This window comes from Takifugu flavidus, chromosome 17, assembly GCF_003711565.1.
Source record: "Takifugu flavidus isolate HTHZ2018 chromosome 17, ASM371156v2, whole genome shotgun sequence".
Lineage (NCBI taxonomy): Eukaryota > Metazoa > Chordata > Actinopteri > Tetraodontiformes > Tetraodontidae > Takifugu > Takifugu flavidus.
Genome location: NC_079536.1, coordinates 10,770,182 through 10,842,005, shown reverse-complemented (window position 1 = coordinate 10,842,005; position 71,824 = coordinate 10,770,182). Strand labels below are relative to the sequence as shown.

Here is a 71,824-nt window from a genome sequence, read left to right as displayed (position 1 = left end):
CGGCTTTAATTACTGCTCAGCCTCGCTACTCGGCTACCTCCCCCTCCCTTCCTCCCTCACTCCCTTCCTTCCTCCCTCCTTTCCTTCCTCTGCCGCAGCAGCGCGTTGATTACGGGCGTCGCCGCAAATTTGCAGCTGATAATCAGCCTCAGTCCTGTGAAAAACCTCTTCGCGCCGCAGGAGGCGTCACTCTGGGTTTGCATTCATGGGTTTAATCTGCAAACGTTTGTGCGCCCGGGTACCCGGGCGCATTCTGGTGCTTTGTGGATGACGCGTCGTCGCGCGCATCACGCGTGTCAGGTACAATCTTGTAAGGATTCCCGGGAGGCCACTTGTTCAACAATTACCCTTCATACTTCATTATTTCATATTGGGGGAGAATGATTACATTCGGCCCGTAGAGCAAGGAAACCTGGCAGCTCCAGGATTAGGAAGCTCATTAAAGCCGCCATCCCAACTGGGTAACTCGCCTCCTCCTGTCACGGGGCGTCGCACCATCTTGACACTAAACTACGGAGGCAAGTAATGGCCAAAAAGATTTGATTCGAAGAGTACGGCCCACTGACTTTCTGCCTAATAAATGCAATTACTAAGTGTTTGATGCCAACATTTAAATGTCACTGAAGCAGTTTAGTTTGCTGTTTGCTAGAAACGAAGCAGTTCAGAGCAGAACGTTTCAGAATTCAGCTGTGAGGTGGATCTCGTACATTCAGGTCATTCGCACGAGCTAATAAAAAGATTAGCCGATGGAGTTTGTGACAAAGTCATTGGTAAAACTTCAATAATCAGCTCAACACGAAGGCAGCAGAGATCCAGAAATAAACCGACAACCTCTGTATCGGGGGAAGCGACCATGCTGCTCAAAACCAGGTGGGCAGACCCGTCTTCTTGTGCAGCGAGCTACATCAGATGAGCTAACCTGGGTGCTAACGCCAATAAGGGCAGTGACGTAAGAGGAAATCCAGCAATGCTGAAAAACGGCGGGGGGAAAACCAGCGACCCGTTGGCAAGCTCGAGTCCGTCTGATTACATTTGCAAACCCAAAAGAGCCGCATCGTTAAGTGTTACTCCAAATGGAAGCGGTGGTCCAGAAGTCACTGGGGTGATAGATTGCTGTTCACTATCCATTTAGTTCAAGTCTATAAACGCCTCTAACTCGATCTAAAACTACATTTCTGTGTGCGTGGCAACGTGCAGAGTTAAAATGGAGCAAATTATATATTATACACGATTTTGGAGGGAATTTTTTTTTTAAGCGACAAGTGGGAATGGTCAGTTAAAACTCCTAAAACTCCTGATTTTGAGTTGCAGTAGCTCAGTCTATATGGGGCTGGGTCGAGAAGCAGAGGGTTCTTGGTTCATGTCCCAGTGTGGACAAAACTTGGGAGGTGTTCTGGTAGCAGCGTCAGTGCCAGGACACCCCAGAGTACCACAGAGGTACCCTAGAGCAAGGCGCCAAACTCCCAAATGCTCACATGAGGACGTGGCGGAAGGGTGGACCCTGCCTTCACCCGTTTACAGGCGGGATGGGATCCAGCACCCTCCCCCTGACCCCAAAAGAGATAAAACAGTTAAGAAGTTATGAAATAAACACTGCTTTGCGCTTTAATTTTCAGGGTTTACGTTCTCCAAAATATCACATCATGTAGACCAGGGGTGCTCATTACGTCGATCGTGATCTATCGGTCGATCGCAGAGGTAGTACTGGTCGATCGCGGCGTGACATTAAAAATATCAGCCTATCATTCATCCCGTCACTTGATTGATATACAGGGCAGCCAGTTAGATGACAACTCAATGTGACCAAGTGACCAATCAGGCGCAAACAATGGCGCTAAGTGCAGCAGAACTTACGATGTCAGCCTATCAGCAGTCCCGTTACTTGATTGACCTTTAGGTCACCGCTCATTTGCAAACAATGGCGCTAAGCTATTCAGCTAATTACCTCTGAATTCAAGCCACTTAGTTAATTATTATGTGTGTTTTTCAATATCGGCTCATTCGGTTATGAAAGGTACATCAACATACATTGTACATACAAAGAATCCTCAGTACATTTTAAAATAATTAGATGTTTTGCATTTTTGTGGTGGGTAGATCATTTTGATCATTTTGTAAGTAGCTTGCATGCTGAAAAAATGCACAGATTTGTATTGAGCAATGGATTCATGTAGTTACAAGGTACACCACCATATATGGATCATATAAAGAATTCTCAATATATTTATGAATAAATGTATGTTTTGCAAATTTATAGTAGGTAGATCTTCTTGACGTAGCTCGCATGCTGAAAAAGTGTGGGCACCCCTGATGTAGACAATCCTGGCGAGGGATCAATGTCAGACTTTCATTATCGTGTCATTACAAATGTCACTGCCAATGTTTTTGCTGCGAAACAACATGACATGCAAAGGTTTTGCCAAACAAGGCGGCGATAAATCATAACCCAGACTTGAAAGCATGAACAAATTAGAAGCTGCAGCCATTAACTTTTTGTTCTTGATTAAACTGCGGAACGTCCCGCTGCGCTCTGCAGCAGTGACGTGTAATCAACTTGCAATCATTACTGCCCTGTAATCTGCACCTGGCTCCTGAATAAACAAAAATCCAACATCCCTCCCCCCCCCCAATCACTTGAAAGTTATCCCACTGAGTGCCACTTCCATCATCATCAGCGATACAACCGGCTGATTCTTGGACCCCGAGACGCCGAGCGCTGCCTCCGAAGAGAGCTTGATCAGACCCCTTTGAGCTAAACATTGCTATTTTACACCATTCATGGATATAATCACAGCTCAGCTCAATTGGACTCATTGTTTCCGTGCTGCGGAGCCCATTTTGGGGGTTGATTGATTCGCGTCACGTGAGAGCGAGATACTCCAAAAGGCCCGTCATCATTGGTTTGCGTGGGCTGTTGTTTATTGGCCCCTCGCTATTGATGATTACTGTATCGAAAGATCTTTAATTAGCGGCTTTTGTGCGGAAGACAAATGGGGGAAAGACGAGCGCCGCGCTGCGAAATCAAAATGAGAAAAGGCTTGATGAGTAAACATTTAATTAGTATGATAAATATAAAATGAAAGGTAACATTTCCAAACAAATTAGCGTAAAGGTCACTTTGTTTCCGAGTGTTGAGTCAGCGAATTGTTTCCTGCTTGTTACAGACCAACGTCTCTACATTTTCTCAGTCATCGTTACGTTTCAATCCTCCAATCATTGTAAATTTATTCACTACATTTATTTAAGGCCCCATTAGAAACAAAATATGCAGTTTTTTACTGAGCCAACATGAAGCTAAATGGGCCGATAACATAATTTGCAGCCAGTATCGGCCACCAGGAAGTGGGAGACAAGTTTAAGCCAACTGACCTGAGTTGCTGAACGTTCTACCAGGCTGTGCCGCTTTCACACTGAAATTGGTGGGATTTTCTCCCGCTCAGAGGGGCGTGGCTATTTTTTCCTCCTTTTCATATGACAACCTCATCATTAAATACAAAGTTTACAAGCTCAGCGCAGATTGAAAGATGCCCGAGCGCTAATTTATTGAGGGCGGATAAAATTTGCGGCTAATCTGAAAAGATTGTAACGGATGACACTGAATATTTTCCTCCGGAGATTAAGCTACGAAGCGAAGGAATATTTCCCAGAGGCTTTTTTTTTTCAAATAGATTTCTGTTAGCTAATGTGTCCCCGAGTTGTAAATTACTGCTGGAAGATCAGCTTTGTGTTAATTCTAACAGGTCTAAGCATCATAAAGTGTAAATAAGCTGAGTCTATTAGACAAATGTGATTTGCTTTGATATAATTATTTTTCCAATGTGCATAAAAATAAAAGATTGAAAAGCATAATTTATATACAGATCTATTATTTAGGCAATATTCAAAAATCGGAGTAGGAGAAAATAAACACCTTTTATAGTCCTACTCCTTATGAACTATTTTCTATATTAACATCAGTGTAATATTGTAAAAATAACGGGGGGGGGATCGCTGCCCTACATCAGCAACATGGGAGATGTTAGTGGGACGACGTGGGACAGCTTCCATATTGCAGGCGAGCCGAGCCACTTACAAAATGCCGCGACAGCCCTTTCACGGTGCTGCAACGGGCCCTATTTTTCTGCAGTGTAAAAAGCGGCTTGGGGGGGGGGGCATTATCTTGTGTCCAGCAGAGGGCGATCAAGAGGACAGGTTTGGGTGTCGATCTGATTGGATTTCCGGTTTTATACATACTAACCTCGTTCTGTCATGAAAAGCAGTGAAGTGTCCACACTCATGGGATCCTCACCATGTACCCCCCCCCCCCCCCCCCCGGACTCGAAAACATCACAATTGGACGGCTGGGCTGTGCACATTCCCCCATTCTGTGTGTAAGGGTGCATGTGACTGAGGCTGCCGTTTGTGGTCCCGTCCGTTATGAGAAGTGATTTGGCCGGAGACCTTGGCCTCGCTGGGAGCCCAGCGTGATGTGATGCAGGCTGACACATCCTGACGCCCCCCCACCCCCGCTGACAGCCAGAGCACTGGTAGAGTCTGGTTCTCTACCTCATAGCCTGCAGTTACCCAAATATCACCTCACAGTTTTCTGACAGAGGGTAGACCAGCGTGGGAGGTGGAGGAACAATGGTCCGCAGGCTTGTGTCAACCCCCCCTCCCCATCTTGTGCTATTGCATATATATGTTATGTTCATGCATTAATTTCTTGCAGCATGAAAGAAGGATTTGGAAATTTCAACTCTGGGTGAACTACTAAACTGTTCCTGAAAAATTTGAGGATTAAGTGAAGTCTTTGGTGCTCTGACAGAGCTGGGAGCAAAATTTGGGAGATTCTATGTGGTAAAAAAGGCAAAAGATCAATACGATTTAAGATTTAATGTTCCAGCTCTCTCTCTCTCTCTCTCTCTCTCTCTCTCTCTCTCTCTCTCTCTCTCTATATATATATATATATATATATATATATATACATATATATATATACACAGTATATTAGCTGCATAAAAATCACCTGCACTCTCGCCAGGCTGCATTTTATTTATTTATTTCCTTTACAGAGAAGTGATACCAAAGAATCTTGAACAGTTTGAGGTTGTGCAATATTGCATTTGTTCGGATTTCTCTGGTAAAATGCCTTCCATAAGCAAAGGCAGAGTAAATAAATAAAAAAATAAGTTGGCGGGTGACGTGCTCCTGCAGCTGCATTAACAGGATGATGGCTTAAGCTTAGCGGGAGCGAATGAGGGACAAATTTAGCAGCAGATCTTAGAATAACTAGGTGGGATAAAGCTTATAAAAAGTGCAAATGGCTGCACTTCTGGACGGAGCACTCGGGGTCCTGAGATAAAGTGCTGACATTAAAGTTTGCAGTTGTGTGTGTGTAAGGGGGGGAGGGGGGGTGTTAAAGAAGTCATTTATGGAGTTAACATAGAAATACAGCTTTGGGTCATTCAGACATGAATTTATAATTGCTTTGTCTGGAACTTGTTACAGATCTATGACATGACTGAATGGTTGCTGTGTGTGTGTGTGTGTGTGTGTGTGTGTGTGTGTGTGTGTGTGTGTGTGTGCGGCGTGCATGCGTGCGTGCGTGTGTGCGCATTACTTGCTACATATTGGATAGAATATATTAGGTAAATTATGCATTCTACTAGCAAAATGAGGACATTTTGGGTGTTCTCCACAACCTCAAAGGACTGTCTGAGGGTTAAATCATCATTTACAGGGAGGATTGTCTATAGGAGACAACCAGAAAGACATAAAGAGCCACAGACTCTATCTCTGCTCTGGCTAAAGCTAAAGCTAACGTGTGCACAGTGAAACCTCTCTTGATTGTTTAAAGAGGATGAATCCAATCTGAAGCAGCAACATAGAATGACACATTTATGACCCATCTATGACACATTTAACTATATGGAATGCAGAATTATAATTTGTGTACATCTGATGACACCTTGGGCAGAGTAAGCATGTGTTAGAATGCATCACTGTAACACAAGTGAGATAGCAGCCTGAAATCCAGTCATGTTTGGGGTTTCCCCCTTAAAATCTTAAGTGGCAACAGCCACAAATATGCAGGTGTTCCAACCTGCAGCAATGCTGCACTTGGTATGTTAATGATAGCTGGTGAGGACTCAGCTTGACACGCTTAGCATCAGCGTATGATCCATCTCAACAGGCACCTATTTCATTTATCTCCCCAGCACACCTCAGTCCTTCAGCTACCACACCAGAATGGGAAATAAATGGCACGGGGGATGGGGGTTGTGGCCATCACACCGGATGCCCACAGGCCTCCCTTAAATAGCTTTTCACACAGGGATCAATAATGTGAAGTTGTGATTAAATAGATTATTGCATTTAAAATTAGCTGCCCGAAGGACTAAAACGTGTACGCCTCTTCTTCGTGGCTTTGCTAAATGCTTAACATTTGCTTAGCATTGCACCACCTACAGCTCTGGGGTGGAACAACAATAGATAAAGAATCAATAATCGAGGGACAGATTCAAGCCGGGTTTTCTATCCTACAGGCAGACGATGCTTTCACCTGGGAGGGTCCTCTTCCCTCGGTAAGTTTCTGCCTGGTGGGACACAAGACCTGGCTTCAACCTGCTCCCGAGGACTGGATTTACCAATCTCTGAGCTAGAGTGTTGTTTAGAGTCTAGACACACGTTAATCTGTGAAAAGTTGGAGAAAGCTTCAGTGAAACATCCTCTCAAAGGCCCGAGCTGGCCTGAAATAGCTGTGGTGTCATGTGAGGAGGAGGAAGAGGAGGAGGAGGAAGCTGTGAGGGAAACAGCATAAAGGAAGTTTTCACAGCAGAGTGTGCTGATAAGTGGCAGATAGAAGTTTTACACTTGGCCGGAGCATATCGGTAATAACTGCAGGAGCAGCAGAGTATTGATGCCAGTGGAGGTGAAAGAGGAGAGTTTTGGGGTTTGAGGGGCTGGTGTCCGGCTCTGGAAGACTGCTGGTCTAATGGAACGGGGTATCTTCTATAGAACAGATGTCCCAGCCGCTGAGGCTGAGGGTGCGATCACTCCTCTGTATCTATGCTGGTTTCAGGGTGGACTCAGTTCTTTAAACCCACTCTTTCACTTTTGTTATTTCCTGCTTTAATGAACCAAGAAGAGTTTTAATGTTGTTGATAAAATAAATGGAACGTTCCCGAGGGCTGTCGAATGAGGAAACTTGGTCCTGCTTGCGTTACACAGACAGCGTAGCCAGGGTGACGATCTCCGTGGTCACCATGGCTACAGCCAGTGTGGCTCTGCATCATCTGCTTGGACTTAATTATAATCTCTGCTCCTCCTTGTTGTAAAACCTTATGGAATTATGATCAAATAAGATCCTGTCAGGACACGACCCCAAAACCTTCCCGATGTTCGCAATTTTTGACGCACACCTTGGCAACACGACATGGTTTTTTGCATTTGCATTTTTCTAATTGTTCTAATCTGGCACCATCTGACAGACTTATTTACAGCCAAAAAAGGGAAATCAAGGCTTTGCGATCATTGTGACTCCAAAAATCCTGTAGAATAAAGAAAAGCCTCCGCGTCCCCCGGACCTCTGCCCCGTTGATTTGATGAATATCCATATAAAAAATATCCATATTAAAAATGCCAAACGGGTGTATGGGTTATGGAAAAGAGCGCCGTGCTGTGTAGAGGAGTCAGATGGGAAGAGTATCGATGTGGGCGGAGGTTTACGAATGGTAAATGGAGCCCAAACAAAGGAGCCCAGCCAAGCTAGAAAGGCCTTTAAAGCTGGCACATGGGGCTCGCAGACCTCTACTGGGCAGAGAAACTGATACGTCTGTAGCTCTGCTCTGATGCACACTGGAGTTTGGGGGATTTGCTTGTCAAGTAAGTTTTTTAATGTTAGATTGACGTATAAAAATAAATTTCTGCTTAAGACATTTCAGCTAAGAGTTTTTGTTGTTGTTGTTTATAAGCCACTTTAAGCCTAAAGAAGATGTTTAAAACTGTATCTATGAAGTATTTTCTTAGTAATAACAACCAAGACTTCCTGTCACTGTGGTGGCACTATTTTACTGTAGAGCAAATTAGTCACACGTCCAGTTTATATGGAGACAAACCTTTTGTGTTGCCCAAAACAGGAACCACACACACACACACACACACACACACACACAGCCAAGCATTGGAGACAGCCACATTCACCAAGTAATTAAAGCCCAAATGGTGATATGTCAGAGCCCTCTCTGGTGCCCTGCAGCTCCTGGAAGGTGTCCTGGCTTATCACAGTCATATTGATCTGAGCCGGAGGAGGAGCTGGGGTGAAGAATTTGTTTTCATTCTGGGGGAGGACACCGCTGTCGCTGGGCCACAGATTAGTCCATCGAAAGAGCTTTTCTGACAGAACCGCTGGGCACGGGTGGAAACGAGGGTGCTGGAGGAGTCACCGATGTATCACTGTTTAAACGCACCCCAGGAACACACGTGTTAACATGCTGAAGCTAAAGCTGAAGCTGTGCTTCCATGCATTCCCATTTTTGGATGCACCACACAGGGGACGGTAGAGAATAATAGCAGCAATTAGAAGCGAGTAAACTGTTAACAGCCACTGTATGTTGATGATGAATAATTTAAAACTCATTTTTATTCACAGTGACACAGCAGGATAAATATGCAATGAGGCTTCCTGCATTACCAAACACTCTGGAGGCACCTCACAACTGATTTAGCTTAAATTTACTTTTGTGTCTGCAGGGCAGCGGGTCTGGTTCTTGTAGGGACATTTTTCACATGATTGAGGTCCAATTTGTCCTCTCACAAACAAAAGAACTCGGTTAAAAATGGCGCAAGCCTCATGGAAATGACACTTCTGCTGACCTTCAGGCGTCTGCTGCAGTTTTAAAGAGTCTGAAAGAGTAACTTCAGTTTTTCTACATCATTCCGTCCTGGTTGTGAAACCACCCAATGAGCCCCGACACCTCCGACGGATCCCCTCGTGCTCATTAACTGAGTTCAGGTAGCTGTATCCAATTAGCCTGCCCCGTCAGGCTGGGCTAAATCTGCCTCCAAAAAGCTGGGAATCCCATTAGTGCAGAGTAGCACCTCTGTGTTTTATGCTACGGCTTTTCTGGGCTCGCCGGTGTGGCGGCATCAAAGGAGTCTTGTCTTGACATGAATTTCGCCACACTAGAAACCTTCTACCCCATTAGCTGAGTGAAGTGGCCTTCTGCAGCCATTTGTGTCCTCACACACACACACACACACACACACACACACACACACACACATACAAACACATCATTATCTCCGGATGGAAAAGAGCTCCTTAGTATTCTTTCCTTTTGATATCATGAGCCAGTTTCCATCAATTTCGTCCTTCTCGTACATACCGGTTCAATAACGCCTCTTCATAATAATGTCTTAATTTTAGACATCAGTGCAAGTGTTCATACTCCAAGTAACCATGGACACCAAAGAGATGTTTCTGAAGGGATAATGGCAATTCAGTCTAACATCTTAGGTGGCGAAGGAGTCCAACACTTCCATCTTTTTACTGCTATCAAATCAAACGCAAATGAGACGATTATTTACTCTGGATCTGCCCAGTCGTGCGTAGCCAATCTCTCAAGTCCTCTCAGCGGCGGCAGATGGATATAAAAAATTCCCCACAAGGATAATGGAAAATTGATTTCTATCTCCCCATATCTGTTTAAATATGATTAACAGTCAGTTTGACACAGCGTGTCAGATTAATAATGACGCGCTGTGGGAAAAGGCAATCAATAATTGACAAGATAAATACAGATAAGGCTTGATGATGCTCTAAACGCAGGTCACGCCGATAAGAACGGAAGCATTAGCATGTGAATGACGGTCATGAGCCATTAGGCAAGTGAGGGGGTGACAACACAATAGCAACTTCTGACTTGACATCTGGGAGCGTGAGGGACGGCCTGTGGCATTAACGGAGCTCTGTATCTCTGTTAATCTCTTCTGGAGCCCGATAGGAACCCGGAGGTCGCCCAGCGGAGCCACGCATCATTCCCGTACGTTCAGTTTAGTTCTACCGCTTCCCCTCGGATCAAAAGTGAAATGGCGACTAATGAAAACGAATAGCGCATTCCTAGCGCGAGGCGGAAGCGTCGGGGGCGCGGCGCGGCAGTGATTATGCAGAGGTTAACAGCTGCCCTGACATGAGTGCTAAGACTCCTCACATCATGTGGATTTACTGAGCTGTTGAACCATCACCGCGCTCGTCCCTCGCACTCAGATAAAGGTGTTTGCCCACGGATGTACTGATGTACTGGCATTTACGGGAGCGTAAATTCTGTTTGACATCAAACATTTGCTTAACCCGGCCTCGGAATTCATTTCATCTCCGTCGACTCGTTCGGTTCTTTACGCTGGTGCAATATAAAGACAGCCCGCACGTGCACGAGTCAGCCCGGCGTGTGCGAACGCCCGACCTCCATCCGCCTGCTCAAAACCGCGGGATTCAGATGACAGAGAGCACAAATGGGTTATCTGGGACCCGATAAATAAGGTAAGAGGAATGGCAGGGAAAAGGCTTGACTGTATCACACACATCCATAACTTTCCCCCCCAACCAGGGGCCACGTTTAGTGCCGATTCCGTCCCAGCGATGTGTCAGTTGTGTGTGTGTGTGTGTGGGGGGGGGGGGGGGCTCTCTGCTGTTTATTTTTAAATCAATACTCAATTACTATAAGGAAGATCCACTCTCTTGCCCATTTTCCAGATGAAATCATGGACTGCAGCAATAACAATCCGTCAAGGCGAACGCTGGTGTCATTAACTCGCAGCTGGGCCGGATAAGTGCCGCACTTTTATTACAACTGGATCTCTAACTTTTGCACCTCCTCCCGTTACCCTTTCAGATCCTAATGAATCACGAAGGGAAGACCCCTCTTGACAAGATGGACGACCGGAGAAAACAATTTTCGCCCTAAGAGCCTTTTAATTTTGAACCGATAGCTCATTGACTGCAACTCGCAACGACCCATCAACGCTAGTTTTTAATGCACTTCCTCTTTTGTTATTGAAAAGAATGGAGAGGCAGCTCAGGCCTCGGCTCCTCTTCATAACTCACGTCATTGATTTGCTAAATGCCAGACATTTGCCATTGGGGAGAGGCCTGTCAATAGTCTTGGCAGAGTGTGTGTAAATTACTCCATTAGAGAGCATTTTTGGTTATTTATAGTTGAGAGAAATAGAGGTTAGACGCAATAAAGGGCATGGATTTGGGCGCTGAAAGTCAAACAGGCTGCAGCCCTCGTTAGGGTTCTTTTGGTTGGAGAATAACAAAAGGATCCTGGAATAATTCCTCATGAGGACCTTTTGGGTTTTGCTTCAGTGACATATGGCTGCCTTCTGCTCTGCAGCTAAAATCCAGCTGTGACAACCGCTGCAAGGGTACGTTGTGTTTCAGGTTTTAGAGGTACATTATTAATCTCCAGTGTGTGTGTTCCTCACTCTGCCAGTCACATCAGTCCACACTTGCTCTCTTAAGAAGCACAATTAGTGAAATAAGAAGCGAGGGAAATGACAGAAGCGTGTCACAAATTGCCTGCATTCAATCCTGAAACACTGAGGTCACAAGTTCAGTTCAGTCACACGAGTTGCAAATTTACTCCAGAAACTTTAGAGAGCGTTTTTGATGTTCCACTAAAAAAAAAAAAAAAAAAAAAAAGGGGGTGGGGGGGGGCTTTACTTTAGTGAGGTGAGCATTTTAGACACCTAAATGAGGCGGGTAAAAACCAGAAAAAAACAAAACAAAACAGGCAGATAAAAACAACCCCCAGGGCCCCAGAATTCCCACAGTCACCACTTCCTGCCCAGAGCTCCAGGTTCTTATAAGGAAGAGAATCTGGATCGTTTGTTGGACCCTCATGGTGGACTTTAAACCTCCCACCACCTCTGGGCTGAAGGTTGGTGCAGGTCAAAGGTTGCTCCATGGTTGGCTCCTGCTGATATAAGAAGAACTTATCTATCTGTTCCTTTTTAAATCAAAAAGTGTCCAAGAACAAGGTTATTCCTGTTTTCAAAGTAGAACATCAAAAGTGTTTGGAAATCGCACATTCAGAGATAGAACGGGCGATAGATTATAGATTTTATCCTACAGGTTTTATATTCTCCAGTTCTGAGTAACGGCTGGAAAGTGATGAAGTACAACCAGACTGTGTTAAACAGAATTAAACAGAAATGGAGAGTGACAAAGTGTCCCCAGGAGAAGACATTTTTTTCCCCTTGACACTTCTATGACACCTTGATAAGGCAATTAAAGAGTAATTACCTTAACAAGTGACATTAGGGGAAATTATACCCATTTGCCCACTAAAATAACACCAAATCAGCAGTAAGTGAATTTCAGATTCTGTAATCAGCATCTCGTTAAGTGCGGCAAAGTGCCTGATTTAGACGGCCTTCGATGACAAATGTAATTAGTGCTGCAGAGCCACACAAATGTGACAACATTGTGGCACGTAGGTCTGAGGAATCTGTCACATCCTGTTGGGAACTCGGCGTTTCTACACCGCAGCAGCTGAGTGCGTTTGAAGACCGCATGCGCATAATTTCTCCAATCCCTGAGATGCTATCCATGGCCCCTGCAAAACAAAGGCTCCAAAGTCAATGGGAGCCACACGGGGAGCGGATCCCTCCTCCTTCAGCAAATGGAACAGATAAGCAGAAACACTTTCCTCCTCTTCTCCTCAGACTGCTGGTGCAGCAAGGTCGGGCGAATGCGATCACCGGCTGTTATTAAGCATATTATCACGTGAGAATCTGCGGACTGACGTGAGCAAACCGACCGCTTCGTCCGGCGGAACAGAAATCATTAGCAGGAGACGGACATTTTGGATAACGCCAGAAGCAATCAGCTGTAGGTTTACAGGAAAAAAGAATGTCCTTGGATGAAAAAGTCCCTGCTCGCATGGCTGGAAGCCTCGTGGAGAGGACAGGCAGGGAGGAGCGCGCTCCATCGCAGCTGGAAGGGAAACCTAGATAGAACAAAGAAGGGTTTAGCTTAGCAACGTGGAATGAATAAGGGAACGTTTCAAACACGCTGCGATTCAGTCTGGACTTGATACCGGATCTTCTGCCTTCCTTAAATGGTTAACGCTGGTGTTCAAACACCTCCTCTACCGTGTTTTAGGTGAGATTATAGCTGTCCGATAGGCCACGTTTGGCTGGATAAAAGCTACTTATTCTGTCACGGCAGCTAAGTTGGCTCAGACTCTCAATACTTGATGACCTTCTGATAATTTCCAAACCACCGGCCTCAGCGTTCTGCGGAGCGGCGTTATGAAACCATCAATTATCCGCACGTTCCCGTTCCGCATTAATCCATTATAGGCACAAACAGAAATATATAATCAAAGAAACTCGTGTTTTGCTATGTGCACTTTCTCCGCGGCGTCGCCATGACAGCTCATTGACGAGGAACTCTAATTAATCACAGATGAGTGGAATGATAAGGCACAATTATGCCTCGCTGAAGCTCGCTTCTAATCAAGCCCAATATTTCAGCACAGTTGAGGGGGTGTGAAGCGTTTGCCACCGCACGCTTCTTCTAGCGTCGACTCTCTCGGATCCATTTCACGCCGTCTCTCCCTCCACGCCGACCAAAGTGTCTCTTTGGCTGCGAGTGTGTGCGGTGAGGTATAGTTATTACCATACATAAACCAGATGTTTGAAGTGAAATACCATTAAATGAGATGTTTGAAGTATTTGAATTGCAAAGGGGATGAAATGCTCCTTTGAAGGAGGAAATGCCAGAGTCCAATCAAACATTTCACTGTTGTAAAGGTTAATGAATGCGATTAGCCCAGCGCCAGTACATTCAGACTTTCTCAAGATGCATAAATTAGATAAAGAATCTGACTCTGGGCCTTTAAAAGTGGGGAGAAAAGTCACGTTTGACAATACAACAATCACACGCCCTTAGAAGAAATGGCTGCTTAATGGGAGCCATTTGACAGGCTTAAACAGGAAGTTTGCACTTCTGTCATCTTTAACTTACCGCAAATTATTATCCGCGCGACTGATCGGCTGTATTTATTTTCACAAATGTTGCACTTTGTGTCCTTTGGGACGCTAATTAGCCGATCATTTAGTTGTATGGTTTTGATAATGGCTCATCACATCCTAAAGTGTCTTGCAGGACATTAATAAGGTCTGACGTCGGGGTTATCTCCTGTATACTTCATTACTCCCTCAAATGATCATTGGCCTCCCTAATTAAATGATGGTTGAATTATGCCCCCACTGTCCAAGGTGACCTTGAAAAGCGGTGGATATCTCACACTTTCAGTCTCGAACGCTGATGCCTGCCAGTTTCTGAAGGGGTAAGACATCCCGGTTGCATTTCAGTGTGCGCAACCTTGGCGGTACGAAGGAGGCCCAAGGTCCGTGCTGCCTTCAAGAACGCCAGGCGGAAGAGTCCGGCGTTCCCAGTTAACCAGACCTATTTCGGCTACATCGCTCTCGGCGGTGCGGGCCTGGCGTCACGTGAAATACGGCCTTGCTGGGTGCTCGCTCAGGCAAGCACAGATCATTGCTTTCCTCTACAAGGCTGACAGATGGTCACCCACACGATGAGGAAAAACAAAAGCCTGGACGGCAGAGCGAACAACCAGGTCGGCCATGTTTTCTCTTTTTTATCGCACTGAAACGCCCTCTCAAGGCAAATCCTGGCATTCTTTAGCTCCGGCGGAGACGAGAAGTCCCTCCGTTCCTCTGAGGAGCAGACGACTTTTCCTGTGAGTGGAACTAACCAGGACTACCCAGCGGACTACCGGGACTTGTCCTTACTCTTAATCAACTCGCTTAGAAATAACATCTTGAAAGTGAGATGCGCATTTGCATGTGTTTGCTTGTGCGGAATAATCAAATCAGGCAGTGCAAGCCATGTGTCAAACACGGCAGAACGAGGCTTTGTTCAGCCAGAGGTAATTGAGCCCCCCCCCCCGTCATCGTTTTTAGAACAGCGTCTGACATAACCACCGGTTGTCTGCAGTCTGATGAATATCTGATGAATAATTTTAATGTTAATTACATGGTCGCAGTTATACGCGAGGAAACCTTTTCATGGGGGCAGCGAAGGAAGTGAAGACGCTGGTGAACGCTGAGAGGAGTTTGTGTTGGGGGGGGGGCAGACGAGCAAATGAAGCTTTATTATGCTTCAAAAGTGCTGCAGATTTGACACAAAGTTTTTCTTGAACAAGTTTATGGTTTAACCTCGGAGGATTTGCTCATATTTACAGCATTAAAATGTGGTTTTAAAATCATTAGAAGGATCCTTGTGAAGTCATAGGCAACTTTATTATTATTGCCTTTTTTATGGCACTGCTGAGCCTCTGCTGTTGCTTTCCATGGTTATGATTCAGTTAATTTCCAGAATATAAGCTATTGATTTGCTAACCTACCTGCTGCGAGCCTTCAGCTGCTGATAAGCTCATTTCCAACTGTTTTGATATGCTTTTTTTTTTTCGTCCTTAAAATGGAAAGTTTAAATATTCGGAGGACGATGTGGGATCGGTCACTGGAACGCTCCTTCTCTCCTCACTTATCAAAATCAAATCAGATTTTAGTTTCCTCTGCTTCAATATTGAGGCTACGATAGCTGTATAGCAGCTTTTGGGTTAAGTAAAGCAGCGTATGTGTGGATCTACAAAGCTAACCCAACAGTGTGGATTTCCTCTTTTAAACCTGGGACCAAGGACAGCAGCAGCGGGGAAGAACGGACGCTGCGGTCCTGCAGGGGACACCGAGAAGACAAAGTCCCATTTGGCATTGATGGAGACATGCCGTCAACCATCAACGCGCTGTCAGCAGAATGGACTGGAAGGCTGTAAACGGAGGTGTCGCGCTGTAAGCATATAGATCGGGTGGCTTCACCTGGTTCCTCGGGCGAGAGGCTGCTCAGTCAGGCCTGAGAGTGAGGCGGGGGGGCGGGCGGCTCATCGTGAAGGAACAAGAAATTCGCTGCTGGTAAATGCACATTCTCGTTCACTGTTAATGTCACAGACGCCTTTTTTCTGGCAGCCAGACTCTTCGCCGCTAATATACTCTAATCGGGCTGGTTGAGAGGAGTCGCCTCTATAATCAGCTCCAGGCAACTGCCCTCAGCACTGATTAGCACTGTTCCCGCCACGTGGATGTGAAAAGATCCAGGATCTGTCCTCCCGGTGATCCCTGCTGCCAAAAGACGGGAAAGACGCTAAACTGAACGGACACAGTGTGCTCAGGCGTCCCTGCAGCTCATGTCAGGCGGAGGCATCTCCACAATGAGGAAATGAGGAGGTGACCCGGTGAGGCCACGACGCGTATTGCTTTGACCCTCCCACTTGGCCCCGTCATTGTTTTTCAATTAATCGCAGCCGGTTTGCGGCGGCGACACTGACAGATGGCGAGCGCTTTGTCGGGGTTCGCAGAGGTGCGAGGCAGATAGTGCTTACTGGTGGGGAAAAGTGAATTTTGGGGCCAAATGATACACGCCCTCGAGCAGAGGCGCCGAGGCACGTTTCTAAGTGCTGATCTATTCAAAGTGCAGGGAAGCAGGAAATAAGGTGGAGGTGTCTCCGCAGGTCCGGGGGATATTACATCGGCGCGTCAGGGGAGAGTTTTGCATGATGAAGAGACGTAATTTAAGCATCATCACAGTCAATTAGTCCTGAACCTTGAGTGCAGCTCGCAACCCTTCGTCAGTGTTGGGATGGAAATAATGAATAATGGCGACGCCGCTCGCGTCAGCACTTTTATGTCCAAGCGAATACATCTGCAGCGTTCTCCCACTGTTGCTCTCCCAGTGTCTGTAACATCCCGAAATTCATCCCGGACCATCACGGGACGCCGGCTAAAACTCGTTCTAAGACATTCGCAGGTATAATCAGGTGTGATTCCGTTGGCTCTCTTTTAACCTTTTTATTGCTGAGTTCAGGACAAAAAGGAAATGACACACAAGGAAGCTGCTACATGCTAATGAGGTGATTACATGTAGTCATGTATTTACTGGTCATTTCACTGATTCTGGTTATAACACACTCTCTCACCTTTACAAGCCACTGAAGCTCGGACGGTCGTGCTGTTCGGCCACTGTTAGCGGAGACGCTGCTGAGCCATTGATTTATCAGTAGATAAACATGAATCCTCTAAATAGGTGGCGAGCCCGGGTCCATTGACCCTCCCCATTATGCTCGGCGGTGAATGGGGCTTCATTTGAAGCGTAATTAGGTTTCTCACTAGTGCGCAGTGAGGTGACACATGGGAGCAGCGGAGGTCAAAGTTCACTGCTAAAATAGCAGCGATGGGCATAAAAGGCAGGGTTTTGTTTTAGGACTCCATAGTTTTGTTTGCATTTTCTTCTAAATAACATAAACGTAGTGTTTATTACTGTCCCGATTGTACGCCTTGGATTTCATCCCTTGAAAAGGCAGCACAGAGACCCATTTAACACATTTTTCTGGTCAATTTCAGGGGCTTCAGTGAATCCTTTAATTGAACATTAATCTCATCATTGTGGTGCAACGCCTCCTTTTTTTTCCCAACAAAATGAACATTTGAGGAGCAAAGAGTGAATTTAAATGCACTTAAAAGTAGGACCTGATCTGATTCAACATGATACAAATGGCCAGAGAGGCATCCCACAATCCACTGAATGTTTTGAGGACAGACATTAATTTAATAAAGAAGAGAATTTTAAAAAAAACAACAACCTCAGATGCTGTTCGGAGCACCACCCCCGCCTCCGCCCCCCTTCCCCCCTGCCCCAAACATCTCTAACAAGTGTGATTTATGTTTATAGACCTGGGTGCAGACAGGTAGTCAGCGGGGCTCAGGGAGCGCTAAGCAGAAGTACATAAAAACAATGGAGGGATGGATCAGCTCAGCTGAAACACATTTGTCCTGAGGGTAAAAAAGCCTCTTGGGCTGAGGGAAAAAAGAGCAGCGGTGGGCAGAGACAGTATATCTGGGAAATGGAATCCTTTGAGCGTTTATTAATCAATAAGCACATTGGGTTGCATCCGGGCGTGACGCACTTCGCCTGCCGTTTTAATGCCACTGATTAATTCTGCCGGGGACCTTCGACAGCTAGCAAACCAGCACACGGCTGCTGCTTTAGCACTTTTCCCTGTCACATCATAAACCGTGCGTCTGATTTAAAGCCCTTTTTTTTTTTGCATAAACAGTCGCAGGGACACAAAAACAACCTGCGTGGCGACATCCAACGGCCGGCTATCACCTGGATCTCCGGGCTGAGGCATGGAAGTCGCCGGCTGGATGAGATTGAAAGTGAAAGCCTTCCAGTTTTATTTAACCCCGTCGCTCTCATTCAATATGAAGCCTGCCTGCGTGCAGATGATAACTGAGAGCAAAAGGTTGACATCAATAGGACTGACTGACTGTCTCGGCCCGCGTGTGCACGCTGCTGTCTGCACGCATGCATCCAAGCTGACCACGGTTACACACAAGCGTCTGAGGCATGAGAGTGTGTGTGTGTGTGTGAGTGTGTGTTTGGTAGACAGCGGCTCTCTCGCTGAGTGATTATTGAAACCTGCTACCCTAATAATCCCCCTGTAATAGTTTTCTCTGAAGATGGCCTATTTGATTATTGGAATTCACTGGGGCTGTTAATTACATGCGCCAGGCATTTCCAGGCTAATTTGTATCTCTGCTCAGTTTAGCATTTCAAAGTGGCAAATCTTTGGCAGCACCTTATTAGACGTCTCCAACTCTGCACGCAGCATTCCGCGCAGCCGCTTGTCACATCAATAACCAAGCGCTGTCGTATCGATGTTACAGGATTCTGGGCTCGCCAGAATAAATCAGACTTTGGCTGACTCCAAAAGCCAGCTAACGTTTTTAGCCAGCTCGGCGAACATTCTTTGCGACAGCGGGAAGGAGCATTTTGTTCCGTCTTCCTCAAAAACAAGCGCGGCTCGTGGCTCAGCTCGCATGAACGTCAGCCGCCGTTTTCGCTTGTTTATTGAGGAGGCTGTTGTCACGTCGTTGCCTTCGCTGTAACCGCCATCTGTCCAACAACATCCGGCGCTCTTCCACTTCCGAGTGTTGGGATTTTTTGATGACTCGGTTCAGTTCTGTCTACCAACCTGACCTCTTGTAGCTTCACAGTGGAGGTCAGGGTTGGTCAGGCCCCCCTTGATACTGCACCTGTTCTCAGTGGGGGTTCAATAACCCACAGCTGGATAGTGACTCAATGACTGGTGGATACATGATTTACTCTACAGGCTTCCGTCCCCGCCTCCTCGTCTACAGGAGCCAGCTGAGGTGGGCTGGGAAGCTGCTTCCCTGGCGGGAGACCCGAGATGTGCCAGAGAGATTACATCTGCTCAGATACTGTCCTGAAGGAGCAGGTGGAATTGGCCGGGGGAGAAGAGCCAGGGTCCAATTGGTCCATGACCCAGAGCCAGATAAGAAGATGAAGATGAGTCTTCAGAGCTCTACAGTGCTGCAGCAGGTTGAATATGGGACTGATTCAGTTTTTTGATGCAGTTGAAAGGAGCATCTTCCTGTTTGGGAGAGGACACCTGTAACCCTGGTTCCTTTTATCCAACTCGACCTGAAATCAAAAGCAAAGTCCCGAGTGCTACCACCTTATCTACCATAGCTGCTCTTGATTTTTCTTTTTTTTAAGTTGTTTCTTCGTTTCCTCTCTATTTCCCCTGCAGGCAATCCTTTATTTCCACCCGGTTTCTTTTCTCTAATTGTCGAACTGCTGGTATTCCAGCCAGGAAACATCTTTTCCTCCCTTCTGGCTGCAGATGCTTGAAACGATTCCCCTGCCTGCGTGTTGATAAGGTGAGGGAGCCTATCTGATGCTGCTTACTGAGGAAGCACGATTAGATCTTAACTGTAAAGTCGCTTTATTCTTTTCTAAGACCGCTAGGAGACAAAAAGCTATCACAAATTTAATCTATAGGACAAATGGTCAAAAATCAGCCATACGTTAAAGAGCAGAGTTTGAAATAGTGGTTGGAAAATCGTTTCATTACTTTTGAATGCATACACACACACACACACACACACACACACCACACACACACACACACACACGCACACACACACGCATTTATACCCTTGTGAGGACTTTGATAGACGTAATACATCATCCAGCTTTTTACACTAACCCTACTCATTCAGACTAACCCCCTGACCCTGTCCTTGACCTTTAACCTATTCTAACCTCAACCTTACCACCACAACTCCACCCTCAGCCAGTCCTTTGAAGTTGTGTGACCCAGCAACACACACCCGGTTTATGACAGCCATTTTGAGTGAGTGTGTCTGATCAAAATGGCCTGACTATTACTAACCCAGTGACTATGCTATTCTACAGGTGTAAGGCACAATATCTGGGCAATTGAGGGGTCTTTTCAGCTGCATTCTTAAATATTTAGACGGGGGGCTGGCATGGAGCCTTTTCAATTCACTGGGAGTTGTATCGTAAATTTTCTGAGATAAAAAAAAATCATATTTGTATTATTGACATAATTGATGACCATTACTGTGTCATCAAAAAAAAAGCTTCAAAAGCTTCAAATTGTTTTTCACTGAATATTTCAGCCATGAAGCCAAGAAAATCAAAGATTCAAGAGTGTCTTTGATGCTTAGAACATCAATGAAGAAAACAGATGCAGATTTAGCTCAAGATCTTCTGAGCCACTTATGAGTTCAGACAGCTTGCAGTGAAAGGACGAGTTTCAAATGTTGTAGAAGAGCATGATGGCAAAGTAAAACCCCCAAAATCCAAACCTGTGCCAACAAAGCAGAGTTTCATTCAAACCTGGGAAGCTGGTGTTTATCAGATCACACGTCTGAACCTATTGATGAACGCGGTGACCAAAGTAAACCCAGACAACATCCAGCTCAATCAGCAGTGGCGATCCACGCTGAAGGCCAGGAAAGAGAACAAGATGCTTCGCCGCCAGATGAAGACCATGAAGGTCACAGCCTGGACAAATCTCTGTCCGATTCAGAAGAGGAGGACAAGCGGACAAGGGTCCCCTACCATTGCGAAGCAGCTTTTCCGCTCACACGTATGGACGGTTCTGTGCTTGGGACTCGGGAGGCTGCTGATGTATCCCTGTTCAACCGTGTGAAATTAAATAGTCTAAACAAGCTGCTAAAAGGTTGATTTTTGTACTTGGCTGCTAGCGCTTAACATGGCATATAGAAAACATTGGCTGTCGTCCTCGAGGAGCAGGTGGAATTTAATCTGTCATCTGGCTACAAATGCCTTAACGTTGGCGTAGCATTACGGTAGCTTTATGTGCAAATATCTTCACGTCAATTATGTTTTTCACCATTGTATCCGTAGTTTCAGGTATTTTATGTAGGAGTCATGCTAGCTGACCAATGTTCAAGCGTTTGCCGTGCGAAACGTTCCTGTTTGATTAACAGCTGACTGGAGAGTTGGTTTGTGCTGACGCGGCGCTGTCGCTCCAGTTCGTGTTTCTGAGAACGAACAGGACGGCGGTGTTTTGTGGCCGCGGGGGTGGAGCAGCTAGACTTTGACTCTGGTTCAAGGTTAATGCCTGTTGGCTCACCTCTGGACACACACGACTGTGATTGATGCATGCTCAGATGCCATGCCCGAGGGATTAACACTACCCGAATAACAGGCGCGTTTACATTCAATGACCTCCTGCGTCACCTTCCCAATCTGCCATGGATTACTGTCACAAACATCGCCTTTCCTGTTCCTCGCATACATCTGTTTCCAGCCAGAATACTAATTTCTTAAGAGGATGAAGGCCACTGACAAAAGACATCGTTATGAGTTTACGTGAAAGGTGTCGAAGTACCACCACCCCTTCCTCTGGAAATAGGCTACCGTCTTTAGTTTGGTGAATAATCACACCAGCGCTCGCGTAATTCTGCTGCCTAATAAATGCAGAAAGTAAACCGGCTCTTCCCTCGGGCCACGGACGCCTCACGTGAGTGTTGCACCACAACAGTCGATCACAGGCCATCTGGTCGGGCCCGGCTAGAGCGCCGCCTGCAGCAAACGGCGCGGGCGAGTCATTTATAAGTGTCGAAGGTGCTCCCCCGCGTCCTCAAACACCGAGCTGAGTAATGAGGGTTAGTCCCGCGAGGATCCGTCTCCTCGCACGGGGGCTGCAAATGCAAGGACACCAAATTCAACAGCAGGTAGCAGCTTTGATCGTGCAATATGTGAGTAGGGCCAGCAGGCCGGCGTTAATGGACACGGCGACCTTCATATTTGATTTATAATCCACGTCTCTGCGGGCTTTTTTAGTAAATGAAAAGCTAATAAGTTTTTACTGTCTAATATACGTTACGTAACGATCTTTAGGGTGACCCAGTGGTTTTTACACACACTGTTTCTAGTGTTTCCTCATTTGCACAGGAAGCATGAGGCTAATTTAGCTTGAATTAGCCGTCGGCGTTTGAATTTTTTTTGCCTGCCTTGTCAACTTGATTATTTTTAGAACCACCCCAAAAGTACTTGGTCATACCTGGATCCCCAATGACAAAAAAGAAGCAGGTGAGCAGAGGCTGGGGGTGGGGGGCTTCCTTCCTGTCCCAGTCTCCAGGCTCCCAGGACCTAAAGCCTGCCGCCCCTGGCTAATAATTGCTGACACACCAAAGCCAACATAGCCCAGCGAGCCTTTAATAGTTTTCATTTTTCTTCCTTACAGGAAGGCCTCCGAGGTGCCATCATGACTGATCAGCGCTGCAGCTCTCTGTGCAGGCTCCAGCACATACACACACTTCCTGTCTCCCAGCCTCCGTCGCTCGCCTCTCTGGCCATTACTCCCCCGTATCTTCCTCACCTCTCATCTCCGCCACATATAGACAATTTATATTAAAGACTGTCCCACCGATGCCTTTCATCATGGGCCCATTTTCATCACAAAGCCTATTTCACAAGATTCATACAGTCTCAGCCACCCCAACCATCAAAAGTTTAATTCGTCGACTTCAGGGGACCCAATCGATCACATTCCAGAAAAAGCGCAAAAATGGGATGGAATTTGGCGCCGAATCCAGCTCATTGGGCTCCAGGATTTACTCTGAATATGGAGGAAAATACCCAAACCAAGGCCACAAAATGGAAACGCCAGTTTGCTTTTTTTGGGTGTCTTAGCACAGTGATCTCGTAGATCCTCGTAGTCCAGAGGAGACCTCTGAGGGCTGATCAGGTTTCTGGACTGGGAGTGTCCCAAAAGCACCAAGCAGATGATCCATTCTGACCTGTTTTGCCTGGGATTTAATTCCTGGCTTCCCATATGTAGCATGCTAGCTTCAGCAAAAACCGCGGGAACGCGACATGACTTTGAGATCTACTTTTACTCGGGCAAAACCCCCCAAACATCCGATGAAGGACCGAGCGGTCGCATGGCTCCCTCGGCTCCATTTGGGGTCGCTCGCTGAAGTTTTCCTGCATCTTTAAACTCCAGCAGTTCATGACTCACGATCATTTTCACTCCGACGCCTCCGACTGTCAAACGTTTGATCGTTCGTGATGACAATTTGCGTCTTGTTTGTCACGACCGCTTTGCATCAACAGCCCACTGTCTCCCGGCTTGCTGGTCTCCCGCCGCCGCCGGTGCCTCCGTGCGCTTGTGCGCTCGGGCCCCCCATCTGTCAGCCGGGGCCACGGGGGACAAATACCACCTTGTTGGAAATGCTGGTCCCTGGTGTTGTTGGTTCTCCTCACGGCTGGACACAACAGGAAGGAGGATAAGTACGAGCCCGGTCCTGCGGTGGTCAGGTTGTTTTGTCACATCCTCAAAAAATAACCACTGGGTTAACTCGGTCGCCCGTCAAGCACAGAAAACCGGCGGCCACAGCAGGCCGGGGCACGTCCAGGCGCGGCTGAAATAATGGGACAGGCGCTGGTGCACCTTTGGTAATTGCTTCCACAACGTCCGATGTCGTTTTCCGGAGAATTCCGAGGTTTAACACCGGCGCCGCACCCTCCTCCGTGATTGATTGCTCTGTTTGTAATTTCCTTATTTCCAATCCACTGGGGGATTTAACTGGACGTAACCATTTTTCCTGAGCACCAACCAGCTCTTTTATTTCTGCGAGGGGCTAAATGGGAAGAATCTTCCGGACCATTAGGCAGACTTTCTGCGTCATAAAAGTTTGGTGGCGGCATCTCTCTCTCTCTCTCTCTGGCTCTCTCCCCCCCATTTGATCTCCTGCTTGTGGGTTAATAGAAATCAGCCTGCTCATCAGCAATAGTGGATTGAACTCACCCACCTCCGCCGCCCTGTCGATTCAGATTTGGAAAAAGCCCCCTAACAGCAGCCGTAGTCTAATTTCCTTCTGTCAGGTAATCAGTATTTCACTATTATCCTTTCCAGGAATAAAAGTACAATGACATATTCCTGATTCAACAGCCTAAAGGATGTAAATCCTAATCTAGGAGGCGCGTAATGTTCCTTGGATAAAAAGTGTAAAGGATTTTTCCGAGGAACAGGAAAGGAAAAAACCTTCGGAAGGTTCCAACTACCAAGGAATTAGACCCCTGCAGTTATGGCATGTAGAAACTAACAGATAAGTATATAAAATCAAAGGGTTCACCTAGAACCTGTTTACAGCTAATTATAGTTAGTCATGGGGAACTGGGCGGAACTGGAGGTTCAAATCCCGGTGTGGACACAACATGGAAGGTGTTCTGGTTGTAGGGGGATGTCAGAACACCCTCGAAGCACTGCCGGGGAACCCTTGAGCCATGTACCAAACTTCCAGCATGTATCAAATTGCCCATAGGTAGCTGGATTGGGCTCCGTCCTTCCCGTGACCCTGGAAGAGATTAAGTAATCAGGAACCAGAGTTAGTCCTCACACATTAAGGTGAAACCAGATTTATTATCTGGCTGCTGCTTCCATAAGGTGGGGAAGCAGACTTCCTGTTTTGAAGGGAGTTTTCCATTTTTGCCCAAGTAGTTTCGGTCTCTAGTTCAGATTGTATGCGACAAATCTCGAGATCTTCGGCGATCACCTCGTTTTGCGAAACTTAATAAAGTAAATTATAGAGGCAGACTTTTGAGTCCTGGCTCCCGGCTGGTATATTTTGGATGTGTCTCCATGTGACTATGACAGGAAGAGTGAGGAACCAGTATGAACAAAGTACAGAGCGGCGGAAACAAAAGATGTCACATTCATCTGCTCCTTCCGCTCCTGCCTGAAGACTTTTCAATCGTTTTTCTGCTCTCAACTTTTGCTCGAGTCTTGGCTTTGGCTTTCTTTCCACGAGATTAAACACTAAATCTGATGCCTGTTCCAGAATAGTGATTTTGATGCCGCCTCCTCGTGTGATTTGGGATTAGAAAAGTGCCTCGCTGCGTGCAGCTTTTTGTTGTTAGCTGATAGAGGAACGGCAGATCTGTGTCAAACCACGCGAGCAAAAAAACCTCTTGGCTGTAGTGTCAGTTTATCTGAGACCTCGACAGCCTCCCTGCTCGCTGACTGCCAATCAATCACCGCGAGCACACCGAGATGGAGGTGATCAGCCTTTGACACGCCAGCGTGTTGTTTGATGGAACGATGGTGCAAGCATGGGTTGGCTCGTTTTGCAGAGAAACACTGCTAAAATAATCCGAAAAGAGAATTACACCTGCGTGTCTGCATGATGGAATCATCCAATATTACAGACTCAGGAGACTTCAGAAGAGTTCTCCATTAACAATTTAATAATCAAATGATCGGGAAGAGGGAGAAAATATAAAATACAGTGGAGAGATGGAAGTATAAATATTGCCGCTCTTATTTCAAAGAATCATGATTTGTGTCTACATGAAACGATTTCTTAATGTGATTGGATCTTGTGAAGTCTGACCTTTCGCAGAATATATGAAATGTGTTTGTTTACTTGAGAAAGTTTTATGGAAACGCTTCATTTCTGACGGGGTGTGCAAAACAGCTCCCCCTGCTGGTTTACTGGGCGTATTACCACTAATGCGCTTGTGCTCGTGTTCATGTCCAGTTATGAAATCCCACAGTAAACCTGGTACCTCCCCAGTTTTTGACGCTATGATTTGTTTTTTTAAAATCATTTTTAAAAAGTTTTCTCAGAAACCTCGGACCCCTGCAGTTCCCCCAGATCCCCGCGCCCCCCCCCCCCCCATCAGGGCCACAACTAGCAGTCATGCTGCTTTATTAGAGCTTCAATTCGTTCCTCACCGGAGTCTTTGTTAACCTGACTTCAGGGGGAAAAAATCTGGGATATTTGAAATGCAACACTGGAAATGATTGTGGTTATGTGTGTATTCTAAATGATTCAAAATGATCCTGCCTGCAGCGTTAAGTGTGACGGGAGGGACACGGAGGCGCAGGTTTGATCGTTCTGCAGTCACCCTGCTGTATTGATGAATGTGCCTGGTGTTTTTTGGGTCACGGTGCCGCCCCGGCAGATGGCATCTGGAGGCTCTGCTGTTTGGACCAGGTTGAGTCACATGACTGGGTTGCCGGTGACCCTTTATTCAGATCAGGCCCAAGTGAGTGGATCCTGTTTGTTCCTGAGTGTTGTGAAGGTTGATGGACAGAAGCAGACAGGACCACCAGGTACTGACGGGCCCACTAGGTACCAACAGACTCACAACGGGCATGTTTCAGAATCTCCTGCAGAAGGATGTCACATGATGACAGAGGGGTGCAGCAGCGTGCCGTGCTGCAGAGCACTGCGGCAGGCGTTGAGGGTGCAAGCTGTGCTGCGCAGCCCCAGATCAGTGCTTGCTGTCATATGAATGTTGCTTTGTATATTTTCTGGCAGGCAGTTAGGGGACAACTACTACCGGGTAGTAGTTGGGTAGGACCCTTGGTAATCAGCAGTTAATGTATATTAATAGACAGAAGAACTGTTGCAGGTTCTACAGTTAGAAATAAATAAAATAGATTCCAGTGGGCTGTAGATCGTTATTATGGAACGTAGGAGAGGGCCCCCTCAGAGCTGCATTATTTCCTGAATTAGAATATAGAACAATGTATATTTAAGTATTGATGTGAGAAACATTTGGCCATTTTCCTAAAATTTTGTCTTTTTAAAAAAAAAAACATAGTTTACTTTCAGATTACATGAAAAATGAAAGATTGATTATTGCTATTATTTATTTTTTATTAAAGCGCTGGTACCTTTTAAATAGATATTTAATGTACAAAGTATTTACATTTGAGGATTTCTGCACGTCTTCTAATTTCAAGATTTAAACAATCCAAACGAAATTCATATTTTTTGGCATGGATTTCATCTGAATATGATGTTCAGGTTAAGATTTTTACACCCAATTAAGCAACACAAAACATTAAAATGTGCTTAGAAGTGAAAAGTCGATGCGTTTTGAATCGACTTAGTATTATTTTACTCCCCTCTAGTGGTCACAAACCGGAATTGCAGCAACCCAGAAAATTAAAGGCTGAACTTTTAACGTCTTTGAGGCCAATAAAGCCCAATTTCCTTTAAATCGGCTGATAACTTTTGGTTTTTAAGCAGAAAGGAACGTCAAGACATCCATGATCGGTCTATATTTGTCTGCCTTACACCCAAGATTTAAAAAAAAATGTCAATTTGAATTCAAACAAATATGCTTGTGCTTCCCAGTCATGCTGCTGTTTTTATCTTCAGCATGAAGTGTCAAAGCTTTAATAGCGAGACTAAATTCAGCATCTCCCATTATCGCGTCCTAATAGCCTGTTCAATGGCGCGGCCTCACATGGCTTCACTGGTCAACCAAGACACACACGCCATTAAACGCCGCCGCACACTGAAACACAAAGCACACCTTATTTATATCACATTAACTCCGTCACGTGGCGTAGCCTTTTATGTCGACTGCTGCCATCCATCAAACACTCCTGCTTGGCGACGTCGAAGCTGTGTCATTGAGCACGCTAGATAGCGTGTAGCACATAATCATCTAAATAATAACAAGGCTGCCATTAAAGGGAGCTGGATGGACGGGGGGAGGGGGGGGGGGGGGGGGGTAGATGTAATGATGCTGAGGGGGTGAACGTGGATGTGGGGAGGGGTTCAATAGGAAAGGGTGACTCCTAAAGTAAGCAGGATGATCAGCCCAATCAGAAAAGGCAGCAAGGCATTGTGGGTAGGTGGTGGTGAGAAGTCGTCCTCTCACGTTTTTATTAATCAGCAACTGGAGGCCCCCCAAAATCAGGGATGGGGGAGATTGGCAGCTGGCTGTGTGACAATCAGAGAAAGCGAAGGAATCTGTTCGCAGCCTTTTTCTGAGCTTGGAACTCATCACGCCGCGTCCGGCGCTCCGGCTCCGCTCATCGGCTCTTTAGCTGCTAGAAATGAGCTCCAGCAGCACAAATGTCACCTCTATTAACCCTCGGATGGATTGTTTTCTCCCGCTTCTCGCCAACAATAATGTCGGTTTAACAATTTACGGGCCGACATAAACATGGGAAACGTTTGTTTTAATAACAGCATAGCCGCACGCTGCTCTAAACCAGACGAAAAATGCTCAAAATTGTCAAAAATGAATCCATCTAGTTCCCATTAACCACATATCAGGGTTCTGATGGGGTTGTGGTGGTGGTGATGGTGGGGGTCTATCACAGTCCGCGCAGGTTGCCAGGTCATCGCACAACAACAACCTGCTCAAGGTTCCTTCCTGTTAAAGGGGAGATTTTAACTCTCACATTTTATAAATAAAGTTAGATTGAATTGAAGACCTTGAGGAGAACATGTGACCTCAGCAGGATGGGAACCAGATGAAAAGAGAAGGGTGATATGGTGATGACTGCGGTAATAAATGAGTAATTACACAGAAAGGAGCTGACCTGAGCAGAACCCTGCTTATCTGCCTTTTCAAATGTGTACAATAATAAAGTTAAATAAATCCGGAAGGAAGGAATTTCATTATTATTTCCATAAACTGTGTGTCCACGTTTAAAAGATATTAAATCCGTGGCCGTGAGGTCAGTTTGGCAGCTGGAAGATTGTCGTTTTCTTCTGCATAAAACAGAAATTTATCGGTGCTGCAACAGTTTCTCTCGACCGGAAAGTCTGAGGAGACAGTTACAAACTTCTCTCGATGGGACAGAGACAAATGCAGCTAACTGTTGGCCAATGTCCAAAGTTTACAGGAAAAAAAAGGTTATAGTGGGACAGAGAGGATAAATGGACTGGTTATAGTGGGACAAGGATAAAAGGACTGGCTACAGTGGACAGAGAGGGTAAATGGCTGGTTATAGTGGGGCAGAGAGGGTAAATGGACTGGTTATAGTGGGACAGAGAGGGTAAATGGACTGGTTATTGTGGGACAGAGAGGGTAAATGGACTGGTTATAGTGGGACAAGGATAAATGGACTGGTTACAGTGGGACATAGAGAATAAATGGACTGGTTATAGTGGGACAGAGAGGATAAATGGACTGGTTATAGTGGGACAAGGATAAAAGGACTGGCTACAGTGGGACAGAGAGGGTAAATGGACTGGTTATAGTGGGACAGAGAGAATAAATGGACTGGTTATAGTGGGGCAGAGAGGTAAATGGACTGGTTATAGTGGGACAGAGAGGGTAAATGGACTGGTTATTGTGGGACAGAGAGGGTAAATGGACTGGTTATAGTGGGACAGAGAGGGTAAATGGACTGGTTATACTGGGGGCAGAGGGTAAATGGACTGGTTATATTGGGACAGAGAGGGTAAATGGACTGGTTATACTGGGGACAGAGAGGGTAAATGGACTGGTTATACTAGGACAGAGAGGGTAAATGGATTGGTTATAGTGGGGCAGAGAGGGTAAATGGACTGGTTATAGTGAGACAGGATAAATGGATTGGTTATAGTGGGGCAGAGAGGGTAAATGGACTGGTTATAGTGGGACAGAGAGGGTAAATGGACTGGTTATAGTGGGACAGGATAAATGGACTGGTTACAGTGGGACATAGAGAATAAATGGACTGGTTATAGTGGGACAGAGAGGATAAATGGACTGGTTATAGTGGGACAAGGATAAAAGGACTGGCTACAGTGGGACAGAGAGGGTAAATGGACTGGTTATAGTGGGACAGAGAGAATAAATGGACTGGTTATAGTGGGGCAGAGAGGGTAAATGGACTGGTTATAGTGGGACAGAGAGGTAAATGGACTGGTTATTGTGGGACAGAGAGGGTAAATGGACTGGTTATAGTGGGACAGAGAGGGTAAATGGACTGGTTATACTGGGGGCAGAGAGGGTAAATGGACTGGTTATAGTGGGACAGAGAGGGTAAATGGACTGGTTATACTGGGGACAGAGAGGGTAAATGGACTGGTTATAGTGGGACAGAGAGGGTAAATGGATTGGTTATAGTGGGGCAGAGAGGGTAAATGGACTGGTTATAGTGAGACAAGGATAAATGGATTGGTTATAGTGGGGCAGAGAGGGTAAATGGACTGGTTATAGTGAGACAAGGATAAATGGACTGGTTACAGTAAGACATAGAGAATAAATGGACTGGTTATAGTGGGACTGTTAGGAGCGGTTGTATCAGGACCCGAAAGCAGGCAGGACACAGTGGCGTATCGTTCCAAGAAGCTTTATTAAAGTTTATAGAACTCAAACTCGGTTCTTAATCAAAACAGGGAATGTAAACTTACGACAAAAATCCCGAGCGGGGCCGAAAGCAGTCCATGAAGGATTAAGAAAAAACAATCATCCGATAAACGGGTTCAAAAGTTATCCACGAAGGAAGGAGTCTCACAAAAGTCCAGGAGGGTATAGCCGGGGTTTTCCGAAACAGGCAAAACACGCCAACGCTGGCCAACCGTGAGAACAGTCCATAAATAGGTGGCTTGATTACGATAGTCTGCAGGTGCACCAGTCCCCGGCACCACCTGCGGCTGAGGCATGGCTCCACCACGCCCCCCGCAGGAGAAACCCTGCAAAAGAGTTCCCAGAAACTGGGAACCTGACATTACCCCCCCCCCCCCTCAACGGGCGCCTCCGGGCGTCCTTCCAGGCTTCTCCGGGTGGGCATGGTAGAAATCGCGGAGGAGGCTGGTATCTAAGATGAACCGGCGGGGAACCCACGATCGCTCCTCCGGACCATACCCCTCCCAGTCGACTAGGAACTGGAAGCCACGGCCTCGTCGGCGGACGTCCAGGATACTCCGGACCGTGTAGGCAGGGCCTCCGTCCACAATGCGGGGAGGAGGTGGAGGGTCAGACGGGGGAACCAGATCCGACTCTGCAACGGGCTTTACCTTGGAAACATGGAAGGTGGGGTGGGGGAAGCTTCAGGTGGACGGCTGTGGGGTTCACCATCCGATCCACCTCAAAGGGACCCACGAAGCGAGGAGCCAGCTTCCGAGACTCGACCTGGAGTGGAAGGTCCTTGGTGGACAACCAGACCTTCTGACCTGGTTGATAGGAGGGGGCTGGCGTCCGGTGTCGATTGGCCTGCAGTTGGGATCGACGAGAAGTCCGCAGTAGAGTCGAACGGACCTGCCTCCACACCCTCCTGCAACGGCGAATGTTGGCCTGCACTGACGGTACAGCAACCTCCTCCTCCTGCCCCTCAAACAATGGAGGCTGGTAGCCCAGGGAAGCCATGAAGGGAGACAGACCAGTGGAGGCAGAAACCAAGGAGTTGTGGGCCTCCACCCATGGCAGGTAGGTGCTCCAGGAGGATGGGTCTTGGGCTGCCACACACCTCAGGGCGTCCTCCAGGCTCTGGTTGGTTCTCTCGGCCTGCCCGTTGGCCTGTGGGTGGTACCTCGACGTAAGACTGACCGAGGCTCCCAGAGCCGAGCAAAAGGACCTCCAAACCTGTGAGCAGAACTGTGGACCCCGATCCGAAACTATATCAGTAGGTAATCTGTGGAGGCGGAACACATGCTGGACCAGGAGCTCTCCAGTCTCAGCTGCCGACGGGAGCTCGGGTAGGGGAATAAAGTGGGCCGACTTAGAGAAACGATCGACCACGGTGAGAACGACTTCATGACCCTGGGAAGGAGGGAGGCCGGTGATGAAGTCCACTGCTATATGTGACCACGGTCGTCGAGGAATCTCCAGGGGCTGAAGGAGTCCTGCCGGTGGCTGATGGGAGGCCTTCCCCCTAGAACACACCGGGCAGGCAGCTATGTAGTCCTTGGTGTCCCGGGCCATGGAAGGCCACCAGAAACGCTGCCGGAGGAAGTGTAATGAGCGGTTGACTCCTGGATGACAGGTTAATCTCGACGAATGGGCCCAGTGCAGCACCTCTGAGCGCACCGCCACCGGGACGAACAACCGGTTTGGAGGACATCCCCAGGATCTGGGGCAGATTGCTGGGCCACGCGGACCCTCTCCTCCACCTGCCAGGATGCAGCCCCCAGGATGCAGGAGAGGGGTAATATGGGGTCCGGATCCATCTCCCCAGGCTCGGAGGCAAACTGACGGGACAGGGCGTCGGGCTTCAGGTTACGCGATCCAGGACGGTAAGTAAGAGTGAACCGAAACCTCCCTAAGAAGAGAGCCCACCGAGCCTGCCGGGAACTAAGCCTCTTGGCGTTCCGGAGGTATGTGAGGTTCTTGTGGTCTGTCCATACGATAAATGGCTGGGTGGCGCCCTCCAGCCAATGCCTCCACTCCTGGAGCGCCAGGACCACAGCCAGGAGCTCCTTATTTCCCACATCATAATTCCGTTCTGCGGGTGAGAGCCGGTGACTTAAAAAGGCACACGGATGGAGCTTCTGGTCCTCCCCGCTCCTTTGGGACAGGACGGCCCCAACTCCCACATCTGAAGCGTCCACCTCAACCACGAACTGCCGACTGGGGTCGGGGTGAGTGACAATAGGCGACGACGAGAACAGACCCTTCAGTCTGTTGAAAGCAGTTTTGGCCTCGGGAGTCCAGCGGAAGCTTAGTAGGGTGGAAGTGAGCCTGGTGAGCGGGGAGGCCACCTTGCTGTAGTCGCGGATGAAGCGACGGTAGAAATTAGCGAAGCCCAGGAACTGCTGCAACTGCCTACGGGAGGAAGGAGTTGGCCATTCCATTACCGCCCTCACCTTGGCTGGGTCTGATGAAAGCTGTCCCCGCGCCACCACGAAGCCCAGGAAAGAGATGGAGGTGGTGTGGAATTCGCATTTCTCAGCTTTAACAAAAAGTCGGTTCTCCAGGAGCCGTTGGAGAACGAGCCGGACATGCTGACGTGCTCCTCCTCAGACTCGGAAAAGATCAAGATGTCATCAAGGTACACAAAGATGAACTTATTCAACATGTCCCGGAGCACGTCGTTGATAAGGGCCTGAAACACGGCGGGGGCGTTGGTGAGTCCAAACGGCATCACAAGATACTCAAAATGGCCCAAAGGGGTGTTGAAGGCAGTTTTCCACTCGTCCCCCTCTCAAATCCGCACAAGATGGTATGCGCTCCGAAGGTCTAATTTAGAAAAAACTGGGCCCAGTGTAGAGGAGTGAAGGCCGCGTCGAGGAGGGGCAGTGGATACTTATTTTTGATTGTGATCTCATTCAGGGACCGATAATCAATGCAAGGGCGCAGGGTTCCATCCTTCTTCTGCACGAAGAAAAAACCAGCACCAACTGGAGAAGAGGAGGGCCGGATCAGGCCAGAAGCTAGTGACTCTCCAATATAATTCTCCATCGCCTCCCGTTCCGCCCTGGAGAGGTCGTAGAGTCGGCGCGACGGTAACGTGGCCCCGGGGAGGAGATCGATGGCACAGTCATACGGCCGATGGGGCGGAAGGGAGAGCGCCCGCTGCTTGCAGAAGACCTCGCCTAGGTCATGGTACTCCCTCGGAACCTGGGACAGATCGGGAATCTCCTGGGCGGGTGCCGAGGTCCCTGACGAGGAGGTGACCGCCGAACGCAAACAGTTGGTGTGGCAGTTAACGCTCCAGCTCACCAGCCTCCCGGTTGGCCAGTCGAACTGAGGGTTGTGTAGGGCCAGCCATGGGGACCCGAGAACTCCAGGGGATGAGGAGGAGCGGATGAGGAAGAAGTGGATCTGTTCCCGATGATTTCCAGAGATGATGAGGGTGATTGCCTGGGTCCGGTGGGTAATCCTAGCCAGGATCTCCGTCGAGACCCAGAATGGTCTTCGGTTCGGGCAGCGTCTCGAGGGGAAGGCGAACCTGCCGGGCCAGGTCCTGGCTAATGAAGTTGCCGTCTGCACCCGAATCCACCAGGAAGGTAGTTGGCACCGACTCCTGCCCCCAAAGGAGCGTGCCGGAGAGGGTTAGACGGACGGGGGGTGAGCAGGAGGAGGATCCGCTCGCCAGCACTCCTGCCGGCGTTGACAAGCTTAATCTTTTGGCCGCACCGGGCAGTCGTCGAGGAGGTGGCCTGCGTGGCCACAATAGGCGCACAACCCAGCTGAGCGCCGGCGCCGACGTTCCAACTGGGTTAGATGTGTTCGACCCAACTGCATTGGTTCGCAGGTTGAAGCCTCAGGCGCTGGGACAGGGACGAAGGCTGACGAGTCCCCGGTGGGCTCCCTCAGCCTGGAGAACCTCCCAGAAGCTCTCACCGTCCGCTCGCTCATCCTCTGCCGGCATCGCTCCCGACGTCGATTGTCCAATCGGGTAGCCAGACCGATGAGCGCCTCCAAGGTCTCCGGCTGCTCCCTCGCTGCTAACTCGTCCTTCAGATCGTCGGAAAGCCCCTGTGTAAAAACTCCCTGAAGCGCCGCGTCGTTCCAGCCGCTTCGGGCAGCAAGGATACGGAAACGAATTGAGTAGTCAGCGACAGAGCTGGGACCCTGGCGCAGAGACAGAATCTGGGAGGACGCTTCGCTGCTCTGAACGGGATGATCAAAAACACGTCTTAACTCGGCCGTAAAAACCGGAAAACTAGAGGACGCGGGGGTCTGGTTCTCCAACACGGCTGTGGCCCATTGCGCCGCTCTCCCAGAGAGTAGGTTCACCATGAAGGCAATCTTTGCCCTGTCGCTGGGGTATGTGAGGGGTTGGAGGTCAAAAACCAGCGAGCACTGGAGCAAGAATGGGGCACACGCACCTGCCTCTCCGGAATATCGCTCCGGGACAGGAACGTGGGGTTCCCGTGGTGCAGCAGAGACCAGCTGTGTAATAAATGGACTGGTTATAGTGGGACAGAGAGAATAATCGGACTGGTTATAGTGGGACAGAGAGGGTAAATGGACTGGTTACAGTGGGACAGAGAGGGTAAATACACTGGTTATACTGGGACAAAAAGGATAAATAGACTGGTCAAACTGGGTCAGAGAGGGTAAATACAGTGGTTATACTGGGACAGAAAGGGTAAATGGGACTTGGCTTACTGAGACAAAGAGGCCCTGATCTTCCATTCACAAATCAAGTTTCAATATAGTTTTTAATCCATCCATCCATCGTCCATCCATCCATCCACCCATCATCCATCCATCCACCATCCAGGGCTAAAGCAGAACTCGTGGTCAGGGACAGAAGGCTGAGGACATTACCAGGATTCAGGCAGGGATGGCAACAGGAGGCCAGTCCACCAGGAAGTCCTGCATGTGAAGAAGCAAAAATGTGTCCAGCAGTGTTTGTGTGAGAGCAGCAGTTTTCATACTGGCATCTTCTGATTGACAACAGGTGACTGTCGTTGCCCTGACGCAGGTGTGGCTGCCAGTCAGAGTGGCAGAACTGGGGCACCACCTTCTGGGAATGCATGTGTCCAGCAACGTAAAGATCACTTAGAACTTCAGCTTAATGGACACCATAAACCTGCCCAGTGGGTCTTACTGGGATTCACTCTCACATTTCTGAACTGCTGGTTTTTATCTGGCAATGTCATGGAAACGTGCATCACTTCAATATAGACCTGCCTGTTGTTTTTATTGTGACTTTGCCTCTGCATGTCTCTGTCCCTCAGAATGACTTGGCTGCATCCAAATGTCCACATGTCCATGACGGGTCACTGTCGATTCGCTCATTGGTGAGAATGTGCATTGAAACAGCCCTAAAACAAGTTTCAACTGTATTTGCTGGAAATGTCAGCCAAAAGCAGTGTTAAGAGACATTATGTTGTTTATTTATTGTTGTTTATACTGCGAAAACTTAACAAGCACAACGTGAAAATATTTAATTGCTCAACAAACAGCCCAGGGAAGATTTCTGGGGACAGTCCCCATTTTGAATGACCTGTCCCGGCTAATGTTGACCCCCATTTCAGTGTGTTGTGAATAAAAAAAAAACGCTTCATGTAGACATGTTGCCTTTTATTACAATGACACGGGGAAGTTCTGACTGACGGTCCTGAGTCAGCTCCTCATTGACCAATCGCACGCCGCCATGTTACTGTGTAACTGTTGCCATGCGGATGCGCACCTCTCGACCAATAGGAAGCGCCGTCGCTGTTGCTAAGATACGCCAGCGACGCTTCCCAGATAATGGTGGCAAAAAGGGAAGTGTAGAAAACAACTGGAAAATGAAGAGGAATGGCAGGTAAATGTGAGATAATAGCACGAAATATAATCATATAAAAGCTTCCTGTATCAGGTTTGATGTGCTATGATCAAAAGTGACGTATTCGCGACGAACATTTTTTTGCACCGGGGCACTATGCTAACTCAGGACCGGATTAAATGTGTATCCCTGGATGTGTCCCCTTCCAAACATTTGTTTCTGGAGACCTTTGTCCCGTTTCTCATCTGATCTCACGTTGCTCGACAACCGTCCTGAATTTGTTTTGGATTGTGAGGTTTCGGGACAACAGAGACAAAGACTCAGGAATCCTGAGTCAGGATCCCGAGTGAATGAATACATTAAGTATATTTACACAACTCAGCAGCCAGTCCAGCTGTGTTTACATCCAGGAGAAGACCATTTTCGGCGTTACACGCTTCGCATACCGGTTATAGGGCAAAACATGAATGGCAAGACGGTGCCGCTGCATTCGCATTGGAAGCTAATAAACCTTTGACCAAAACAATTTATTTCCCCTGTGAGAAAATACAAAGGCAATTGTTTACAGACTGAAGCAAAAAGGACAGATTTGAAATAATTATTTTTATTATATTTATTAGATCTACCCTGGGATTCTTTTAAGCGCCTAGAAACACTTTTGATTGTAACAGACGCTATATAAATAAAGATTGATTAATTGATTGAGTGATTGATTGATTGATTGATTGAAGAGGAAACGGAAAACCAGTCGTTAAATTATGTACATGCAATATAGACTTTGACCACCAGATAGAGACATTATACCAATACAACCATCATTCACCCCATCCCTCTATCATTCCATTACTCCATCACTCCATCCATCCACCCCCTATGATCATTTAAAGTTGCCAATTGTTCCCCAGATGCATGGCTTCCAACCGGACAACCCGTGTCCAGCTACAATCCAAAAGTCATTGTTTGGGTTGTCATGTTCATGTTCATGCATTTAGCTTGTGAGACAACAAAAGTTTTGTTTGACGTCAAAAGAGTTTAAAGTTTTCTTTGCACATTCCCACAAATGCCGTATTTCAGTCACAGGGTTGTAACGTGACTTGATGCGCGCAACTAATTACATAATGACAGCACTTCCCCATTAAACATGTAAAAAGAAGAGTGAGAAAGTAATTCAAGTTGGACGGGTTTAATACTGTGTGCTCGGCTGCAATTAAACACGAGCAGGAGGCGTTAAAATACACTTATTTACTTTCATTTTCTGTCATCTTCTAATGATGCAATTATTACACATTTCTAAGCGTCCAACGGAGCGGAAAAATGACTCCATTTTTATCATCTGTCACCATTCTGGGGTTTGTTTCGTTGTTTTTCGGAACCAGAAACTTTAATGCAGGTTTCTGGCACTAGACATGAGTTAACATCCCTAAAAACTCCAATTCCTGTCCGCATCTTCCAGTCTGGCCCGCCCATATGTCATCTACACCTTTCACTATTGGTTCAAAGGAACACGCGGGCGACCGGTGCTGCGACGTGATTGGCTCAGGGGAGTGTCAATCATCTCTCCTGACGTCAGATCATGCAAATCGAGAGTAGATGCGGAACAGGGAGCGGGCACATAGCGGGCACAGAAACCGGGAGGAAGGACGACTGTCGCCCTTCACTTTTTTCAGCACAATTTTCTACCTGCTGTTGTCTCCTTGTGTGTTTGTCTGGAATCGGACCGTGATAAACACTGAGCTGTGAAAATGGCGCAGCCGGACGGCAAGAAGATCTTTTTTGAGAACCTGTCTGGAGCCGGGAAAGCTATCGCGGTCCTGACGAGCGGAGGGGATGCTCAAGGTAAAGCCCTCCATCGTATTTCCAAATGCGTAGTGGACAGAATAAGACATTTTGTGCGGAGGTGCCACTGTCCCAGCAGGGGGGCGCCGTCTCCTTAATGAAGCGCTGCGCAGCTGATGAGGTGACAGTTGGTGAGCCGAGGAACCGCATCGCCACCCGACATCCGCCACGTCTCTGCAGGCTTTGCGATTGTATTTCCCACGCTTATAATCGACTCGTCTTATGTAATGCACGAGGCAGTGACACATGGGAGCTGTATGTTGCTGCATTGCGGCTGGGAGGGCAGCAGAGAGGGCAAAGGTCAGAGAGTACCTCTGGCGCAACGTTCCGTCGGTGGGATGAGAGTCGTGTCCGCGGCTGCTGGGATGTCCGATCATCTGGGCTACGTGATGCACTGCATCTCACATCTCTCTCGAGGGGCTGTTGCATCACAGAGGAAACCCTTAGTCACGTGTTCACCGACCACGTAAAGCGGCACATTGACAGCACAGACACATGCGCGGTCTTACACAATAGCTGCAGCATCCCAGTGAACAGTTAGGACGCACTTATCATTTCATATTTAGTGCTCGTGTGATGCATCTCGGGTTTTATTTCATTCTGCATCCCTCATCTGAAAACGTGCAGCCGTGCCCAGTTCACGCACGCCTCGGCGTGGGGAGAAGGTTGCTGCGGCGGCTTTACATTTAGCCCTCACGCAGAGACGTGGCGCTGGCCCCCGCACCGACCAATCAGGCTGCACCATGCTTGACAGGAGCTGAATGTCATGTCGCACAGAATTATGCGGCCTTGGTTTTGACTTTTTTCCCCTCCCGACCCGACGTGTCTGAGAATACGTCCGCCAGGAGCCGAGGGATGAACCCCAACACATCTGAACTGCTGAAAGAAAAACACAGCTGCTGCATTTTTGGAGATAATCTTTAACCTTTTACTCGAACAGCCATTCCCCACGCCGTTCTCCCTTCTCCTGCCTGGGCCTCCCTCCTCTGTCCCCTCTGATTAGAGATTAGGCTGCTCAGTTGGGTTATGTAATCAGACAATAGCTCCCCAGGCTTGTGTTCCGTTACACTGGACTGACTGTTTACAGGTTTTGGACACTTTGGTGTTTTATTACTCTCCTTTTCTGGAGGAAAAACACTTCCCGGGACATTCAACATGTTCATTTTCCTATCTCTACTTTCAACATGGTCCTTTATAGCCGAAACCTCTGTGTTGCTTGGTAACAGCATTTCTTGGTTGCTGTTGGAGCTGCAGTATTCACCAGTTTGTGCAGAGGGGAGAAAAAACCAACCTCATCACGTGTTTATCTACTCTGCCCTGCCAACTTCCTGTTGTGAGGACCATTCTTCAGGTTGTCAGCATTCAGACTGTCCTCCCGTTGACATTCCAGCCACACACTTGTCCCCTAGTTGGTTATTGAGTTCAGTGGAAAACTGCAAAATCATTGGCAGCTGTGGGAGGAGCGGGGAAAAACCGCTTGACCAAATATGGCGGTTGCCGCGCGCAGAACCGCACGGGAGAAACACAAAGTTATGATGGGCTGTGCTTCACACACACCAGCACACTGCTGCTCAGAGTCAGGAGAGAATACAGGAAATTAAAGCCGATAAACCCAAAAACCATGTCTGCACCACTTGTTAAAGAGATTGTTGCTCTCTTCTTTCTTTTCTTTGTTTCTTTTTCTTCCAGGTATGAACGCCGCTGTTCGCGCTGTCGTCCGAATGGGCTTGTACGTAGGAGCAAAAGTATATTTTATTCACGAGGTGAGGCGACCATCTGCGATGCACTCATTTCAGGACTTCACACCACATGAACCTGTTTATTACGCCTGTGCAATAGCAGGAAAACTGGCAACGGGTGGGCGGATTGTTGAATATTCCGAAATGAATATTCCTCGTTTTGGAATAAATCGATTAGTACAACAGCAACGAGGAATCTGTGCAGATGTGGGGAGAATATTTGCCCTTAATGTGCCCTTTAAACATTATCACTCAGAATTAAAGCATTTCTCACTGCCTGCGTGATAAATAAAAGAAATCCTCTCTCCTTTAGCCTTACGCACCTTTTTCAGGTGTTTTCTAAGAGCAGGTATCTGGTATGAAACAACGAGGAGAGGCCGTTTCACCGCACCATCGCATTTAAATGGACTTTGCATAATATCGATGCATTCAAATAACAGCATAAAGGACATCAGTGGAATGCCGGCTGAGTCATGTGCTCGTTGCACATCTGCGCCTCCTCTGACGTGCGTGGTTACATAACTGGCTCTGCTCCTAACAGATGTATTCCTGCCCCCAGGGGGCCTCAGGACCATATAACAGTTAATTGCAACCCTACAGGATCAATCCTAGAACGCTGACGCCACCTGATCCTGGTGTTGCTAACGGTGACATTAGGATTGATCTAACCCGGGGTCCTTTTCAATGCTTATTGTCCTCTTCTCCCCAGGGATATCAGGGCATGGTGGACGGTGGAGACAACATCAGAGAAGCCTCGTGGGAAAGTGTCTCCAGCATGCTACAAGTGGTGAGCAACACCTCAGACACTCTCATATCGTGCGCTGCGTCTGTTGACGCGGAGCTGAATGAAGTTTGCGTCCCCGTCAGGGTGGAACTGTGATCGGCAGCGCCCGCTGTAAAGAGTTCCGCACCCACGAGGGCCGTCTGAAGGCCGCTCACAACCTGGTGCAGCGCGGCATCACCAATCTGTGCGTGATCGGCGGAGACGGCAGCCTGACGGGAGCCAACCTGTTCAGGGAGGAATGGAGCGGGCTGCTGACCGAGCTGGTGGAGCAGGGTAGTGTGGGAACGCCACTTTCTGGGATTACCCCCCTTCTGGGTTTTATTGACTCGCTTTGTAAACAAACAAAAGGGAATCTCATACCGATTCTCACGGTCAGAAAGTCTGAAACCTAAACTTACTTTTCCTTCAAAATCCTACAGCACAGACAGTTCAGGGTTACTTCCTGCTTGTTGTATTTTGTCAACATGTAGAGTGTAGTCCGTACTTATAGTAGAAACACAGCGGGGATGCTAACTGGAGGAACTGGATTAACCCCAGCGCCCTGATCCTTCCAGGCCTGATCGAGCAGGATTCGGTTCAGAAATATTCGGCCCTCCACATCGTGGGCATGGTTGGCTCCATCGACAACGACTTCTGCGGAACCGACATGACCATCGGGACGGACTCGGCGCTGCACAGAATCATCGAGGTGGTCGACGCCATCATGACGACGGCCCAGAGGTGAGTCTCGTGTAACATAGGACGTAATCCTTCCGCTCGCTTCTCACCGTCTCCTCCGGTTCCTCAGTCACCAGCGGACCTTCGTGCTGGAGGTGATGGGCAGGCATTGTGGGTAAGAACTGTCCTGTTTGTTCTGAGACACAGATGATGATCAGCTCCTCATTCAGCTCCTCATGCTTCCTTCTCAGCTACCTGGCTCTGGTGAGTGCTCTGGCCTGTGGAGCCGACTGGGTCTTGATTCCAGAAATGCCTCCAGAGGACGGCTGGGAGGACAAGATGTGTCAAAAGCTCTCTGCGGTAACATAATCTCATATTTTTCCTCAGATCAAACATGACTCACCCGGATGTGCCGGCTGTTATCACTTGGTTTAACGTTCCCGTTTATTCCGAAACAGTTGCCGGACTTTTAAAGGAGCGAGTCCTCACTACAGACGCAAATTCATTTTTGACACGGAAGCTTTATCTCCTTTAATCCAAGTTTCTGCTTTACAATCATGTCACGGCTCAGACCCGTTCCAGGGGCACGAGGCTGAACATAATCATAGTAGCAGAGGGCGCCATTGACAGGCACGGGAAGCCTATAACGTCTAGTTTTGTCAAGGATGTGAGTACCCCAGCAGAAAGAAAGGGGAAGCCAGAAGCATGGAGACCCACCTGACGAGCAACAAAACGGATCGTGCGTTTCCTCTCAGAGCCTGGCTCCACGGCGGGGCGCTGACGGCCTTCGTCCCAAATTCAAATGCGCCCTCTTGGGTTCTGCTTGCATCACCTGGCCACCATGCTTCTGAAAGCCCACGTCGCAGCCGCAGTCTGAGTTTTTCTGTCATGTTTTCTCTCCACCTCCAACCCCCTCCCCGTAGAACCGAGCAGGGAAGAAAAGGCTGAATGTCATAATTGTAGCCGAAGGGGCGATTGATCGTAGCAACACGCCCATTACCACTGACTATATCAAGGATGTAAGTACGGAGCTTCGGGTGAAAGTCTGGCGGTTCCCCACCTCGACTGTATGACCTCTACCACTGTACTGCTGCCCTGGTGTGGCTTTGACTTTCTGTGTCTCTGAAGTGCTCTGTCGGGTGCACGCTATAGTTTGGTAAGACGGCTTTCACCACCTTCTCCAGCTAGAGTAAAAACTAAAACCTCCCACGCAGACATTTGCCAAGTCAAATGTCCTGTATTGATTTCTGCTTCACAAAGCTGTGTGGGTCTTGTGGTTGACAACGTCGTGACACCGTGTGCTCAGACCTCGCAACATTTGTAGCTGTTTCTTTGGGTTTTTTTTCTCCCGTAAAATCCGGGCTCTGATTTCATTAAGCACGACCTCCTGTGATGTTACCGACAAGCTAAGAGCTAACATGACTGAAAAATTAGAATGGCTTGCTTGTGCTTTTCTGTTTCCCCTTTTCTTTAGCATTTTCTACTGGTTTCTGTGGTGTGCCTCTCCCATCTTTTCACTTCCCAGTTTGATTCTGTGAGAGAAGAGGTTTATTGTGCATGATTCCCTCCCGTGATCTGTTAGCTTTGTAATAGTTGAGAAGAGGAGAGGCAAATGCCCACGATGACCTTTTCTTTTCTATCCTTCCAGCTTGTTGTCAAAAATTTGGGTTTTGACACACGAGTGACCATTCTGGGACACGTGCAGAGAGGAGGAACCCCTTCTGCTTTTGACCGCATCCTGGTAGGTCAACAGGGTCATCTTTAGGCTGCTTTCAAACTGGGAAGCTGTGGTTTTAGAGAGAAGTCAGTCACGATGAGTTACCTCAGAGACATCAGCCTCTTGACGCGTCTGCCGTGGGATCCGGGTAAAGGTACACTGGGAGGAACTAGCAGCACAGAGCGCTTGCCATGTTATCCCGTGTGTCTGAGGAGAACTGGACTCGGCTTTGAGGTTAAGCACATTAACAGATTTGTGGCTCAGCGTGTGAAGCGCTGCTGCACAGCGAGAGTCCAGCAGATTGGTTCCTGTTTGTGAGCCACCAGCTAAAACCTGAAGCCTACTTTCTCATTCTGTCCTGGTCTTCCACGCCTATAATGTTTTCCCGTCCCGCGGGTTCTGTTGGTAACGTTTACGCCCAGTCCGTGCCCTAGTACCAGCGTTTAAATGTTCGGTTGTTGCTCTGTGCCCAGGCCAGTCGTATGGGCGTGGAGGCGGTTCTCGCCCTCCTGGAGACCACAGCCAACACGCCCGCCTGCGTGGTCTCGCTGTGCGGCAACCAGTCGGTGCGACTGCCTCTGATGGAGTGTGTGGAGATGGTAGGTCCTGGACCTGGAAGCCAAGGCTGATAGATACAGCATGGAAGAAAAAGACAAGCTTTTGGTGTTGTTTTATTATGAAGGTTGCCCTCTTCACATGCAGCACATGTTCTCATAACAGATCTCATTATAGATTGTGCTTTCCTCAGACTCAGGAGGTCCAGAAGGCAATGGACGAGAAGCGGTTCGAGGAGGCGGTGAAGCTTCGAGGCAGGTAGGAACGGGGAATCGGTGCGAAACCCCTCCTGACAGAGATGGTACAGATTCATTCACGATGACTTTCCATCTACAGGAGTTTTGAAAACAACCTAAAGACCTACAAGCTCCTGGCTCATCGTAAACCAGAGTCCGACCTGCCTCATGTAAGTCACCTCTGCCTGGAGGTCAAAGGTCACCTCGGAGAATTGAAGGAGCCCCAGCAGGTGGACCTTTTACTCTCAATCGGTCCTGAGGATCTGCTGAATGACAATGATGCACCTGCTCTCATCTAGGTGCTCCTGTTGTCAGGTGTTTCACACACAGCCTCACCTTTGTTTCAGCGTGGGCCATAATTAAAGCCAAGGGCTTCACACCAGACCCACAGGGCTCAGCGAGCTGTGGTATCAGATGGCGGCCAGCTCCCCACCATGACTTATTCATCCCTAACTGGAGCTCTGGCGCCTGTTGCTACAGCACAGACGTCTCGCACTGGTGATGGGTGACGCGAGGACAGCTCGCTTTGGGGCTTCAGACCCCATTTGTCATCGTGACCCCCCGTCCCCGTCCCCGTCGGACGACCTTATAATTGAGCACAGAGGAATCATTGTTGATTAAAATTGCATGAGCTGTCTGGTTTGTTTTTGTGCCCACAGAGCAACTTCAATGTGGCTGTGTTGAACGTGGGCGCTCCTGCGGCGGGCATGAACGCTGCTGTCCGTTCAGCCGTCCGGGTGGGAATCTCTGAGGGACACAAGGTGTTTGCCGTCAGTGACGGCTTCGAGGGATTCTACAAAGGACAGGTGGGTTCAGTGCTGCTGACATTTTCTGGTGTTTACATGTCAATAAACATTCAAAAATGTCCAGGTAACACAAACATTTATTGTTAGTAAGATGTTGTTTCATAATTATAATGGGAGGAAAGTCAAGTGTCTGTGTATACCACAAAGCTATACCACGACGATCCGCTAGAGGGCAGCAATGCCTTGACTATAGATGGTGGGGAGTGGAAGTCACAGACAAAACAGAGCCGGGGGGGGGGGTTGAGACTGTGCTGTAACATGAGAACTTGTTATTTTCCGCACAGCCGGTTCTTCACTCACCTTTTCCTTGTGGAAAATCCCAGTCATTACTGAGTCAACTGATTCCAATAATGCAAACAAGCTGACCATTCGTCAGGATTACTGCACAATCCACGAGTGTCCTGCTGAGGCGGGGGGTGGGGGGGCTTCTATCCCTGTCTGTATTAGATCAATTTCTTCTTTCCCCATCTAGAAAAAACAGAATACTAAACTAGAGGTTTACACAGCATAAACCAAAATACAGTTTGCTTCAACAGTGACCTTTAATTGAGTGCAAATGTTTCAGATAAAGGAGATTAAATGGGCTGATGTTGGAGGATGGACAGGACAGGGTGGATCTCTACTGGGGACCAAAAGGTAAAAGCTTGATGAATCATTTTAAATCCACATAACCTGGATCATGAACACAGCAACACACGCATTAAGAGTCAGTTATTAGAGACGTTTCACCTGCTGCCGTCCGATCACTGAGCCTGTCGCCTTTTCCTGCCTCTCATTTCTTCAGGACCCTTCCTGCGAAGCACGTCGACAAAATTGCTGCGCAGATGCGACAGCACAACATTAATGCTCTGCTTATTGTGGGCGGATTTGAGGTACGTCGCCACCGGCCGCTCCTGTCGTTGCGCTGTGGGGTTACAATGTCACCCTACTTTATATGAGCCCGCCATCCTTTACACCATCATCTACATAGAACCATCATGCTGCATTAAATAAAGACAGAGCAGCACCATTCTAATATATATATATATACTCCATGTCTATAAAAAACCTCAAGAGTAACAAGAGTTTAGATGTGTTTGTTGGATGGTTTTAATGGAAACCTGCTTTTTTTTCCAGCCATTTCACTCACTCCTGTTATGGTGCTCATCACCAGCTTTACAGTGTTTTCCTGTGATGTGTGTGTGTGTGTGTGTGTGTGTGTGAGCAGAGGATGTGGAGTGGCACCTGTCTGTTTGGCTGCTGTCCGGTGTGATAGACGTGGCTCTCTTCCTTTTGGCGCCCTCTACTGTTTCCTTATGGCACCGCTCTTCCACCACTGCACCTCCTCCCCCCCCCACAATACCCAACCCCCCCTTATGGACGCTAAAGCCCTTGGCTCTGCCCTGCAGGGCTTCCTGTCATTGCTGGAGTTGTTAACAGCACGCGGGAAGTATGAAGAGTTCTGTGTTCCCATGGTGATGGTCCCATCCACCGTCTCCAACAATGTCCCGGGCTCAGACCTCAGCATCGGCGCTGACACGGCCCTGAACGCCATCACTTCTGTAAGTGATGAGGCTGGCGAATGTTTTTAATAGGCGTGCGCACACACACCTCACACACACACACGATTCTAGACGGACAGAAAAGACAGGGACTCCCTCCTTGTCTCTACATCGTGTGATTAATGTCCAGCTCAGGTAAGGTAGCTGCCAGCAGGCTGTGAGGTGCATGAGCACAGTGGCCACCATGTTTGCTCTGCCTGGCTTTCACCCTGCTACGCCCCCGCTTGCTGACCCCTCGACCACCATCTTCTTCGTGTTTTTTCCTCCTCCTCCTCCTCCAGTTGTGTGTGTTGCCAGAGACCATGTTATCTGCGCCGTCACTGTCACATTCAGCCAATATGTCTTCCAGATTTATTAAAGAATCAGAACTTTTCCACACAAACGAACCCCCGACTCTCTGAAGGGAGTCCAGTCTGGCCGCCCCGACGGGCTACTTTGTCTGGCCGATCCCCACAAACACAGAGAAGCCCCTTTTTTCGCTTCCGCCCTCCCTCGTCTGTGTCCCGTCCTCCCTCCGCCAAAGGGAAGCCATCAGCCACTATCACGCGGAAGGAGCCGGAAAGGCAGGTTGCGCTCCACCAGAGAGAGATTTGCCCTCTCTCTGTCGGTGACCGGCCTTTCGTGGCTCTAACACATCTCCATGTGCTGCCGCTTCAGGCGTTTGAGAGTCTGCTGCAGCTGTTTGAGGCTCGCGCCACCTACGAGGAGTTTTGCATACCCATGTGTATGGTGCCCGCCACCATCAGTAACAATGTACCCGGCACCAATCTGAGTATTGGGGCAGACACCGCCCTCAACGCTATCGTGGAGGTAAGAGAGGACAGCCCCACGCCGATCCCAGCCTTATGAGAGCTTTTAAAGGCAGATGTGCGGGACTTCCTGTTTGCACGTGCATCTTTTTCGCTTGGGTTTATATGAACATTCTGAACCTACCTGCATTGGTCTGTGGTGTGAAGCCTCGTGCGCACGCTGAGGCAGCTGTTTGACTCTCTTATGTGCGCTGACCGCATCAGACTTGCGACCGCATCAAGCAGTCGGCCAGTGGAACCAAGAGGCGCGTGTTCATCATCGAGACCATGGGCGGTTACTGCGGGTACCTGGCCAGCGTCGGGGGCCTGGCCGCCGGAGCCGACGCCGCCTACATCTACGAGGAGCCGTTTGACATCAGAGATCTGCAGGTGATAAACGTCAGTCGCGACAGCCTTTACTGGGCCACGTTACTGACACCCTTCCCTCCCACAGGCCAACGTTGAACACTTGACAGAGAAAATGAAGACCAGCATCCAAAGAGGACTGGTGCTCAGGTACTGTAAGAGCTGCTTAAATCCCACTCTTAGGTCGCGTTTTACAGCTGCATTTCCTCCATTTGTGCGCGATCATTAAGCTGCTTGTACAGAGCAGATTTACTGCTGTTGTCAGCAGTTTACAAGCCAAGTGTTCACACATTAATCAGCTCAGTTTCCACTTCCAACATTCATTTGAGAAGCTTTAATTTAGTCTGCAGTCCGCTAGGGGGCATCGGCGCGCCACATCAGTGTAATATGACGACAGAAGAAGATGCAATTGTTAAATTCATTTTCTTCCCTTAGGAACGAGAACTCCAATGAAAACTACACTACTGACTTCATCTACCAGCTGTATTCTGAGGAGGGTAAAGGAGTGTTTGACTGCAGGAAGAATGTGCTGGGACACATGCAGCAGGTACACACATTCCCTCCCCTGTCAGGAATATCCGTCCAACCTTTTCTTTGTGTTTGCATCGTCAATACGCACCAGTATGAAGGCCCTGCAGTAAATGTCACACTGTCCAATAGGGCGGCGCTCCATCTCCATTTGACCGTAACTTTGGCACCAAGATCTCTGCCAAGGCCATGCAGTGGGTGACCAGGAAGCTGGGGGAGACCTTCAGACAAGGTTTGTTCTTCTGTCCCCCTCAGACCACCTGCTGTCCCTCTGAACCTGCAGCGACGCGACCGCACGCTCTGCCGCCGCGTCACTAACGCCCTCAAAAGTGCCGTATCGACTCTTTATGTACATTCACCGAGTGAATGTGTTGATTGCCACGCGACGATGCGACGGCTGATGTGAGACCACCCTGCATGAGTCCAGGCCAGACTTTGAGTTAAAACTGCTCTTTGTTTTGTTTGTTTTTTTCTATTTCCTACACGTGGATGACATAAGATGAAGGTAAACCTTTTGTTTTTGTCACGCCGGCTCCACGACCATCTTTATCTTTACACTCCGCTTCACTCGTCTGTCTGCCACTTTGTAGAAAGACGGTTATTATTTCACATAGTCGCGTTGTAAATGAATGAGCACATGCACATTAACCCATTTGGTTTGCATCTCCCCCTCATGTATGATGTCTTTTAATGCTGCTTTTTATTGCAGACGTGTCACCCGTTTTTGTCTCGGTGCTGCTCCGCCTCATTGTCGTCCTGTAGATCCCTTCATCCTATTTTTATTCTTCAAGATTACAGCCGCTTGAAGAAGCGCCACAAACATCTGTTGGCTGCCCCTCTGTGTGGGGGGACCCTTCTGTCCTTCCCCACGTGTCCGTCTCTTTGACGCCGTGTTGTGTCCCCTCGCAGGACGCGTCTTTGCCAACAGCGAGGACTCCTGCTGCCTGCTGGGAATGCGTCGCAGGGCTCTGGTCTTCCAACCCGTCGTGCAACTCAAGGGCGAGACTGACTTCATGTAAGTATTTTAAGCCAGAAATTTGCTGTATTTTCTTTGTAGGTCGGACCGTAGAGGTCAGATGATGCTCTTCTGTCTGAAGTCACAGGATCCCTAAAGAGCAGTGGTGGCTGAAGCTGCGTCCTCTGATGAAGATCCTGGCCAAGTACAAAACCAGTTACGACGTGTCGGACTCAGGACAGCTGGAGCACGTCGTCCACAACCGGCCTAAAGAGCTGGACGCCTCGGTAGCCATGTGAGGGACAGCACGGCGCCGCCTTCCCCCGGACATGGCCTCCGTCGGGCCCAGTGTCGCCTTTGTTTCCTGTCGTTTCCTCCGATATCACTCCTGCTGTTCGGTCCTCCTGAATGGTGACCTCTGCCTCTGCAGCGTTAGACACACACACACACACACACACACACACTGTTGCACACCTAAAACTCAGCCTGTCCGTCATGCATCCGTGTGTCCTGGATGTCTAGTGTCACTGTTGTTTTATAAATTGCACTTTCTGTGTCCGCAGCGGTTTGGCCGGGCTCTGATCCAGAAAGGCACGAGGACAGAGTCGGCTCAAAAACCCACGCGAGCGTCTGTCCAGAACCGCCGTGAAGGTTCAGCGTATTTATGTGAGACTGATGCGATGCAGTCCTGCTGCTGCCAGCTAAAAGAACAGCGTATTCTCGGACACTGACCATAGTATTTATCTTTTTAACATTGTTTATTTTGCTCGTTAACTTGGATCTGTTATTAAGTGTAGGCACTGCTGTACTAGGTGACTGTCCTACTGCACATGTTAGATGTATAAATGACTTTCCCAGAGAATAAAAGAGACTTGAAAGACGAAACCAACAGTGTCTGTCATTACTAGTTATATTAAAGCTATTTTAACACATATTAATGGATACAACAGGCGACCGCCCCATAGTAACACAAAGTTGAGACGATAAGGATGATCACCATGGTGACAACAAATTGCCACATAAGAGGAACAAGCTGCCAGACAAGAAAGAATGGTGATGGGCCAAACAAAACCATCTAAAATTGATACAGTTAAAATCAAAAGTCACTGAAAAGCCGCTTCTTCCGCTCCCACTCGTTTCCGGTCGTCTCTTCCGCAGCCTCCACCCCCTCTTCACGGTGTTGTACCTCCACCGACCAGCAGGTGGCGGCAGAGCACCGCCTCGGCTCTGCTGCGCGGGGTTCACCGGGTGCATTGTGACGCTCGTTCCCTCCATCACTTGCTGTCCACTTGCTCCTCACAATTTCAGTACACGGTGGCTTAAATCCACTAAAGTAGATTAAGTGTGTGAGGCCTTGTGTGAATGTGCGCGCGCGTGTGTGCGTGTCTGTCACCATAATTAGGAATTAATCTTATCATTGAGTAAAAATTTCAATTTCCCATGGGTGTATTAATTGTGTATACATGTAATTGGGCTGCTTCTTCCTGCCTAAATGGACCTTTATTCTGTCGGAAAAGGCCGTGATTGCATGCATCCATGTCTGGCTCAGACCATATCGCAGCAACAGCCCAGTCTGAATCACCTTAGCTCCCCTTAGAGCCACGGAGTATAATTAGTGTCCTAAACTTACACCGCTGTGGTTAATTCAGCCTCGCCATCATTTCCTCGGACCTCCTGCCGGTTCTCGCTTCGCCGTGGAGGAATTTTCATGCCGGCGGTGCGACTCCGAACATGAAATTAGCGGCTCCGGTAATTTGGGCTGATTTAAGAATGCAAAAGGGAGACAGCTGGGTCATATACCCACAGGTAATCAATACTCATTACCATTTCATCTCCGCCCCACCTCCTCTTCTTCCACAATCACATGCAAATCCGATCTCATTGGACTGATTAAAGGTTGCAAAGCAAAGGTCCTAACTCCCCGACTCGCTTCAAAGGCCAGCCTCGCGCTCGCCAACTTTGTCTTCATTTAATCCAACACTGTCTTCAGACAAGGCCCCAATTATGAGCTCGCTGTGAAGCTCCGAAATAGCCGGCGCGCATTGACCTTTTTTAGATTAAAAGCACATTTTCTCTCTCACGTGGAGGCCCGAGCAGCCCAATCTGCTAATGAACCGGCGGCGTGCAAAAGTTGTCCCGCTGTCACAGCCAGCAAAGAGCGGCGGCGATGCTAACGACACCTCCGCCGCGGTGTTATTACACGTTTGCCGCCGCATCAGACTGAAAAAAGCAACACGAATGGGATTTCAGCTCGCGCGCACGTGTGAGTGAGTGTTTATGCCCGCCTGCGCCCGGAAATGAGCCAGGAGGGCAAGCGGGATGGAAAGCAGAGAAGAAGAAGTTATAGATTTTAGACAGCGGACTCTGCGGGAGCCAGAGCGGGAAGCGCGGCGGCCTGTTCCCAGACGGCGGCCGAGGGATTTGAGCCGCATCCGCCGGAGAAGCTCTGGCTTAAAACAAGCCCGGCCGAGTCGCACTCCAATTTAGGCTTTCCTGCAATCCGGTAGGCGAGTGGCGAAGCGCTCCTGCGAGAGTCTCTTTTTGACAATTAAGACACCCACGGAGGCGTGGAGAGCCCCGGATTCCATTAGCCTCCGCGCTGTCTCACGCTATCTGTCCACTGAGCCCCGACTTACTTATTAGTACAAGTCGGCACTATTTTGTTCGGGGAAGCGATTAGTGGAATCTACATGAAAAGGCAATTTCCCTCAACCCCCCCCCCCCCCCCCCCCCCCCCCCCCCACCTCTTCTCCCACCCTTCATTTAGATCAGACAGATGTAATGAACGGCGGCGGCGCAGATGGAAAATTCGCACGTCGATGTTTTGGGATGTTGTTCTCTGTCCCTTTTGATGGCTGGGCCGAGCTGCGGCGCCGCCCGCTGACCATCGGAGGGATCGAGCATCGGGGGGGTTGCTGTGATGTATTGGAGTTAATATCTTCCTGACATTTCTCGGGACAGATTTCCATCACTGCGTTTGAGGTTCTCGTGATAAACGAGCCCGGATCATCATTTCCTGCCCCTCGTGTCCCCGCGGCTGCTTGGAGAGGATCGGGGAGCGAGGGTGTAGCTGCAGCTCTCCCCCCCGAGGTCATCGGCGCCGCGCGCATGCTTCCAAACCCGTCCCTCGTGCGCCCGAGCGAGGGCCCGCCCGTGACACAAAATAGACGGCGGCTTTAATGGGAGCGACATTAATTTGAGAGAACGCTCGCTAACATGTGAAGTCGCTCGCGGTGCGCGATAATAATATTAACTCGGCATTGACATGCAGGGCTGTCTGGTGCACCAGATGCCACGTGCGCGCGGCAGACTGTCTTCCTGGATCCATTGTCTGGGGAACGCCGAACGAGAAAAGCCTCCTTCTTACCGGCTGACGTGCTCTTCCTGCCACTAGCGTCGTGACATTCATGGAATAGCTCAAAGCGCCTTGAGAGCAGGTCCAGGCCTTAAACCTGTTTGTCAGCGCGAACACACGTCTGTGCGCGTCTGCACCCCTCTGCCGGGCTCCACCTGCTCATCTGGTGCCCAGCATCCGGAGCGATCGGCTGCCTGAACGGAGGACTGCACCGCGATATGTCGGGGGGTCACCGGACGAAAAATTAGCCCCGGTCAAGGGCAAAGCTCAAGGCTACTTACTCCGTAATCAAAGTTTCCCTGATAAGGACGGCGGCGCCGTCCACCACGGCTAATATTGAGCTGGCTGAAACAAATGACACTAGCAGGAGCAATAAAGATGATAAAGAGACCCAGGTGAGAGTGTTAATTTGCTGCCAAGCAGAAGCTGGACCACTCGATTTCTCAGACAGATGATTAGTCGTCCGCCCTTTTGCGTTGGCGCCGGACTCGTCCCATCCGCTCCCTCACTTCTCCCAGCTTCTTTGGTGGATTTCACCCACGTCTCCCAGCCGAGATGGCCCGGAACAAGAGGGGGAGCCGAGGGGGGGGGGGTGTTATCCTCACCCCACCGTCGCGTGCTGCCTCCTCCAGGACCAGTGGTGCTTCTATAAATAGACCCGGGACCCGTCCGTGTTTGTGGATTTGCTCACGTCTGTTTACTCAGCTGCTGCCGTAACACACACCTCATTTATTCGATGCAATTTTGGATTTCAAGTCTGCAAAGTAAGAACCAGCAGCACCAGCAGTAGATATCCAGTCTCTCGCTCACACACACACACACACATCTTCACATTCCTATCTTTCACAGACCTAATACGTTACTCAGCCCCCGACCTTGACCCTAACCCCCCCCCCCCCCCAACCCTAAATTCAAGTTTTAACCCTCAACAGTTCTGTGAAGGTCAGAGCCCCAGCAAAAAGCGCCCCGTCTCACCGGTAGAGCGTTTTGGTACTGCATATGTACAGAAAGTGAGAACAGGCACACACTCGTTTGACCACACAGACCTTTACGGTATAGATCGAGCATTGACCAACAGCTCATGAAAGATGCAGATATGCAGATGTGGCTGCACGCCGCTTCTAAAGAGGCCGGTGGTTCTTCTCCTGCTGAGTGGTCATTTCCTGGAGGCGGCAGAAACCTTCGGGTGTCGCACGCCGCCGCCAACGCCAACGCGACGGCTTAAGCAGGCGTGTTCGTAAGCAGCGAGGAGACGATCCTTCACTGTGGATCAACGAGGTGTGCGTGAACGAACAGCAGATGGTGGTGATGAACACATCAGAAGAGTTTATGCACCTGCCATGACAGAAATAACCTTAAATTAGCGGTCCTGAACATACAATCAGTCCCGTTTTGAAGCTTCGCCCACGTAGACCTGCACCATGTTTTCCAGACTGTTTTCACAATGCCTGGTTTTGGATCATTATCCTCATCTGTTAGCATTTCCATGTCATTGAGGACAAGTTGGCAGCGAAGGAATCCAGCAATCAGACTCAGGCTTTATGCTAATTTGACATATCAGCGCAGCTAACAGCATTTAACACACAGACCCGTTTTGCTGTGATGCTATCCACACGAGCTAATGTGCCTGAACTCCTTCTCTTTTGAGGAATTCACCTACAAAACCTCAGAACCGTGCGACTGGAATAGAGCTAGCGGTTGCAACTGGCGTCGGCTTCATCAAAGGGCCGCAGAAAGAGCGACTTTTCTTGGATGCTACTTACAGCGGCACCTATTTTCTCCTTCAACCTGTGCTGCTTCCACCTCCCACACAGCCTGCTCACCACGCCTGTTTGTGTCTGTGCTGCTTTTTTTTTTTTTTGAAGTTTTTCGCTCTTCTGCGCGCTCCTCGCCGAGGAATACTGGAATTAAGCGAGCAGGAGCACAGACGCCGGAACAGCCCCCACATGTGCGTCTGGAGTCTGAAGGTCCGCTGTGAGCAGGGATGAGCATGATCATGTAGCACAAATATAAAGCCCGCAGTGTCCTCCTGCAGATATCTATCTCCGCTCCATACATGCATAATTCACAATAATATTTTAACATTTTTATGTCCCTAAATATTCATGACGATAACGGCTCAGGGCGAACTTGCTGAAACCTTGGCGAACCTCTGAAAACTCGCTTCCTACGACAGTGTACCGTGGCCGGATGGGTTTCCGTCGGCCCTTTAGCCCTTTAGCTATACGGCGTAGCACCATATGGCGTAGCACCATATAGCGTAGCACCATATAGCGGTGGGAAGAAAAGTCCCAGCCTGACACAAAGGCAGACGAAGGCATATTTCAACATTCAAAGGGAGAGCGAGGGCAAAAAGAGGGAGAGAACATTCCCAAAATTAATTTTCATCTCCAGGGTTCATGCATATTTAATGGAGAGCGCTTGGATATCATAGGGTGACGCTAGCCCGGCGTGCATACAGAGTCCGGGACTGCGGAGAGAAAATAAACGACCGTGATTGTTGTCGCGAGCAATAACTCTCAGCGGAGCTGCAAAACAAAATAGCCAGAAATGCTTTGATGAAGCAGAGGAGGAGGAAGAGGAGGAGGAGGAAGAGGAGGAGGAGGCAGCGGGAAGATGTAGCCGAGGTTAAACACTGGTGGAGCGATGGTCCCCTTGGATGCTGCCGCCGCCTTTGTTTTCCAGGGGCCGACCAGAGCTGGGAACAGGGACGGTGAGGGGAGGGGGGTGGGGGGGCTGTGACTGAGTGACAGGAGCTGACAAGCTCTCTGGAAAACATCCCAGGAGGCCCCGGTGTCGCCCCCCCCCCCCCCCCTCTGCTTTCGTCGAGTAAACACATCACAGAGTCAACACAATGCTAGCGAGCAGTGGGGGAAAAAAAACCCACACACACACACGCTCGCACACACACGCTCTTTTTTTCCCGTCAGCGGGGGCCACGGGCAGGAGGAAGGTCTCCTCACCCCCCCAGTCGGATGTTGCTGGCGCACATCGGCCTGAGCTCCACCTGCTGCTGCAGCCCGCGCTCGCATCCCGCATTCGTCCCACGTGTGACACCGGAAAAATGAGGCATGAAACAGCGTCGTCACGCCGAACAGAATTTTAATTACTGAGCCCCCCCCCACCCACCACCATCCCCCCCAACCCCCCTCCCTCCGCACGCATGTGTGCTCCCAATTCAAATACCAGCGAGGGGACAAAAAGGGAGAGTGAACAGAGAGGAGGCCTGGGGGGGACCCATATCAGTGTGACACCATCACAGTGGCGAGCAACACAAACACACGCCGAGCATTGTGGGGGGGGGGGGCTTGTTTCATACCTTTGACAGCCGAAGCGCCGACGGCAGCTTGAGGCCTGTCGGTCCGTTCGAGGAATCCCGGCCCTCCGCCGCCGTTGCTGACATGCGGAGCGAAGTTAAAGAGCGATGTTGAGCTAAATAAACTCGCCTTATTAACCCTCCTCTTCCTCCTCCTCCCTGACTCCTCCTCCTCCCTGACTCCTCTCCCTCTGATCCCTCCACGCCGCGGTGGCGGCGAGCTCTGACAGCTCGGGGAGCCTCGCTAACTCATCTCAGCCCCCGGAGCGCCGACACCCTGCTTGTTTTATCTCTCATCCTCTAAATTAAGTCGTAAAGACCTGTGAAAATAACGACAGCATCGGACCGAGCGCTGTTCTTCCTCTTCTCTCCACTCTCCTCCCATCCTTTGCTCATCCCAGGAGTCCCAGGTGCCCCCCCCCCCTTTTTCCCAACCATTTAAACGGCGTGACACGTCAGCAGCAGCGGGAATGGCGTCGGATCCATTCGCCTTGGCGTGGAGCTGCTGACACGCGTGGAGGGCGGGATTATATGTTATCCCGCAGGGCCACAGAAGGATACAGGAAGCCAACCCCTGGACCTCCGGACCTTCAGACCTCCAGACCTCCGGACCTGCACACCTCCAGACCTCCGGACCCGCGGACCTCCAGACCTCCGGACCCCCAGACCTGCACACCTCCGGACCCCGGACCTCCAAACCTCCGGGCCTCCGGACCTCCAGACCTCCGGGCCTCCGGACCTCCAGACCTCCGGACCCCCAGACCTGCACACCTCCGGACCCCGGACCTCCAAACCTCTGGACCCCCAGACCTGCGGACCGCCAGACCTCCGAAGGTCTGGAGGTCCTAACCCTAACCCCCAGACCTCCGGACCCCCAGACCCCCAAACCTCCGGACCCCCAGACCTGGGCCTCCATGGGAGCAGAGATCAGGGGGTTCACCTGAGAACACGCTGCAGCACCAATCCGTTATCTTCTCATCCTCCTGTTTACTCATTAACCCCCCCAGCATTGATCGGTGCTCTTGTGACTGTTAACCTGCACTGAACAAAGGCAGTAAAATGGGGGGGGGGGGGGGGGGGGAATCCAGGCAGCGCAGATACAATTCATTAGGTGCAATTTTTGTGAGTGCCGACCTCGTAAATCACCCGCCGCTGCACCGTCGTCCACAGGCGAGACCGTCTGTGGAGTCCCGACGCTGTTCAGGATACAGGGGGGCCACGGAGGAGGACTTAGTTCTGCAATGTTGCCATAAATAATGTGTGCATTAAGGAAACGGAGGTGGCGTTTCCCACCCCCTCGGCGAAGATTCTCCCTCTCTAAAAGGAACTTATGGGTTCCGGAAGGCGCCCCCCGAGGCGGCCCCTCTGCCGGCTGATGGCTTTCTCTTGTCGGGGCTCCAGCCTCTCTCTTGGGATTCCGCCATCACTTGTGCGTGCACACGCGTGAACCCACCGCCACGCTGCCGGGGGGGGGGACACTCTATAACCTTCAGGACTCATCCAAGTGTGAGGGAGGGACGCGCTCAGCCTGGTGAGAGCTTCGCGTGCCAGCCCGGTTCTGCCGTCACTCATCTGCACCGAGCAAAATGGACAAGTGACAGTTGTTTTCTGGGGAGGGCTGAGGTGACCTCCCCCAGCAGCCCCCCCACACCCCCCACCCCCATACACCCCCATCCCACCCCCCAGCCATGTTCCTGACAACAAACTCGCCTTTTTAGTACTTTGGTTCCAAGCGGACGTGAGAATCCAGATGGAGTTTTTAAACCAGTCCGCCGTTGCCCAGGTCTGGATTCATTCACGTGGTTCACACACACACACACACACACACACACACACACACACACACACACACACACTGAGCATGTGCGCACGCGGGACCAACTGTACCCACCTCTGTCAGCCGTGCTGTTCCGGGTTAACGGACTTTAGTGAGCCTCGAGTCCAAGAGCCGCCTCAGAATCTGTTAAATCTGGGGCGATTTAGGCCAACCCGGGTTTCTGAGGGCCTGTCTGATAACCTGGAAACTCATTTCCTCGTGTCAGATTTGCTCGCTAGCTTGGTCACACAGGTTCTCTACACCCCAGACGAGGGATCGTTCCCAGAACCAAGAGGAATTTCCATCCGTTATCGCTGATAGCTGGACGATAGCTAGCCGCTGAAGCATCGTGTCGCCGGGAAGAACAAATGGTTTATAATCGATGCTGTCGCGATGAAATTTGAGTGTAATAAACGGCTGTTCCGATGAGTTCCGGCCTCCTCTTGCTGCCAACAAACAAACAAATGAACGGGCGAGCAAAGTTTTTCCTGGGAAGACCGTAAAATCCAGTCTGAAAAAGAAGTGTGAAATGCTGTTCACTTGTGGAATCGTTGCCAGTCTTGCACCCGATTTGCGTCACACACGTGCGTATCCGGTGTCAGAGGCCCATACCGCTGATTTCCTCCCCTCGTTTGCCCTTGGGGTCGTCGGCTCAGTAGCAAAATCAAAAGCCGGTGTTTATTTAAGCCAAGCTGCTTCCAGCTACGCGTTAAAGTGCACCGAGGTGGTGATTGTGATCAAAGGGAGCGGCTAAAGACACGGCGGCCTACAGTGACCTGCGGCGCATTTGAAGACGGGCCGCCGCAGCGCCGTAACGTCAGCCGGCTCCAGGATGGGTTCCTTTCCCTCCCGGGTCTCAGGGCAGACACACTCCAACCGGCCTTGAGTGGGTCTCAAGCTTTAAAATAAGAAGAGGAAGAGGAAACCTCACAGTCCAATCAGCGGCGGCGTTTTGCTCCGCCTCTTTGGACGAGCACAACGCGGATGCGCGGACACGGTCTGTGGCAGAACGCCGAGTATCGTCCGGCAGTCAAGGAACGCGATCAAAAAGAACACGTAACATTTGCGGCGCTTCAAAAATCTTTGATTTAATCTACGAGAAGTTCTTTTTACCCTGTGTTGCCATGGTAACGGGCGAAGTTGGGCCAGGGGAGAATAAGCGGGGGGGGGGGGGGGGGGGGGGGGGCGCTGATAAGGGGAGGAAGTGAGTGTGGTGGAGGCAGAGGACTGATGAAGGAGGAGCGGTTTCATTTAGAAATGGAAGAGACAGATGAAGGGATGAGGATTAGCTGTCACAATGAAGAAAAGGTGTCCGTCCCTAAGCTTGCTCTGTCTCTAACCCCCCCCTTCACTTCCACGTCCTTGACAAGCCTGCTCACAAAGGTATTTATCAGCCTCCGTTCCATTAATTACCATCCAATTAGCAAGTCCCGCAGAACCGCTGCGCCGCTGCTGCAGCACAGTGTCAAGTCAGTCCACTTAGCTCACGCTGACACCTTCAAGTTAGCCCGTTTCTTCAAACTCACTCTAATGGAGTTTCCAAAAAAAGGAAAACCAGTCCGGACAAAGGATCCCACAGCGTGCTAATGCCTTCCTTAGAACTGCATTCATCTCTTTACTCCTGCATTGACATGGTTTAATTTGGAGGGTTGTAAGTTTTGGCACTAAATAGCTATTTTAGCTAATTGGCAAGGCAGCTTAGCTGTGTGTATTTGATGTGTCTTACAAGATGTCTTTCATGTCAGCGATGCAGGCTTAATAATGTGTAGCTCCTCACAGACCTTCATTCAAAAGCCTTGAAGGGGCGAGAGAGAGAAAAAAAACTTTAGCGGGCAGTGGTTGTCAGAGGCCTAGCGAGCCGGGCTAATTGGTTTGCTCTGAGACTGGCCCGCTGGGCGGTGGGCAAGGACAAGCATGTGGCATTACTGACTTTTAGCATGGAATTAGCCTCAGAGCGTGAATACAGCAACCGCCTCTAGCCGCTAGCCGCGAGTGCATTACACTTGAAGAGAGCTCTCCTCTTTGACAAGTACAAAGTAAACAGCCGTGCACTCGCACAAATGCTGATGCACCCGGGTGCGTCTCGCACAAATTATTCAGTGTGCACATGCAAACTCATTAAGCCTATAGCAAGAGACTAAATACCAGGAGAGCCTTTTTTTCTGTGTGCTTTGCATTCATTACCAATCAAATTTTCGCTTCTCATAACAAGCTCGCGGAACACAACCCCCCCCTTTTCAGAAACACCCGTCCTCATGGGGAATGGGCGCATTTGCTGGATGAAAGCAGACAGTAAGTTAATGTGTGTACAGTCTGGCTTTTTTGTGTGTACCATGAGCCGAAAAGTCTGCGGCGCATCATCCCACACACCGAGCGCAGCGCCTGGGGTTGTTGATGAGTTCTTGAGCGTTGTTGTGTGGACCCCCCCCCCCGTCCCAACACACACACACACACACAGATTGAGAGGATGCTGACAGAGCAACTGCAAAGATTCTCTCTCTCTCCCACATGCACACATCTGTTTTACTCTTTGATCAGACAGGAAATGGTACGCGAGTTCAGGAAAGATAAGGTATTAATGTTTAAGGTGATTATGACTGGGTGTATTGTGTGTGTGTGTGTGTGTGTGTGTGTGTGTGTGTGTGTGGAGGCTGCCTGCTTTCTTTGAAGAACTAGGTCACTGCAACTGAGTGTCAGTTATATTGTACCTCTAATCAGTGTATTAGACTGATTAGATCCAGCCCTGTAGCAGAAAAACAGTTGTTAGCTGTTGGGAAACAGCTAATTTAATTAGTCATCAGTTACAGGAGCTGGTTCTCACCCCAAGTTGTTTAATCATACGTGATGTTTGGACATGTATGTGATGGGAATAACAGCTTCCCTTGGTGAGACAATCCTGGTTCATGAGGCTAACCTAACGCTAACCTAACGCTAACCTAACCCGAGCAATAACCCTTCATGAAGGGGACACAGTCCCAGCGAAGTGGTCAGAAATCATCTGAAAAAAGATGTTGTGCGTCACAACCTGGTAAAGAAGAGCCTTGACCCAAGCGCTTATTAGCCACTGACCTTTTTGGAGCTAACGTACAGGGAATTGAACCCTTTACCCCAAAAACTTCCTTTCTTTGGTATAAAGAGGTCATCTCCTTCCCATTGCACCTGGAGGCAATGCCATTTGCTAATGCCATAAAAATGGAGGGTTTGATTCCCAACAAAACCGAAGCTATGAGACTCAAGGTCAGGATGTAGATATGGTGGCATTCTTTTCATTCTTGCCCCTCCTACTGCCTAGTGGAGGGTGGGGGGGGGGTCAAATACATTTTTGCACTCCCACAATTGCACTTTAAATCAGATGATTCACCATCATGACAGCTTTGTAGCAAAGTGCTGCTCTGTTGCATTTTTGGTTGTTTTGTTGTGACTGAGCATTTGGATGAGTGTGTTGTCAGATGTCATCGTTCTTTTGATAATCTTCAGCATTGCTGAGAAGTCCAGAACTCTCGTTTTCACTTACCTCCTGCTCAGAAGGGGCTTCAGTGCTTCAGGAACCCACCAGAACTAAAAAGTTAGCTGGGAATTGTGTGGAAAGTCTGTTTTTCTTACGAAAAACTCCTCATTTTGGCCCGACTCACCGGTCCTTTTCCAGCCGTCTCATCGCAACAAGTTGCTGACGTCGTGATGTTGATAGCTCCGTCATTTTATCAGAGCAGAACAGTATAAATGCTACAGTTAACCTTGAACTTCCATTAAAATAAAGCGAATAACACGGAGCATGGGAGCTAATGGCGGACCGGATGAAAAGGGCGCCTGGCTGTTATGCACTGACTCTATCTAACGTCCCATCACTTAAATTTAATTTGGATAAGCTGCAGCCGACTCGAGTCATTTCAACTCTAACACCAGTGTCTGCATCTAAATCTAGCTTCCTATAATTCCGCAGGCTTTGATTTCCGCTCTTCGGAATTTTATCCTCTTGAATTTTCAGAGCGGCAAAGGACGGTCAGCGAACAGCCAAAGCTGGAAAGTCAAGAGGAAGAGGGAACTAAGGTGGATGCTCTCAAATGACTGATTACAGCCGTGACCTTTTATCTGATGGCTCTCTAATTGAATCATGTAGTAAACAGATGATGATGACGGCGGCGGCGGCGGCGATGACGCTGATAATGAGGAAAATCACGTTTTTAACGGAGCAGCATAGAGATGATAATGGTAGTAATTACTGTAAGGGGTAAAAGCACCAAGCTGGCATGAATAATGCAAGAAGTAGCAACAGGAAAGCAGAACAAACTGCACAACTATTACAAAAGAGAGTGAAAATGGTGATTCTGAGGAGCCGATTAAGTCATTTAGAAAGCGACCGGAGCCAAAGGTGTCAGGGCTGCAGGGGGAGGGAACAGCCAGTGGCTCCGGTTGCTGTTCCTCGGTGCCACATGGAGCCGAGAGTGATGTGATTGACACAATCAGAATCCTAATAATTGCCATGGAAATAACGCTGCCAATCAGGCAATCACGCTAGCGTGCAGCCTATGCTAATTAGCATCCACACTGACTGACAGTATCAGTGTGAGCTGTCCGCACCAGCGCCGGCGACGCGGTGTTGAGTCACGCGAGGAAGAGAGAGAGAGGCAGCTGTCTATTATGGGATGAAGGGAAGGTAGCGGCTATTATGTGGTTTCTCAGTAGAAGTATGGGCCAAAGCTAAAGAGAGCTAGCTTAGCATTGTCCCAACACTCACCAAAGCCAATTCAGCCAAGGTGCTGTGGACAAATGCTGGACATGTTGGTTGATGAAACATATCTAAATGTATTGATATTATACATTGTTCATGTTATCATTGTATTAATATCATGTTATTATTATATATGTTTCGCACTGTGCAAAAATGAAAATAATGTTAGCAAAGTTGCATCTTGTGCTTGTGACACTAGTTTGTCCCCAGCAATTTACTGGGTTGGATTTAAAACACACACACACACACACACACACACACACACACACACCTGTATTTCTGTTGTTGTGAGGACTTTAACACATTACGAACTGTCTTACTGTACTGTAAATCTAACCATCACAGAACCCCCCCACGCACACACACACACACCACACACACACACAGACACACACACAAACACATACACTTTTATTCTCACCTTAGCTTGAACATAATTCTAACTTGACCCTTAAAAACAAAGTCTAAACCATGAAGCAGATGTGAAGACCAGCCACAATGTCCTCATTGTCCAAAAATGTCCTCACTTTGCTAATGAAATCATATTCTGCTTCTGAAACACATGATGCACCAAATTTTGGGGCAAATCTGACTTTTAATAGCTGCTAATTTCAGGCTGTTGAGTCTGTGTCACCAGACTGGAAGTCATCCTTTTGCTTAAAAGGCTTTATACATATAAAAACACTAAATTAGCATTTCATGAATGGATTGTTTGATACGAGTGCAAAGAACAACATTACTCTGTCTTCTAAATCAATTATGGATTTTTTTTTTTCCTCCAACAATTCTGTTTCCTTAATGAAATCACATGAAATATCTCCCCGCCGTCATGTTGCGTTTCCTGCCCTGCAACCCAAAAGCCCCCCCACTGAAAATTGCATCTTTACGACAGCCGATTGTGGCCTCAGGTTGACTCAACCTTAAGTTCACCCCTCTTACACACCCCAATTTCCTCGCCTGGCTAATCTCCTGGGCGCATTTTGCTGCACACAGCTCGCTGTTTGTCTCATGCTTCAACTTGCAACCCCGGGGCAGGTAGCGGTAATGGGCTATACAGGAAGCAACAGCGAAGCCGGGTCCTGTAGCATAGATCCTAATGAGAACAGGAACAAACACACGCTCGCACCCACCCAGGCCACTGGAGAATCCGATTATTAAATAGGGTTCTTCAGTGACAGACCGCTCGCCGGATCCTTGAAGTTACGATGAAAAGTGGAGCCGTCAGTCCACCTGGAAGGGCGTCTAAATATAAATTTGAGAAGGTTCTTCTGCAACGTTAAAGACGTCAACAACCACAAAACACCAACCACAAACCTGATTACTGTAGTGTTGAAGGGATGCTGCGTTCAGGTGAGTCAGGATTGTGGGATTGGATCAAATTCTGGGGATTATGATTCCCATTTGTCTCCTCCTCACCTGTTTCTCTCACTGAGAGGCGGCGCTCCGTGTTAGGAGAACGGCGAGAACGGCGAGAACGACCCGACAGGAGTCGGAATCTGAGGAGACCAAGACAGAACAAAACAGCTGCAGACACGTTCCAAACGGGCCCTGTGTTCCACACAGGTAGCTACAACATTTAAGTGGCTCCATCTGCTGTGACAGACTTCACTGAGGGTGTGTGTGTGTGTGTGTGTGTGTGTGTTGGGGGGGGGTGGTTGATGGAGTTTGTTCACTAGACTCTGTCATCACATGGTTTCATGGATTTCTGATGTCTGAAGGAACCCTCATTTTACAGCTCTCTCTCTCTCTACACACACACACACACACACACACACACACACACACACACACACACACACACACACACACACATGCAGGAGAATTGAAAAGAGAGCAGAATGTTCAGTTCACATTTTCATGTGTTCTTCCTTAAATTTTTGACTCATCAGGAATCGAAAGTATTTAATGTTCACTTCATTTTTTTTTAAATATTGAAACTCAAAATGTTCGACTAGTGAACACAGCAAAAGCGCTAAATGAGGACGCCATTTACACTTGTGAAGGCTAATCTTGCGTCCCGCTGACGCAGCGTTAATGTGGGTTATCGTGGGTCCCTTCCCCTTCAGGGTAAACGTGGGGGGAGTGGGACAAAAACGCTCCAGGTTCATACTGACCAGCCGAAAAGGAGACAAAAAGGAGGAGAATCAGCGGAAAAGAGCAACTCCTCATCAAAGAAGCACATCTGGAGAGTGCGAGTCCACGATGGTGGAGGGAGGAGCCGACGGAGGAACAAGTGACGGAGGAGAGCCTGATTCTCCGGGACAGGTGACAGAAGAGCCACAGGCAAGAGAAGAGGGAATCGTGAAGGAGGGAAAAAGAGAAGTCCGAGAGATGAAAACGACCAAGCGAAAGGCTGACGGGAAAATGACAGAAGAGAGAAGATCAAAAAAAAGATAAAAGAGGATTAAAAGAAACAAAAGGCAAGCTAAAGAGGGCCAGACAAGAAGGAATACCATCTTTCCATTATCCAACCATCGATCATCCTTCCTCCCATCATCCCTAAATCCATCATCTCTCCATCCAGTCGGTCCCAGCTGAGGAAGAATGGGTGATTTAAAAATCCTTTAAAGATCAAAGCACTGAAAATGAAGATGTTCCCTTTTAAAGGAAGATCAAGTTGAACCTGCAGCTGACAGGCTGAGAGAATGAAGGACACAGAGAGGATGGAGAACTTTGCCTAAAGAGAAAGTCGTGAAGGTCCTTTTCACATTTCTCTGCTCCCCGGTTGCCATGGCGATCAGTCAACCGGCGCTAACGTGCAGCTTCTTCTGTTTCGGCGGGCCGTAAACAGGACGGTGGCATGCGTTTGCGTTGCGTGGACTCCGTCTATGCTCTCGCCGGTCCTGTCTTCTTCGGGGTGATTCACGTCCGCCATGGTTGAGGCGACGTCCATTATGGCTCCGCGTCCCGGGATTAAGCAAAACCACAACATCATTTGGTGTTTAATCTGTCACACTTAACGTTGTTTACACTTCTGGGGCAGCGATGTCGCTCCGTCCTATAAACTGTGCAAAGATTCATTAGCTAGAAGAGTTTTTTCATTCCCAACGCTAACGGAATATTAACGACGGCTCTGTTTAGGGGTTAATATTTCTGAACAGATAATTTAGAAGGAGTAAAAACGACCGACTTTCTCGGTGATCAGTGGCTTAAATTAAATTCATGGGAATAATTAGAGATAATCAGCTTTAATTATATGCTAATATGAATAATAACAGAATTTAATGACGGCAGCCTTGACAAATAACAGTTGACCAAATTTGCCTGGTTTATTTACTCATGGAAATCTGCTTTTGTGTTACAACAGTAGAGTTGAGCCTTGGGGAAAAGGGGCTGGTGTGTTTCAGGTGGGCAATAACACACTTTGGTGTTAGTATCATAAATATTGATGGTGTAATATAAGCTGGACCAAAGGCTGATACCTTTCAGGGTCTACAAAGGTCAGGGCGCTGATCAAATTCACCGTGAAAACGATCATCGCGCTCCGCATCCAACACAATATAATGTGTAAAATCACCCAGATACCACAGGCCGGTGACATTTCCATCCCCAGTGCTTTGTTTCACCAGTGGTCACATTGCAATGAACCCTGATTGGCTGGAATATAGAATGTGACCTTTATTGCTAAAGAGGGCCGATACTGTTAGCTAAAGGTCAAACCAGACGACGCGTTTGGCATTAGCCACAGGTCTGCCGACAGTGACATGTAAACCACACAGGACCACGACCCTCAAAGGGGATCGCTGGTGCGGTTCAATTCCACGGGAGGGACTGACAATGATGGACGGTGCCCTCGCTAAAGGCCTCCCGATGCTTGAGCACAGCCTGTGGGCAACGTGCTCAACGTATTTCCTATGCAGACGGGGTTCATTTAGAATTTGGCTGGTTCACAACTTCTGGAATTAAGATCCGAATGAGTGATTTGGATTTGGTTAGAAAGTATTTGGTTAGCAAACATCACAAGCCTCGAGGCATCGCTTGTATAAGGAATAGTGAGAAAATTAGCTAGCAATAGGAAAACCAGACCAGATATTTCGGACGAATCACCTGGGCCACAGTAATAAAAGTTCCGATAAAATATGCAGTTGGGATAGAGACAAGCATAAATGATCTAGTTTGGCCAATCATGGCTCTGAGGCACCAGAACCGCACGAACAAAGGACCGCATTCCTGAAAAACTCCCGCCGTCTCTTCAATACATTTTGGAACGTTGCTCAGCAATAGTGGCCAAGTAGGAAAACCGGCTCGTTGGGGATGCGGACGTGTCAGATTGTGGATGGTCGGGTCGTCTTAGTCCTGATGTCTCTGGGGCGGCCTTCTCACCATGTAATGATTGTTCCCTCGGGAACAACTGGAGCAAACAAGGAGTTATTGTGCTACCACGTTTCTGCAATGGGGGGCAGGTTCAGTGGTGCCAATGTTGCTTCTGCAGTTCTCCTGTTGATAAAAAGTGTGTTACCGCAGCCTAAATCATTTAAAGTATATTGCCGTAATTTGCCGGTTGGCACAGCCCCCAGCGTGCACCTCAGACACAAGACGCACGGCTGCTTTCAACGGGAGTTCCGGAGGCCATAACTTTCCCAGTCTTTGGCTGTAGCTTTGGATCCTTCACTCACTTTGTGCTCTCCCCTGATGATGCAGAAACTGCTTTGTGTGGAGGATTTATTTTAACCCAAACTGTGAAACATCTTCTTTAACTTCAAGTAGAAAAGACCTCATCGAATACCTCAAACACGCTTTACGCCTGGTGGGAGAGAGTCCAATACGCACTGAGCAAAGCTTCTCCTCTAGTAGAGGATCACACAACGAAACGAACAGTCGGTGCACGTTGAACACAGATCACGAACGAGACCTGAAATAGACTTGGCATCAAAATATCCCCACCAGACAGAAAATGAGTCTCAGGACCGGGGTCCTTATGGGGACGCTGGGAGAGAAAAAGGGGTGTCGGTGCAAAATGAACTGCAACTCTTCCAACTTTTCTTTGAATCCAGTTGATTTCAGCTTAAGTTTCAATCATGTTTGTTGGTAAGGTTTATGAAATCCACATTTTCACTGTTTATAAGACTCATTCCAGCCACACTGGGTCCAGGACAGATGACAAGCGGCTCCTCTGCAGCCTCTACAGTGATCCTCTCTGTCTGTGTGGTATTTGACCTGAAGGCCCCGTTAACACCCGCGGCATCGGCATGCCCAGACTGGTGGGGATAATAGAGCGAAGGCCCGACCTTTATGATGAATTAATAATTGATAGAGTAATTGGGTTGGCCTCTTACTGGGCCGAAGGAGTCCGAGGTTCTGCCTCAGCAGCTCAAAGAAAGCCATTATTTTGCAGCGTGTGGCCAACAAAGGGCAAACAGCAGATCAAATATTCACCACGGAGAACACACATGCAATTATCCCCGACTTAATGGGGCAGACTTCCCCCATAAAGAAGAGGGAATAAAAGGGGAATTGGGGCTGACCACGGGCGGTCACCTTGGAGGTATTGGTCAACATTGTTGCTGGTAGAACTATAGCGCAGGCGAAATGACGTCCAGCCTGCAATCGGACTGGAGCTCTTTTTGTGGAGGAGCTTGAAGGGGAGAAGATCTTATAGGGGGGCGGGGCTGTTTACATCCCAGTGTGTCACTCCTCCATCTGTCCCCTCTCGCAGTTTCCCTTTGACGGGGAGATAAATGAGCCTCTGCCGTCCGCCCACTAAATGCTGCCGTCGCTTGCATATCAATTTTTTGACAATGGGGCTTCATCGTCCATTAGGGCGCAATTACGTTAAGGATCCTCCATCCTGGCTGAAAACGCGAGTGAGGTCAAGCTCTAATCGAAAGTCTGGCGTACGGCAACTGAATTGTTGAATGTCGGTTTTTGTAATTGGCCGTTTTCAGCACCGATGACATGTCCTAGCTGATGAGCTCTTCTTTTTAAGATCTTTTAACCGCTGTTGAGGCCAGCGATACCGTATATATTGTTGTTTCATGGTGAGAATAGTTAGTTGAAATTAGTTCTGTGCTTGTGTAGATGTGGGGGGGGGGTTCTCTGAGGTGCCAAAGGTGAGTTGCTCTGCCAGATTTAGGGAAAACACTCCATATTAACCAACTTGCACTCTTTTGCTTGCTAACACATACTCCAGAAATAGAGGAAGTTTAATGAATAATTCCTAGTTGTGTTGGCTGCGGCGTGCTCCCCCTCTGCTGGCCCCTCATGCATTATTTGTTGTATTGTTTTCGCATCCAGACAGAAATGAATTTTGGCTGCGTCTTGACTTTACTCGTTGCCGTATTTATTTTTACATCTTGTGTCACTGTTCTGGTAAAATAAGTCCCCCTTCCGACAAACAAAACCTGGAGAAATGGCTAAAAATGGATTTGCTTTGAACAAAAGTGTGACCAAAGAGCCTCGCAGCTCTTTGAAGTCTTCTTCCTGCCGCTCAAAGCTGCGGAGCTGCTCAGCCGCTCACCTTGTGCATATTTTTGTTGACAACGTGACAATAGAGGAGCAGAGATGAGTGCAGACAAGTCCAACGCAAATAGAAGAAAGCAATGGGAAAAAAAAGCATTTTGTCAGCCCAGTCCTCCCCCAAATGCCACCAGCGCCCTCCTCCCTGAGTGGGATATCGTCTGAAAAGCATGCAGTGTGCTGCTCACAGCAGGTGTCTGCAGACGCCAATAAAACTTGTAAAACAACCCAAAATGCTCCTCTCTCTCTTCTGTCTGCTGACAAAGGATCAAAAGTAAGAAAGCAGTCACGTTAAAAAAAAGAGGGAAAAAAAATCGGACTCTGGATGGTAGGATCAAGTGGAATTTTTACTGTACTGGTTTGGCGGGTCCCATGTTGGATGTGCTGCCTAATTACTAATTCTAAACCATCTTTGAGATGGCGCTCGGGGCAGGTGGGCGGTAAGGAGCTGTCTGGACCCCTGCTGTGATGAAAGGACTCTGCTGGTCCCAAAAATATGATTGGATGCCGTTTAATTGCTGGGCTCCGGTTGGCTGGGTCGATGGTTACGTGTGACCAATAGCTGCCTGCAAACACCAGCAAAGACAACATTTGCACGAGGTATTGTGTTTTATTTGAAAGCAGCAATTTTAATATTTAATATTTACAAGACAGACCTGAAGCTACCATTATGCAAATCAACCCGAGGGCGGGAGCAGGATTTCATGATTTTGAGAGTTTTGTTGCACGTGGGAAACAGCTTTAACCGAGTTGACAGAATCATACAAAGGGTTCCAGCCTAATCTGGTGCAAACCTGGGATCTGGTTCTTATTGACTTACTGTCAGTGTAATCCATATCATAACCATCTGCTCCATGGCTGAGAAGCAGCAAGGGCATGTTAGCTGCATGCCTTCTGTGAGGGTTTCAGCTGACAGTAGCCTGAAGGGTTCCATAGAGTGGTATGGAGGAGTACCTGTAAGCACGCTTCATGAATCTTAATCCTTCTATTGTGTCTCTCCGCTGAGAGCTCGCTGTTTGTCTTCCTGTGGCTAACACAGGTCTCTCTACAGTTGACACAGCGGGGGGGGGGGGGGACCGCCTGCAGATTGACATGGAGCAAAGACTTGGGGGAGTGATGTTCCTCTTTGTAAGACACAAATTATCATCCGGTTGGATTTTGCGCTGGAAATTTGGCAACATTCATGACGTGTTTTCAATTACAGCTGATCGGGGTGGTTTTCTGTCATTCACCTCCAATAACCCCTCTAACCATCCTTTCCCAGAATCCATCAGCTTCTCCGCTGAATGACTAAATGTGCAGTCGACCTGCCAATCCTGGGGTTTTAATGAAACCTGCTGAGTTCCCCATTCCACTACGACACAAGCTGACATCATGTCTGTTGTGCCGCGTTTGCAGGTCTGTTCTACCTGCCTCCTCCTTTTTCTGGTTGGGACTTTCGACTTGAAACCCGCAGTGATTCAATGTTCACCCAATGGGTGTCGCTTTTATCATCCGGAAGATAGAGTTCTGCTGTGCGACTGCACAAGGGGGAGGCAGCGGCAAAAGGTAGGCAACCTTAATCTTGTCTTTGTCACTAAATATCAAGTCGACTCCCCAGATAACAGAGTCTGACAATGCAGGATAAAGCGCTCCTGAGGGGTGTTCATTCCATGTCTGTTGCTGTTGCTCTGCCTCTCTCCCTCCCCCACTGTTCCTCTTGTTCCTTCCTCCCTTTTGGAAAAGTTATGCTATCCAGTATCTGATATCCTGTTCTCAGTTTTAATATCTTCTCTGTGGCAGGTGAGGCTCAGAAAATGAAACACAACAAGCAGACCAAGGATGCTGGAGCCTAAAGTATCCAACTGATGAGTCAATACGCCGAGTGGTCCATGGCTTTTAGCAGAAAACCAATATGGTGCCTTATCGACTCCTCTAAAGATAAAACAATGCTGTAGTTTGGTGGCTTAAGCATCTGAAAAGCTGTGAAAAGGGTCATGACCGGGGAGAGGGCGGAAGGAAGAAGATAATTAGGGTGTAAAGGGAGGAGGTGGGTGCATTTGTTGGCACATTTGGGCCAAGGATTGCCGATGATTTACAGACTTTCACAAGGCCTGAATTGAGTGTGTCGGCACCATAAGGATGTCGCATACGCTCCCGCTAATGATTGGGCTCATCCTATTTGTTTGTTTACTACACCAGGTAGCTAATCTTTCGCAAAGCCCAATATTAGAACTCAGCAGGCAGGAGAACTGTCAACCGTCCCTTAATCAAATGTAGATTCCCCACCTTTAAGTTGACATAGAGCCGTTGCTCATTTACAGGCGTGCATGTACCCAGTGTTTCAGGGCTTAGACCACAGTGGGGAATTCACTTATTTTGTTTGTTAGCGCAGCCAAGAGAGAATCGCGGGGTTAAAGAGAGATGATCGCCAAGCTGTCCAAAAGCAGATGGAGAAAGACCGTGGGGGACACCAGGGATGGTGATGAAGCCGTTTCTGCGTGAAGTAGACACATGAACAACACCTCTGGTGAGTGCTGCCAAGTTAAGAGGGCTCCTCGTTGTGCGTCGTTTTAGTCTGGCTCCCTAAACAATCAACGTCAGCCTGGAACCCAACCCCCGCCATCAGCCTCCCTACCTCCCCATAAATGCCAGGAGCTGATAATTAATGATAGATCGGTGCTTAATGAAAGATTTATGCTGCAAAAGGGGTGCTCGGCACTCGGTTGGCACGTTGAAGGCTTTAGGGCTTTGACAGTCTCGGCGCATCAATTGTGCCCGGGAGAAATGAGTGTGCTCAACGGCCTCGCCGTCACGGCAACGACAGCTGTAGGTGAGGCTGACGACTAAAATAAAAACAGAAACAGCACGTCGACAGCGTTTTTGACACGCAGCAGAAGGCGGCGGTCAGCTGAGAGCATCTCCGTGATGACCTGGACAGCCGTTTAACCTCTGGCCCCCATCAGGCACATAAGGGAGTGGAGAGGACAGCGCACACCCAAACACCCCTGCAAAATATTTAATTCCGACTTAAAAGGTTGTTTCACAATAACAGGCACCCCCCCCTCGCTCTTTTCCCCCCCTCCACTTCCCCCTCACAGCATTCAATTTATTGCCGCATCCACTTGCATTTTATTCCAGTCTGCTGGGACCCCACAGGGTAAGGCTTTAAGCCAGAACACCAGGAAGTGATGGGTTTAGATGGGGAAGAACAACCTGCAGCTCTGAGAAGAGGAATTGTTGGAGAATTGCTCATCGGTCTTTGCTCCATTTAACCCACTATGACGCAGTGGAGCTGAAGAGAGTTCTGTAATGTCACAGTCT

General features: G+C 48.7%; 1 protein-coding gene across 6 annotated transcripts; it reads left to right on the top strand.

Annotated features, from left to right (window-relative positions):
• The first annotated feature begins 37,920 nt into the window (after nucleotides 1-37,920).
• On the top strand, nucleotides 37,921-49,734 carry pfkpa (phosphofructokinase, platelet a). Of its 6 annotated transcripts, none has more exons than XM_057012159.1 (22): nucleotides 37,922-38,177; nucleotides 39,867-39,940; nucleotides 40,626-40,703; nucleotides 40,784-40,973; nucleotides 41,255-41,420; nucleotides 41,488-41,532; nucleotides 41,609-41,717; nucleotides 42,281-42,376; nucleotides 43,006-43,098; nucleotides 43,548-43,673; nucleotides 43,823-43,887; nucleotides 43,966-44,035; nucleotides 44,525-44,671; nucleotides 45,237-45,307; nucleotides 45,456-45,543; nucleotides 46,870-47,022; nucleotides 47,226-47,390; nucleotides 47,455-47,516; nucleotides 47,802-47,913; nucleotides 48,027-48,126; nucleotides 48,804-48,909; nucleotides 48,992-49,734. In XM_057012159.1, exons 1-22 carry the CDS (start codon nucleotides 38,084-38,086, stop codon nucleotides 49,146-49,148), a joined length of 2,367 nt encoding a protein of 788 aa, XP_056868139.1. In that variant the 5' UTR covers nucleotides 37,922-38,083; the 3' UTR covers nucleotides 49,149-49,734. The 6 variants fall into 6 exon arrangements, with proteins under 6 accessions (XP_056868142.1, XP_056868139.1, XP_056868140.1 ...); XM_057012160.1 differs by lacking the exon at nucleotides 46,870-47,022 and adding an exon at nucleotides 46,060-46,212; XM_057012157.1 differs by lacking the exon at nucleotides 42,281-42,376 and adding an exon at nucleotides 41,929-42,024.
• Nucleotides 49,735-71,824: the final 22,090 nt, after the last annotated feature.

Coding starts and splice junctions, on each gene's coding strand:
- pfkpa (XM_057012159.1), top strand. CDS start 38,084: ATGGCGCAGCCGGACGGCAAGAAGATCTTTTTTGAGAACCTGTCTGGA. Junction 38,178..39,866: donor GAGCGGAGGGGATGCTCAAG/GTAAAGCCCTCC, acceptor TTTTTCTTCCAG/GTATGAACGCCGCTGTTCGC. Junction 40,704..40,783: donor TCTCCAGCATGCTACAAGTG/GTGAGCAACACC, acceptor CGTCCCCGTCAG/GGTGGAACTGTGATCGGCAG.